General features: G+C 43.1%; 4 protein-coding genes across 4 annotated transcripts; all 4 read right to left on the bottom strand.

The window, feature by feature from the left end:
• Positions 1 to 4,779: 4,779 nt before the first annotated feature.
• On the bottom strand, positions 4,780 to 13,981 carry LOC103297706 (zinc finger protein 850-like). The gene is made up of 2 exons (XM_054711156.1): positions 13,949 to 13,981; positions 4,780 to 6,791 (listed from the first exon to the last, which is right to left on the bottom strand). Exons 1-2 carry the CDS (start codon positions 13,979 to 13,981, stop codon positions 4,833 to 4,835), a joined length of 1,992 nt encoding a protein of 663 aa, XP_054567131.1. The 3' UTR covers positions 4,780 to 4,832.
• A 10,187-nt stretch (positions 13,982 to 24,168) lies between these two features.
• Positions 24,169 to 40,076, bottom strand: LOC129147792 (zinc finger protein 552-like). The gene is made up of 4 exons (XM_054711155.1): positions 40,044 to 40,076; positions 38,596 to 38,722; positions 28,103 to 28,298; positions 24,169 to 24,447 (listed from the first exon to the last, which is right to left on the bottom strand). The coding sequence occupies exons 1-4, from the start codon at positions 40,074 to 40,076 to the stop codon at positions 24,312 to 24,314; spliced, it is 492 nt and encodes a 163-aa protein (XP_054567130.1). The 3' UTR covers positions 24,169 to 24,311.
• LOC129147737 (zinc finger protein 420-like) lies at positions 24,589 to 27,861 on the bottom strand. Its single transcript, XM_054711035.1, has one exon. It carries the CDS (start codon positions 27,859 to 27,861, stop codon positions 26,311 to 26,313), a length of 1,551 nt encoding a protein of 516 aa, XP_054567010.1. The 3' UTR covers positions 24,589 to 26,310.
• Positions 40,077 to 50,455: 10,379 nt separating the features above from the next.
• LOC129147791 (zinc finger protein 665-like) lies at positions 50,456 to 52,280 on the bottom strand. The gene is made up of 2 exons (XM_054711154.1): positions 52,261 to 52,280; positions 50,456 to 52,030 (listed from the first exon to the last, which is right to left on the bottom strand). Exons 1-2 carry the CDS (start codon positions 52,278 to 52,280, stop codon positions 50,617 to 50,619), a joined length of 1,434 nt encoding a protein of 477 aa, XP_054567129.1. The 3' UTR covers positions 50,456 to 50,616.
• Positions 52,281 to 60,948: the final 8,668 nt, after the last annotated feature.

Raw genomic sequence — 60,948 nt, 5'->3', positions numbered from 1 at the left:
TCAAGGAAAGCCAGAAAATGTGGAGTGTGCAGAATCCATTAGGGTAGATTGTCAGGCAAAGAACAGTAAGTATCTTAATTTTGACCCAGTGTGCTGTGCACTGCGGTGACGGCTTCTACTCAAAAGGCCTCTGTTCCAACCCAATGACACAGGGTGCAGACACAGGAGAAGGGGAATGAGTTGAGTGCAGAACATTATCCGGGCTTCAAGGAAAACATGGTGAGAGCCATTGTCTCAGTCAGCCAGTAGGGATACACAGCACAGAATCACAAGGGCAGTCGGTCCTATGTATGATTAAGAGGTGAGCACATCCAATGAGACCAGGATCATGTAGGACTCCAGCATCACTTTCAATATTAGGTCCCAGAATTCATATTCAATTGTATCCATTCCTGCAGGGTGAATGTCAGTGCCACATAGGAACCCCATTTGAAGGGTCAAACTGAGGCAAGAAATTCATCACAGTGGAGGGGATCCCAGCATGACACCCAACATGTGAGTGAAGGTGCAGAGACAAAGCTCTAAATACCCAGGTCTCCTGAGGGTCAAACTCTGTGCTGGGATCAAAGGGGAGGCAGACAAACAGCAGCTCACTCTGAAAGAAGGTTCCCCTGGAGAAACCACTGCAGCTGAGAAATGATGGCGTTCCCCTCAACACGGGGAGGCCAAGGGTAAGGGCTCTGAGATGTAAAGGGAATGGGAGGAAACACATAACTGCAACCATGGAAACAGGAGCTGCAGCTGAGCCACCCTGGTCCTCATGCTGTACCTGCTCCAGTGGGGGCTGCTCATCAGTGGTAGAGACTGTGTCTGACGCTGGAGAAAATGATGGTTAAAATCCAGCCCCGTGAATCTGACACTTGTCTGTGCTGTAAACGTGGGGAGCTGACTTAATATCCCAGATACTGAATTTGTTCAGCAATTTGATATGAGTTTCTACTTGTCCAGGTTGTTGTGAGAATTAAAAGAGAAAATGCTCAAAAATCCAACCCTGGAATCCAGGCAACAAGTACTCAGCTTGTTACTTTTATTGATCTTGGAAGGCCAGAGTAAGCGCCATCAGTCATCTGCATGTCACATTCAGCCAACTGAGATCCAGGGAGTTCCAGGGATTCTGCTGGAGATTCCCAGGTGGGCGCACCACAATGAGACCTGAGTGCCCACAGCACCTGCCTCCCTGCAGCAGAGTCAGTGGCTTCTTGTAGGTCCCATTTCTTACTAAAATGCACCCAAAGACAACGGTGCTTGTGGCATCGGGGGAGTGGGAAATGCCTGGCCTGAGAATGTCTCTGCAGGAGAAGCTAGAGTTGACAGGAGACTAAGAAAGAAAAAAAAAATCAATATTGAGACGGAATCATTGATCAGCTGCCTCCTGCATGCCCCACAATGGGGATCTAGCTGGGGTGCTGGCATCTTCCCTGACTGTGAATAGAACCGTGACCTCCTGGTTCCTTGGTCCAGGTGGAATCACTGACCCATGCCAGCTGTTCTCTCATATGTTCCTATCTATCTCTCCCTCTCCCTTTCTCTATGAAATCAATGGAAAGGCTTTTAAAAGTCAATTAAAATATTTATTATAAAGGAAAAAAATATTAAAACATATTATTCAAATACCCAAAAAAGGCATTTAAGACTTCTGAGAAAAAGCTCAACATAAATTCTTACAAAAATACAATCAAACAACAGTGAGGTGGTATGACAAAATTACAGAATATGTTTAAACTACAGGCCCATATAAACTGATGAACAAAAAGATAGATACAGAGGCACTGAAGCATCAAACAGACTGTCAAATTACAGCGGGAAGGTTAGGGAGAGGTGGGGGAGATAAGAGATCAACCGAAGGACTTACATGCATGCATATAAGCATAACCAATGGACGCAAAACATTGGGGCGGGGGGTGAGGGCAGGTATGGGAGTGGTATGGGGAGGGCAATGGTAAGATATGTACACATATAATACCTTAATAAAAATAAATAATAAAAAAAAAAAGATTCAAACTCAGATCTGCCAGTAGACTCATGAAGAAAAATTCATTTAATTCAAAGAGAAAGAAGCCAAGGCAGACAGAAAAACAGATGAGTCACTGGGAGACTGGATGGCATTTAAGGCTTGGTTTCACATGTTCCTGAGGCTCAGCTATATACCAGTCCTCGCAGAAACTAAGTTTTTTATAAGAGTCCAGTATACCCCTAACTGGTTTGGCTCAGTGGATAGAGCGTTGGCCTGTGGACTGAAGGGTCCCAGGTTCGATTCCGGTCAAGAGCATGTACCTTGGTTGCGGGCACATCCCCAGTGGGGGGTGTGCAGGAGGCAGCTGATTGATGTATCTCTCTCATCGATGTTTCTAACTCTCCATCCTTCTCCCTTCCTTTCTGTAAAAAAATCAATAAAATGTATTTTTTAAAAAAAGAGGGAAAAAAAGAGTCCAGTGTATACATTCAATAAATTACTTTCTAAAAATATTTTTTAAAAAATAAATTAAAAAAAAGACAACTACAGGCCCGATGCATGCAATTCTTGCACTCAAAGGGGATCCCTCAGCCAAGCCTATGCCCTCTCGCACTCCGGGAGCCCTCGAGGGATGTCCGACTGACCAATGTAAGTAACACTCATATCCATTTAAATAATTTTACAGAAATGTCCGTACCAGCTTTATTAGATATAATCAAATATTTATTAAAATGGACATGATGGTGATATATTCAAAGATAAGAATATCTACACCAGAGCCCTAGCAGGTGTGGCTCTGGCTATAGCACAGGCCTGCAGACCAAAGGGTCCCAGGTTCCATTCCCATCAATGGCATGTACCTTGGGTGATAGGCCCTGATCATGGCTGATGCAGGAGGCAACCAATCGATGTGTTTCTCTCACATCGATGTTTTCTCTGTCTTTCCCTATCTCCCTAAAAATCAATGGAAAATATCCTTGGTTGAGGATTAACAACAAAAAGAATATCTATAAAAAAAAGAGATGAGTTACTTCTATATATTCAATAAATCTCCAAGAATTGATGAGTTATAAATTAAAGCAGAAAAATACTTAGAAAAACCAAAGTTTTCTATTAAAATGGAATGTAAATCCATGGGTACTAGGAAAGCTGTGAGGAACAAAGACAGATTAAATGAGGTCATGAAGCAACTACATAGTGACAGATATGGTCAGTATTATGAGTGTAATGATGGTTTCAGTTTCATACACATGTCAAGATTTATGAAACACTATACTTGACATATGCAATCTACTCTTTACAGCTGTTAACAATGGTTCAAGATGAAACAAATGTATGTTCACCTACTTTGGAACTACAGGTTTATCAACTCTATATTCAATCCATATTCTTATGCCCTCTGGGTGAGAGTCTCATCTCAGTGACAGAAAATGCAACAATGAAGAACTTTCACCCAAACCCACTGGAATGCTGATTGGGTCTCAAAAGACCCTAGATTAAAGACAGCCTTTGTCTTCATCTTTGTTTTGATGCCAGAGCACCAATGGCTCTGATGGGAACATCTGAGAAGCTACAGGAACCCACAAAACCTCTTCATTATAATCAATGACAATGACCGCACAACAGAAGATAAACATGCCTGGAGTCTCTCAGATCTGTGCACACAGTTCCTGTAGTTTTTTCCTCAAAAATATTTCTGGGTGCAGGTGTAGATGTAGACCATTCCATCTAATGGGCTGCAGTCTGGTCCCACAACAATTAGGTCAGTGTTTCTGCAGTGAAAGGGATTCCCCTCAAGCGATGGTCCTCCAACCAGTGACCATCACCGGTGAAATTGAAGTCATCAGGCCATGTGTCCCTCTACAACACCTGGGCAGGAGGTTCCCTTCAAATGTCTTAGCATCCCCTGAAAACAAGAAAAAAATTCACGCTGCTCCCAGACATAGTTAAGGTTGTCGCAGCTACCCCTCTTTGGAGTGATCTCTGTGTCTCAAAGCATCCATCTTCACATGCGGTCTAGAGCCCACAGTGTTTCCTGGGAAATTAAGGCAAGCAGTGTAAATCTGGCAAAAAGTGATGAGCTAATTTCTGCACCATGCTGTTCCCCCAAGGGCAAAAATGTTTGAGACCGAATGAAGTTTTTCACATCATCGTGCTTGGAGAGCTCAGATCTCCTTATAAACTAACCCATAGAGTCAATAAAACACCCAACATTAAAGAAATCTTAGGAAAAAGCCTTCATTATTTTGCAAAGAAAGAGACCTGAAACTGGCAGTTCTCCCATTGATGACTTAGGCACTCAATAAATAACCTCATCATTAGCATCTAGGGAATGTGTGTCCCTGAATATGGCAGTTCTCCAACCTTATGTTTACTAGCACCAACAATCATCAATCCTATGTGGCAACTCATGACAGGGAAACAAGTAAGAACTAAGGGCTCAGGTATTCCTAATTTTCCTCAACAAATTAGACAACAGAGTTAGCTTCCCTGGGAACATGAGGATGGTGACTGATGCCATCTGCAGGGACCTTATAGGTGGTTCAGGTCAAATACTTTTAGCAACAGAAATATGCAGTGATATAGACCTGGCAAGACATGTCTGTATGTTGGTAAGTGAAACATAGATGCTACATATGGTTCCAACATAAATACTAACAAACACAACAAAAATAGTTGGGAAGACATTACATAATGTGGGTGATTAAATGTATGAGATATAATCAGACTGAGACTTCACAAATTTTCTTATACAATTGTTAAGTCCTAACTAAAGAAACTATATTTCCTACACATCTAAGAAATTTCTCACATTTGGTCTCTTTTGTACACAGCAGATTTACAAATTTTTCTGAGAGATATCTCACAATAATTACGCTCATAACGGCTTTCTCCAGTGTGACCTCTGATGATATTGAAGACCTTTGCTCCTCGAAAAAGATTTCCCACATTCACTGCATTTATAAGGCTTTTCTCCACTGTGAATGCTTTGATGACATTGGAGACCACTGCTACGTGTAAAAGACTTTCCACAGTCACTGCATTTATAAGGATTTTCTCCTGTATGAACTCTCTGATGACAACGAAGGGCAGTGCTCCAGGTAAAAGATTTCCCACATTCACTGCATTGATAAGGCTTTTCTCCTGTATGAACTCTCTGATGACTACGAAGGTAGGTGTTAGTTGTAAAAGATAGCCCACATTCACTGCATTTATAAGGCTTTTCTCCAGTGTGAACTCTCTGATGACTACGAAGGTGGGTGTTAGTGGTAAAAGATTTCCCACATTCACTGCATTGATAAGGCGTTTCTCCTGTATGAACACTCTGATGACTACGAAGGTAGGTGTTAGTTGTAAAAGATTTCCCACATTCAGTGCATTGATAAGCCTTTTCTCCAGTGTGAACTTTCTGATGACTACGAAGGTGGGTGTTAGTGGTAAAAGATTTCCCACATTCACTGCATTGATAAGGCGTTTCTCCTGTATGAACACTCTGATGACTACGAAGGTAGGTGTTAGTTGTAAAAGATTTCCCACATTCAGTGCATTGATAAGCCTTTTCTCCAGTGTGAACTTTCTGATGACTACGAAGGTGGGTGTTTGTGGTAAAAGATTTCCCACATTCATTGCATTTATAAGGTTTTTCTCCAGTGTGAACTCTCTGATGATTACGAAGGTGGGTGTTAGTGGTAAAAGTTTTCCCACATTCACTGCATTTATAAGGCTTTTCTCCTGTGTGAACTCTCTGATGATATTGGAGACCAATGCTACTTGAAAAAGACTTTCCACATTCACTGCATTTATAAGGCTTTTCTCCTGTATGAACTCTTTGATGACAACGAAGGGCTGTCCTCCAGGTAAAAGATTTCCCACAGTCACTGCATTGATAAGGCTTTTCTCCTGTATGAACTCTCTGATGACTACGAAGGTAGGTGTTAGTGGTAAAAGATTTCCCACATTCACTGCATTTATAAGCCTTTTCTCCAGTGTGAACTTTCTGATGACTACGAAGGTGGGTGTTAGTGGTAAAAGATTTCCCACATTCACTGCATTGATAAGGCTTTTCTCCAGTGTGAACTCTCTGATGACTATGAAGGTGGGTGTTAGTGGTAAAAGATTTCCCACATTCACTGCATTTATAAGGCTTTTCTCCTGTGTGAACTCTCTGATGATATTGGAGACCAATGCTACTTGAAAAAGACTTTCCACATTCACTGCATTTATAAGGCTTTTCTCCTGTATGAACTCTTTGATGACAACGAAGGGCAGTCCTCCAGGTAAAAGATTTCCCACAGTAACTGCATTCATAAGGCTTCTCTCCTTTGTGAACTCTCCGATGACAACGAAGGGCAGTGCTCCAAGTAAAAGATTTCCCACAGTAACTGCATGTATAAGGCTTTTCCCCTGTATGAACCCTCTGGTGATTATGAAGTTGAGACTTAGTTGTAAAAGATTTTCCACAGTCACTGCACTCATAGGGCCTTTCTCCAGTGTGAACTCGCTGATGACAATGAAGTTCAGTGCTAGTGATAAAAGATTTACCACATTCACTGCAGTGATAAGGCCTTTCTCCAGTGTGCACTCTCTGATGACGACGAAGTTTAGTGCTACTGCTGTAAGCTTTCCCACATTCACTACATTTATAAAGCTTTTCTCCATTGTGAACCCTACGAAGACAATGAAGGTTACTGCTATTGGTAAAGGATTTTCCACACTCATTGTACTCATAAGGCCTTTCCACTGTGTGAACTCTCTGATCATAATGGAGGGCACTGCTACTGGTAAAAGTTTTCCCACATTCACTGCGCTCATAAGGCCTATCTCCAGTGTGACTTTGCTGTTGATCATGAAAGCTAGAAAATTTGGTAAAATATTTTCCACAATCAGAGCACATAAAACACCGACTTCCAGCATGGACACCCTTTTCCTGAATAAAATTGTGGTTGCAACTAATGTCTTTCTTACATTCTTTTCTGGTGTAATAATTGTTTCTCCTTTGAAACATCATCCCACACGTGGAAAAAGCATTTGTACTATCCCTGTTCTGAGTAGCCTTTAGGTGGAGATTTCCAATAAGGACACCCTGCCCAATATTCTGGCATGTGAAATGATTCTGGGACACATTGAAATTGCAGCCTTTTGCAAGTGAGATACTGTCCACACCTCTAATGAGAGTCTTCTCTCTCACATGCTGCTGGTGAAATTTTACACTGAAGTAAAACCATTTTGCACATGCCCCGCACCTCAACAGTATCTCTCCATGTTGTCTTCCCTCCCCTTCCATCATATGGAAAATGTTTCCCAAGACGAGCCCACAACTCTCAGAGGGGTGGCTCTTCTGGGAAGACAAGGCTGCCTTGGGATTCCTGGCCTGTGACACTCTTACAGAAGCGTTCTCTTCAGTGGGTGCCTCCACATTCTCTGCTCCACAGCAGCAACCTGAACAAAAGGAAACGCTGGTGAGGTACATGTTGACCTCATGAAAACAGAATATCTTCACCACAAATGTTTATCTGTCATTATAGATTATCTTCACCACAAATGTTTATCTGTCATGACTAGGCATGATTCCATAGAATGATTTTTGAGACAAGTGAGGTAGACTCTGAGTAAATTGCTGTAATACATAACGTGGCCCCAAAGTCAGTTGATGAGGAAAATCTCACCAACGGAGGGACAGAATGCCAGCATAGGACACAAAGAAGAGAGGAAGGCTCTACTCATTGTTCCTGCACAAACGGCTTCCTTTAGACCTTACATGCTGGCCATGTGAGTCTGTGTAGAATCATTTGAAAGTGCTCAAAGCCATAAAAATGAATTACGTTAGAGCACAGGATGTTCAATATCAATATAACAACACGTGTACACTCCAAGGTGCTGCAGGCATGGACCAACGTTGGAGTGCAGCAAAGAGGCAGAGGTATAAAGTCCAGAGAGGTTAAGGTAATCCCTGGGCTGGGAATCCGAGTAGAAACAATCACAACTGAGGAGTTGAGAAAGTATCAACAATAAGCACAAACAGCCCTGACCGGTTTGGCTCAGTGAATAGAGCATGGGCCTTCGGATTCAAGGGTCCCAGGTTTGATTCCAGTCAAGGGCATGTACCTTGGTTGCAGGCACATCCCCAGTAGGGGGTGTGCAGGAGGCAGCTGATTGATATTTCTCTCTCATCAATGTTTCTGACTCTCTCCCTCTCCGTAAAAAAATTAAAAAAAAAAAAGCACAAACAAGGATTACTGGGTGAGGAATGAGTAATTGTAACAAAAACACTTCTACTCCTGAATGTAACAAAGGCCAGCCATGAATTCCTCTCCAATAACTCTTCCCAAGGCAAGACCGCCTGTGGGTCTACTGTGTAACTCATAAAGTTGTGTTTCTTCTGTGATGCACAAATGATTCTTCCCCTTAAACACCATTTGATCCATTGCATGGGATAAATGATGCGAATCTTCAAAGACAAACAGAAAGGTAGATGGTCATCACTGTGGTAGAACAACAAAGGACAAATGAGATCACAGGCAAAAGACCTGTGTGAGTGACATCAGCAAGATGGCAGAATCAAGGATATGAGCATCTTCCCCCATCCCAGTGTAAGTACACAGCTATTCATGATTAAAACCCCACAGGAAATGGGGATAAGAGTACCATGAAGACAAACCGTATTACAGACACAAATAAAGGAGAACTGTACAGAAAGGATGACTGGAAAGACTGGGTGAACAATCACATCTGAAGGTACCTACAGTAAAAAACAGGGGTCAGAGTTACCTCCAGCAGTCACTGTCCTTCTGCTATCATTGGCCATAGTGGCTTGTTTTTAAAAAAATACTGAAAATTGGTGTGTTTAAAAACCACAAAATGCCTTGGCCAGTTTGTCTATGTAGGTTAGAGCATCGTCCTGTGTACCAAAGGGTCGAGGATTCAATTCCCAGTCAAGGCACATATCAGTATGTGGGTTCCATTTCCAGTTAGCTTGTGTGCAGAAGGCAGCTCATTGATGTTTCTCCCTCACACTGATGTTTCTTTCTTTCTTTCTTTCTTTCTTTCTTTCTTTCTTTCTTTCTTTCTCTCTTTCTCTCTCTCTCTCTCTCTCTCTCTCTCCCTTTATATCTGAAACCAATAATAAACAAATAAACAAACAAATTTCAAGGTAGGCAAACACAAAACAGAACTCAAAAATTCTAGAGACAAAGTCAATAAAAAGACAACCTACTAAAAATCATGTATAAAAATAGAGAAAATACAATTCTAAGAGGAAATTTTATAGGGATAAATGCCAACATTAAAAAAAAAAAATCTCAAAAAAACTAGCCTCCATCTCAGGAATCTAGAAACAAAACAAGAAAGTAAACTCAAAGGTTGCAAAGGAAACAATAAATATTTGAACAAGCATCAGTATCAATAAAATTGAGACGGGACAAAATAAAAGAATACCTAACAGGTATTTTTCAAAAAAATAAAAAACTGGCCAACCTTGAGCTAGACTAAAGCAAAAAACAAAAACAAACGAACTAGCCTCAAATAAAGGAAAAAAGAAATGAAAGATAAGACATTACAGCTGACACTATGAACCACAGAGCATCATAAGAGATGTTGATGTTAGGAAACCACATGACCCTCCATAGAGAAATTTGTCAAGATCCCATATGAGCTTCTGAAATTAATAAACAAATTCACAGCCCTGGACAGGTAGCTCACTTGTTTAGTGTGTGGTCCTGATGCACCACGGTTGTGGGTTCCATCCCCCATCAGGGCACATGTAGGGGACAGCCAATGAATGCTTAGATGGGGAGAACAGCAGATCAATGTTTCCCTCTTTCTCTGTCTCCCTTCCTGTCTGTAAAATCCTATCTAATAATCCTATCTAATAATCTAATAATAGAATAATATGCAAATAACCATCACTCCGCTACGCCCACAATTGGGTGGCAGGACGCTGGGGGGCGGGACTTGGGGAGGCCTATCCGGGTTGAGAGGTGCGGGGGGGGCCTTGATCCAGCCGCTGAGGGGGAATACCCTGCCATCGGAGGCGGGGAGCCGGCTGTCCGCGCTGGCTCCAGGCCAAAAGCCTAGGGTCATCACGACCAGAAAGGCCTATGGGTAACCAGGAAGTGCATGGAGAACCTCTTGGTCCCTCCCCTCCACTTCCCCCACCCCTGGCCCACAGGCTCCCATCAGGCTGGATGGCCAATGGAGAGCCATAGGGAACCGGACTGGGTGGCAGTGAAGCGGGACTGGGGATTGGCGAGCGGGCGCAAGGCAGACCTCCTGCTCCTTCCTCCAGCTGACATTCTTCTGAAAGGCACGTGGAGCCTCCACTGCACAGCCTTCCTGGACGAGGACTCACAGCTGTGAGAGGCTCCAGAGCAGAGACTTCAACAAGGACTTCAGCGCCTCCTCACGGGGGGGGGGGGGAAGACGACGACGACGATGACGACCACCACCTCCCTACGCCCCAGCTGCTTCAGTGTCTGCAAGAAACTGCACATGCTCCTTCCTGAGAGATGGGCGGTTCCCTGATGGCGGCTGGGCCAGTGAAGGGATGGAGGGAGGGAGGGTGGGGCAGAAGCAAGGGGGAAGCCCTGGTTCCCTGCACCTCCTCCCACAGGCATAGCCCTTCCAGGTGTTAGGATAAAGAGTTGTGTTTTTCTAACTCTGTCCAGGTAAAGGAAACAAGTATCTGTTGACTTCTGATCTTACTCTCTGAGCCGCCAGTTAATCCCTCTGGATGCATCATATCCAACCTCCAAAGGATCCGAGGGGCAGGTTCAACCTTCGTTCCATAGGTGAGGAAACTGACCAATAAACACATGGGTCTCATAACTCAGTGTCAGCTCCCGCAGAAATCTCCGGGTAATAACTCAGATTGTATATCTAAGGGTATATTTTCTTCTATTTTCATGTTTAATTCAACCCCAGGAATTAAATAATACAATAAAGAATAAAATGAGTTCAGAGGGCTCAGCATTGTATTCCCAGAGCCGTTGGTCCCACACAAACCACAGAGCTCAGTTATCCTGAGATGAAAGAAAAGGAAAGAGAAACATGAAAGGTTTCCTAGCTCAGTCATAGAGACATCTCATAGCCACATACTAAGGACACGGCATTAACTTAGGGGTGGAAAGGACACAAAAGGAATAGAAGATGGAGCCGTTTCCGTTCAGATTCAAACCAAGTTAACAAGGCAGAAAAAACACTGGACACCATGAAAGAATGAGATGAAATGGTTTGGTAGGGAGTGTCACAGACCTCGCAGGGACAGCACCTGGGGCTCCGGACATGATGGGAGGAGAGAGGGGGCAGGGTGAGAGGAAGTGCGTGGAAAGGCCTGGGAGTAGGAACAAGAGGGTGATATGCAGAAGGTGGGCCCCACCGGGTGATGATAGGGGACAAGCCTGCGGGAGGTAGCCAAGTGCTGCCACCTCTGCTGAGGGGTGCATGCGTCTGTCCTGGGAGCTACGGCTCATGGAGAGGGAGGCTATGGCTCTATGTGGATGAGTTGCCAATGAGAGCTTCCCTGCAGCCAGAGGACTCAGGGTTCTCAACACGGCGGGAGCACAGGATCACATACACAACGTAACGAAAGAAAAAGCATCCTATTCCCAACTTATTCACAGACTTCTGTTTCTGGTATCTATATTCCCAATGTGTCCACAAGTAAATTTGGAAAAAGAAAAAATATTTGTACATGATATGACTGCATCTTTAGAAAACCCAAGTGATCACAACCAGAGCACTTTTAACACCTCATGAGCCAAATACACTGATGAACAAAAAGAGACACAGATGCATGAATAGATTGTGGAACCTCAGAGGGAAGGCGGGGGAGGATGGGTGGGTGGGAAGAGATCAACCAATGGTCTATGTTCATATATCCATCATCCCTGGACACAGACAATGGGGTGGTGAGGGCCTAGAGGGGGTTGTAGGCTGGAAAAGATTAATGGGGGGAAAGGGGACCTATGTAAACCTTTCAACAATAAAGATTTAATAAAAAAGAGTAAAAAATAAAAATAAAATAAAAGCTAAGAATAACTGCCCTGGCCAGGTGGCTTCATTGGTTGGAGCTTCGTCCTGTACATTGAAAGGTTGCGGGTTTGAACCCATGTCGGGGTGTGTGTGGGAGGCCACTGAGCAAGTGGTGCCTGGAGAAGGGAAGCTCCTCGGAGCTAAACACAGTCCAGGCCTCACCCATGATCCCAGGCCCGTCCTCTGCTGAGTGAGACCAGACCTCCCAGCTTCCTGTCGAGTCCCTGGTCTCTGAGTCACAAGGCCGCTTCCCCATGTTCCCCAGAATGGACTGCTCAGTAACCATCCATACTAATAAAAGGGTAATATGCTAATTAGACTAGGTGACTAGACATCTTCTGGACATCCAACTTCCTTCCAGACAAAGCCACGGTGGTGGGGGCTGAGGCAGAGGTGGTTAGGGGCAATCAGGTGGGCAGGGGAGGGCAGTTGGGGGCCATCAGGCCAGCAGGGCAGGGCAGTTGGGGGCCATCAGGCCAGCAGGGCAGGACAGTTGGGGGCCATCAGGGGAGCAGATAGATAGCGATTAGGCCAGCAGGCAGACAAGCAGTTAGGAGCCAGCAGTCCCGGATTGCGAGAGGGATGTCTAACTGTTGCTGCCCTGTAAATGGGGCCTAAACTGGCAGTCGGACCTCCCCCAAGGGGTCCTGGATTGGAGAGGGTGCGGGGTCCTGGATTGGAGAGGGTGCAGGCTGAGCTGAGAGGGATTCCGCCTGCCACCCTGTGCACAAATTTTGTGCACCGGGCCTCTAGTACTGCAGATAATAACAATGCAATGACTCTGCCTCAAAAGCAAACTCGATATAACTTCATTACAAATATATTATTCTAAGCACTAGTAACAAGCATCTGAGCTGCTAGAAACATGGTGGCACTAGACCTGCAGAACGCAGGGTTGTGAAAAATGTGGACTTTGTAGAAAAGCAGGTGTGAGGGAGCAATATCTACAAAGCGCAATCAAGCACATGCAAAAATATGTGTTCCTGTATGTCGTAAGCAATTAATATATAGAATATACAAGGTAGTCAAAAGACTCTCTAACCAAAAAATAGTTAATAAACAGAATAAGGAAGTACAGAAAATTCTTCAAAAACTATGTACAAATGACCAACAGGAATAGAGAAAAGGCTTTACTCACTGATCAAGGTGGAATCCCTCAGGCTTCCTGCAACACTACCAACCACAAGTCCTTCCTGTGAACGTAGTACAGCGGAGAGAACTGGGACTTCAGGAAAGAAGGGAGCAGGGGAAACAGACCCACCCTCCCCAGGACAGCAACTACCCAGGAAACTGGAAAATCAAGGAGTTCCACAGTCTACATGGGAGGACAGAGAGCACGCTGGGGGATGGGGCCTGGGAAATCCCAAAGCCAAGCCCAGGTCAGTGGTGAGAGTGAGGGTCTTACCCAGCGAGGATACAAGTTCAAAGTTCTCCAGCATCACATTCAGGTACAGCTGTCTCTGACCCTCATCAAGGAGGCTCCATTCCTCCCTGGAGAAGTACAGGGCAATGTCCTCAAAGGTCACGCCAACCTGTCAGAATGGAGACAATTGAAACCAGAGCTGTCTTCTGAGAACCCCCACTCCTACTCCTGACAAACCTTCCCCCCGTCAACCTCCTCCAGGGCACCCGGTTAGTGTGGACACCAGGCCCTAATGCTACAGCTCCAGGCCTCTGAGGGACCCCACAGCCGGGAAAGCCCCGATGAGGCTGTGACGTCCTCCCTGCAGCCTCTGATCTGTCCGCCAATCCTCACAGCCCACACCCTCAGGGAACCTCAGATGCCAGTCAGCCCTGTCCTCTCCGCCCTGCACTGGCTGTGCCTCAGAAGCCACAACGCTCCTCTCTCCCCTCCGCCTTCTTCACGGTCCTCCACGCGGGATTGAATTGGCTGACGTGTCAGGCGCCCTCCCCAGGCTGTGGTGTCTGTGAAGGAGGAAGTGAGGCCCGGAGACAGGAACTCACCTCAGCGAAGCTCCTCAGCGCGGGCGCCGCCATTGCTCTCTGTGGGCCGAGCGGGGCGGGAGCGGCGGGAGTAGAAGCCGCTGCAGGAATGGCGGTGCCTGTCCCGGCCCTGGCGTGGGTCCGGCGGTGACTCCGAGCTTCAATCCCCAGTGTGAGCTGTGAGCACCACGGGAGGCTCCGTCCATTGGCAGTTTGGCGGGAAACACCACTCTCCAGCCTTCTCCATGGGCCTGGGCGACAGGGAACTCCTGACCGTCTGAGACAAAAACCTCAGATGAAATCCCGCCCGGGGGACTACCGGTCTTGTCCTACAGAAGCGGCCAAACCTAAGTGCGTTCGGTGAGCCCCCATTGGCTCAGCCGGGTTGCATGCCATGCGTGGCCTTGTGGGTAATGTAGTTTCTAAGATCCAATTCCTGGATCCAGTATTTCTCAGTGGACTCCAGGACTGTATTTAGGGGCAAACAGCACAAGAACACACCAAGTGTACTAAGTGTCCTCTATGGCCTTCAGGGGAGGTGATGTCTGGGAAAAGCTTGTTTCTGGGGGACCTGCGTGGCTGGTTTTGCATAAATTTCTTCCGCGACCTGTTCCTTCTGAATGGCAGGCATTGTTTCTTCACTCAGGCCATTTGGCATGTGTCTCCCTCAGGCCAGCTGTAGCTTGTTGCTCAAGTCTCTTAACTCTCTAACCTGCCTCCAGTGAATCCTTTACACAAAGTTACTGTCACAAAACAGAATGTAAACTTGTCCTGCAAATATGCCCTCATACTTGAGAGCCTCTGCTTCTGATGCCATCCAAAGTGTCAGCTCTGCCTGGGCTGCAGTGTGGATAAGATGGCCCAGAGACAGACATATGAAAAGATGCTTAAAGACACAGATCACCGGAGAGATGCCAGTTAAAGCAACAAGTAGGTATCACCCCACCACTGTCAGAATGGCTGCCATCAGCAAATCAACAAAGGACAAGTGCTGGGGAGGATGTGGGAAAAAGGGAACCCAAGTACACTGCTGGTGGGAATGCAAACTGGTGCAGCCATGATGGAAATCAGTCTGGACTTTCCTAAAAAATTTAGTATGGAACTGCCATATGATCCAGTGATCCCACTTCTAGGAATATAGCCTAAGAAACTGAAAACAATCACATAAAATGTATGCACCCTTATGTTCATAGCAGCACATTTTACAATAGCACATATGAGGAAATAGCCCAAGTGTCCATCAATAGATGAGTGGATTACAAAGCTGTGAAACAGCCCTAGCCAGTTAGACTCAGTGGCTAGAGTGTCTCCCTGCAATCTGAAGGTTCCCAGGTTCAATTCAGGCAAAGGGAACATGCGCAGGTTGCAGGCTTGATTCCCATTAGGGAGTGAACAGGAGGCAGTTGATCTTATCATTGATTCTCTCTTATCAATGATTCTCTCTTATCATTGATGTTTTCTCTCTCTCTCTCGCTTTCATTTCTTCTCTGAAATCAATAAAAATATGTGTGTTTTTAAAAAAAACACACGTATGGAACATTTATACCATGGAATACTATGAAGCAGTAAAAAAGAAGAATCTTTACCCTTTCAGACAGCAAAGAGGTACCTGGAGAGCATCATACCAAGTGAAATAAGTCAGTCAGAGAAACACAAGTATCACTTGATCTCACTCATATATTGAATCTAATTAACAAAATAATGTGGTGAATGGAGTGGAGACATGGAAGCCTGGAATGGAGTGCAGAATCTCAGAGGGAAGGAATGAAAGGGTAAAAAAAAGAAAAAACAGCCTCAGGTGAGGTTTACACACACACACACACACACACACACACACACACACACACACACACAAAACAAAGTCACCTGAGCCTTGAGCATTTCCTTCTGTTCTCTGAAAGCAACGGGAAAGCTCTAGCTTGCTGTGTTCTGGGTCTGCTCTAATTTTTGTTTTTTTTAAATATTTTTATTGAGGTATTATATGTGTACATATCTTACTATTACCCCCCCACCCCACACCCACACATGCCCTCCCCCCCCAGAGTTTTGCGTCCATTGTTTATGCTTATATGCATGCATACAAGTCCTTCGTTTGATTTCATAACTCCCCCACCTTTCCCAAACTTTCCCCCTGTACTTTGAAAGTCTGTTTGATGCTTTACTGTCTCTGTATCTATCTTTTTGTTCACCACTTTATAATGTTCTTTACTATCCCTAAATGAGTGAGATCATGTGGTATTTTTCTTTCATTGACTGGCTTATTTCACTTAGCATAATGTTCTCCAATTCCATCCAGGTTGCTGCAAATGATGAGAATTCCTTCTTTTTTATGGCAGCGTAGTATTCCATTGTGTAGATGTACCACAGTTTTCCGATCCACTCATCTGCTGACGGGCACCTAGGCTGTTTCCAAATCTTAGCTATTGTAAATTGTGCTGCTATGAACATAGGGGTGCATATATCCTTTCTGATTGGTTTTTCTAGTTTCTTCGGATATATTCCCAGGAGTGGGATTACTGGGTCAAATGGGAGTTCCATTTTCAGTTTTTTGAGGAAACTCCATACTGTTCTCCACAGTGGCTGCACCAGTCTGCATTCCCACCAGCAGTGCACGAGGGTTCCTTTTTCTCCGCATCCTCGCCAACACTTGTTGTTTGTTGATTTGTTGATGATAGCCATTCTGACAGGTGTGAGATGGTACCTCATTGTTGTTTTGATTTGCATCTCTCGGATAATAAGTGACTTTGAACATGTTTTCATGTGTCTCTTGGCCTTCCTTCTGTCTTCTTTTGAAAATATTCTGTTTAGGTCTGTTGCCCATTTTTTTATTGGATCATTTATCTTCCTCTTATTGAGTTGCATAAGCTGCCTGTAGATGTTGGAGATTAAACCTTTATCAGTGATAGCATTTGCAAATATGTTTTCCCATGCAGTGGGCTTTCTTGTTGTTTTGTTGATGGTTTCTTTTGCTGTAAAAAAGCTTTTTATTTTGATGTAGTCCCATTTGTTAATTTTCTCTTTAGCTTCCATTGCCCTAGGGGCAGTGTCAGTGAAGAAGTTCTTGTGGCATATGTCTGAGATTTTGTTGCCTGTGGATTCCTCTAGTATTTTTATGGTTTCCCGTCTTATGTTTAAGTCCTGTATCCATTTTGAGTTTATTTTTGTGTATGGTGTAAGTTGGTGATCTAGTTTCATTTTTTTGCATGTATCTGTCCAGTTTTCCCAACACCATTTATTGAAGAGACTGTCTTGACTCCATTGTATGTTCATGCCTCCTTTGTCAAATATTAATTGAGCATAGTGGTTTGGGTCGATATCTGGGTTCTCTATTCTGTTCCATTGATCAATATGTCTGTTCTTGTGCCAGTACCAGGCTGTTTTGAGAACAGTGGCTTTGTAATACAGCTTGAAATCTGGTATTGAGATCCCACCTACTTTATTCTTCTTTCTGAGGATTGCTGAGGCTAGTCGGGGTCTTTTTTTATTCCAGATGAATTTTTGGAGAGTTCTTTCTAGGTCTGTGAAATATGCTGTTGGTATTTTGATGGGGAGTGCATTGAATCTGTAGATTGCTTTGGGTAGTATGGACATTTTAATGATGTTGATTCTACCAATCCAGGAACATGGTATGTTCTTCCATCTGTTTACGTCTTCCTCTATCTCTTTTTTCAGTGTCCTGTAGTTTTCTGCGTATAGGTCTTTTACCTCCTTAGTTAAGTTTATTCCTAGGTATCTTAATTTTTTTGGTGCGATGGTAAATGGGATTGCTTTTTTAGTCTCTCTTTCTGTAAGTTCATTATTGGTGTATAGAAAAGCCATAGATTTCTTGGCGTTAATTTTGTATCCCGCTACACTGCCGAATTCATTTATTAAGTCTATTAGTTTTTTGATGGAATCTTTTGGGTTTTTTATGTACAATATCATGTCATCTGCAAATAAGGACAGCTTCACTTCTTCTTTTCCAATTTGGATGCCTCTTATTTCTTCTTCTTGCCTAATTGCGATAGCTAATACTTCCAGTACTATGTCAAATAGAAGTGGTGAGAGTGGGCATCCCTGTCTTGTTCCTGTTCTTAGGGGAAATGGTTTTAGTTTTTGCCCATTGAGTATGATGTTTGCTGTGGGTTTATCATAAATAGCTTTTATTATGTTGAGGTATGAGCCTTCTATTCCCACCTTGTTGAGAGTTTTTATCAAGAAAGGGTGTTGGATTTTGTCAAATGCTTTTTCTGCATCTATTGATATGACTATGTGATTTTTATCTCTCAATTTGTTTATGTGATGTATCACGTTTATTGATTTGCGGATATTGTACCATCCTTGCATTCCTGGAATAAATCCTACTTGGTCATGGTGTATGATCTTTCTGATGTACTGCTGGAGCCGATTTGCTAGAATTTTGTTGAGGATTTTGGCATCAATGTTCATGAGGGATATTGGCCTGTAATTCTCTTTCATTGAGTTGTCTTTATCTGGTTTTGGTATTAGGGTGATGCTGGCTTCATAGAAGGAGCCTGGAAGTGTTCCTTCCTCTTGAATTTTTTGGAATAGTCTGAGGAGGATAGGTTTTAGTTCTTCCTTGAAAGTTTGATAAAACTCTCCTGTGAAGCCATCTGGCCCCGGGCTTTTGTTTGCCGGAAGCTTTTTGATGACTGCTTCAATTTCTTCCATAGTTACTGGCATGTTGAGCTGTTTAGAATCTTCCTGATTGAGTTTTGGAAGGTTGTATTTTTCTAGGAATATGTCGATTTCCTCTAGGTTGTCCAGTTTGTTGGAATAGAGTTGTTCGTAGTATTTTGTAACAATCCTTTGTATTTCGTCGGGGTCTGTTGTTATTTCACCTCTTTCATTTCTGATTTTGTTTATTTGGGTCCTCTCTCTTTGCTTCTTGGTGAGCCTGGCTAGAGGTCCATCAATCTTGTTTATCCTTTCAAAGAACCAGCTCTTGGTTTTGTTGATCTTTTGTATTGTTTCTTTGGTCTCTATGTCGTTTATCTCCGCTCTGATCTTTATTATTTCTTTCCTTCTGCTTACACTGGGCTTATCTTGTTGCTCTCTCTCTAACTCTTTGAGTTGTTGGGTTAGGTAATTTATTACCATTGTTTCTTGTTTTTTGAAGTAGGCTTGTAGAGCTATGAACTTCCCTCTCAGGACTGCTTTCATTGTGTCCCATAGATTTTGGATTGTTGTGTTTTCATTGTCGTTTGTTGCCATGATGTTTTTTATTTCTTCCTTGATGTCTTTGGTAACCCAGTCATGGTTTAATAACATGCTGTTTAGTCTCCAAGTGTTTGATTTCTTTGGGTTGTTTTTATTGTAGTTGATTTCCAGTTTTATGCCACTGTGATCTGAGAAGATACTTGATATGATTTCTATCTTCTTGAATTTGGAGAGACTTTGCCTATGTCCTAACATATGGTCTATCTTTGAAAATGAGGGTCTGCTCTAATTTTTGTTTATAAATCTGTGTTCAGTCAGTTGAGTCTCTGGAAATGCTGATACCCCTCCATGTAACTTCCTCCTGCTTCACATGAAACAATTGATTTTGGTGATGTTGTAAGAAATGTCCAAACCTGTGGAGAATTTTTCCAAGTTTATGAGACCCAAGCCAGCAACGGTGCCAGGAGGCAGAATAACAACAGATTGTGCAATGCTCGGGAGAATGGCGGTTTTGGACCTTTTTTATACATTAGACTCAAAGGAGAAGACATAAGGGGGTTACATCACATTCACTGGTGATAAATTGGGGGGAGAGTTAAGGAGGAAAATCTCTGAGATTGGATAAACAGTAAAAAATAACTACACATCAACTTCTTTTTAAGTATATCGATTAGGTAACAGTTAATATTTAACCCAATAACAATAATAATTGGGGCTCTGTGATCTTCTGTGTTGAGAGGTTGTGCTCTTAGGAGTCTGTGAAACAGAAATGTCCCTGAAAATCCAAAGGTCTGTTATTCCAGATGCAAAAAGACAACACATAGGCTCAATAAGGTTAAGTTTGTCCTTTGCAACAAAACAAAACAAAACATGCAAAAACAGGTTAGGACATAACTACCCCTGTGACTAGCTTTTACTTGGAAAGTTTTAACTTCAAAGCATCCTATATGGTTACTTTTAGCCTCTGAGTTTGCAAGATTGGCTACGCCATGCCAGGCTCCCTGAGATTGCTTGGTTTACTGTGTGGGACCATTTTTGTCCGTACTGGGGAGTTAGAACCTGTGGGTTGAGGAGAAATTCAATGAGTGGTGTGAAGGAAAGAAGCCACCTGCTAACCTGACAAGCTCAGGGGAGGCCTGTGTGGCAGTCTTGAAAACTCAGAGACCTAAAATAACCACAAAAGATGGTCTGAAAATTAAATGTTTAACTACAAACAGGTTATAGTGGGCAGTCATTCCTAAGCTGATATCTTCCCTGACAAAGATCAACTTAGATCTTCTTTCCTGAGCCCATTTGCCTTTTTGCCTCTAAGATAACGTATCTGTGAGATGTCTGGGTAACTTGTAACTTCCTTTTTACCCCGGGCCCCTCAGGGCACAACAAATTGCACCGAGACATTCCCTCATTGTTATTGTTATCAAGTTAATTGTCAACTGTTAATTACGTTAAAGTATCCTGTATCCATCTCGGTAAGAGAAGCACCTGTCCATCATTTCGCTTTTCACCCTATCCCAGAGGTTTCCCCGCTTTGCTTTGTCCCACCTCCCTAATCTGTCACCAATGGATTTCATGTAACTCCCCTACGTCCCTTTCCTTTGATTTCAATGTATAAAAATAGATGTAACCCTGCATTCTCCGGAGCATTATCTCAATTCATTGAGGTTTTGCTTCCCGGCATATGTCGACAGTTTGGCTCAAATAAACTCACTAAAATTCTTTACAGGTTTCAATGTTTTTTGTTTTGTTTTTTTTTTTCGTTAACAGTGGTTTATTAACTCTGGGACCCATTGCTGACGTCCTCCTGAACACAATGCCCCCAGTATTGCTGGTGCCCCTTTATTGGGTCTCCTGGAAGTATTCACTCTTCAGGTCAACAAAGCCTTAAGTTCTAAATGAGGCTGAGGTATTTGTAAGGACAAGAAAAAGGTCTTTTTGTTTGCTGGGGCCTTCCACAATTTGTCAGAAACACCTGCTAATTAAACCCCAAGATTGTTGGCTCCTCTCATTCAAACAGCTCCTCTGTTCAAACCGCTGAACAAGACAAGCTCCTCTCAGTGCTCCAGCTTCCATACCCCTCCTTCCTGCTGTGGTCACACCTCCGGGACATTTCGGACCAAGGGGTCTCTAGTTAGTAGAAAGTTTCCATCCCTCTGCCCCTTCAAACGAGCCTCATCTGACCTCTTCGTAGCTTTTGCTCTAGTCATATTTTATAGGCTTGGGAAAAATACTGATAAGGCACCTCCCTAGCACATCTGGAATACTGTCTCCTGGAAAGCAAACAAACTGTAACTTTTAAAGACAGTCCCTCATAGCTACACAACTTCAGCCCAGCCCAAGGCCCCTCCATTCCTGGTCCCTGAGCAACAGCCACTGCTGAAAAGCAGAAGCCACACTTCCTTCCCTGCCCTGTAGTGACTAGCAGTACTTGGCCTTTCCTCTCTTGGAAAGTGAAATAAACTTCCTCTCTGCATGGCTTCTTGTAGGTGTGTAATTTTTCACAGTCAGCATCACAGGCCAAACCCTAAGTGTATTCCTTCTAAGGAGTTAAGGGGAGTGACTGTGAAAGATGAGGGCAAAGACATTGTCAAGGCAAAAGAATATTTCCTTCTTCCTTTCTAGGTTCTTTAGGTGGACTAATAATTAAACGGATACAATATAGGTTAACAGGGGGAAACCATAAAGAAGTTACTAACATGTATACCTGCTGTATATATGGAAATGACTCAGAAAAACAGAGTAACTGGCCAAAATGGCAAACACCATCATCTGAAAAGCCACCTTCACCTACAGTCAGAAAATGTGGTGTGTGGAGAGTCAGTTAGGGTAGATTGTCAGGAAAAGCACAGTAAGGACCTCAGTTGTGGCCCAGTGTGCTGTGCACTGCGGTGAGGCTTGTACTCAAAAGGACACGGTTCCAACCCAAAGACCCAGGGTGCAGACAGAACATGATCCAGGGTACAGGGAAAACATGGTGAGAGCCATTGTCTCATTCAGCCAGTAGGGATATACAGCACAGAATCACATGGGCAGTGGGTCCTATCCATGAAAAAGAGGTGAGCACCCGTCCAATGAAACCAGGATCATGAAGGACTCCAGAATCACTTCCAAATATTAGGTCCCAGAATTCATATTCAATTGTATCCACTCCTGCAGGGTGAATGTCACTGCCACATAGGAACATCATTTGAAGGGTCAAGCTGAGGCAAGATGTTCATCACAGTGGAGGGGATCCCAGCATGACACCCAACATGTGAGTGAAGGTGCAGAGACAAAGCCCTAAATACCCAGGTCTCCTGAGGGTCAAACTCTGTGCTGGGATCAAAGGGGAGGCAGACAAACAGCAGCTCACTCTGAAAGAAGGTTCCCCTGGAGAAACCACTGCAGCTGAGAAATGATGGCGTTCCCCTCAACACGGGGAGGCCAAGGGTAAGAGCTCTGAGATGTAAAGGGAATGGGAGGAAACACATAACTGCAACCATGGAAACAGGAGCTGCAGCTGAGCCACCCTGGTCCTCATCCTGTACCTGCTCCAGTGAGGGCTGCGCATCAGTGGTAGAGACTGTGTCTGACGCTGAGAAAATAATGGTTAAAATCCAGCCCCATGAATCTGACACTCGTCTGTGGTATAAACTTGGGGAGCTGACTTAATTTCTCTGACACTGAATTTGTTCAGCAATTTGATATGCGTTTCTACTTGTCCAGGTTGTTGTGAGAATTAAAAAGAGAAAATGCTCAAAAATCTAACCATGGAATCCTGACAAGTACTCAGCTTGTTACTTTTATTGATCTTGGGAGGCGAGAGTAAGTACCATCAATCATCTGCATGTCACATTCAGCCAACTGAGATTCAGGGAGTTCCAGTGATTCTGCTGGAGATTCCCAGGTGGGCGCACCACAATGAGACCTGAGTGCCCACAGCACCTGCCTCCCTGCAGCAGAGTCAGTGGCTTCTTGTAGGTCCCATTTCTTACTAAGATGCTTATGCATATGAGGGAGTGAGAAACTGCCTGTCCTGGGAATGTCTCTGCAGGGAGAGGCTGGAGTTCAAATGAGAAAGAGAGAAAAAAAAAAAAAATTCATGCTGAGAATCATTGATCAGCTGCCTCCTGCATGTCCCACACTAGGAATCTAGCCGTGGTGCAGGTATCTTACCTGAGTCTGAATGGAACAGTGACCTCCTGGTTCATACGTCCACATGGAACCCCTGAGCCATGGGGGCTGTGCTCTCAACAATTATGTACCTATCTCTTGCTCCCTCTCCCATCATTTATGAAATCAATGAAAATGTTTTTTTTTTTAAATATATTTTATTGATTTTTACAGGGAGGAAGGGAGAGGGATAGAGAGCTAGAAATGTCGATGAGAGAGAAACATCGACCAGCTGCCTCCTGCACACCCCCTACTGGGGATGTGCCCGCAACCAAGGTATATGCCCTTGACTGGAATCGAACCTGGGACCTTCCAGTCCACAGGCCGACGCTCTATCCACTGAGCCAAACCGGTTTCGGCAATGAAAATGTTTTAAAAAATAAATTAAAATATTTATTATAAAGGAAAAAAAATATTAAAACATAGTATTCTAATACAAAAAAAGCATTTAAGCCCTAACCGGTTTGGCTCAGTGGATAGAGAGTCTGCCTGCAGACTGAAAGGTCCCAGGTTCGATTCCGGTCAAGGGCATGTACATTGGTTGCAGGCACATCCCCAGGAAGAGGTGTGCAGGAGGCAGCTGATCAATGTTTCTCTCCCATCGTTGTTTCTAACTCTCTCTTTCCCTTCCTCTCTGTAAAAAAATCAATAAAATATATATATTTTTTAAAAAGCATTTAAGACTTATAAGAAAAGGATCACCATAAATTCTTACAAAAAATACAATCAAACAACAGTGAGGCAGGATGAAAAAATTACAGAATATCTTTAAACTAGAGGCCTGGTTCACAAAAATCAAGTACTCAGAAGGGATCCCTCAGCCTGGCCTTTGCCCTCTCCCACTCCAGTAGCCCTCAGGAGATGTCCAACTGACAAAGGTAAATAAAGCTTATAGCCACATAAAGAATTATACAGAAATGTTTGTACCAGCTTTATTACAAACACCCAAATATTTATTAAAATGGACAATGATGGTCATATATTCAAGGATAAGAATATCTAACAGAGCCCTAGCTGGTTTGGCTTTGGATAGACCTCAGGCCTGCAAACCAAAGGGTCTCAGGTTCGATTTTGGTCAAAGGCACAAACCTTGGTTGAAGACTCCTTCCCAGCCCAGGTCCTGGTCACAGCTGATGCAGGAGGCAACCAACTGATGTGTTTCTCTCACGTCGATGTTTCTCTCATGTTTTTCCCTGTCTTTTCCACTGGCCCTAAAAATCAATAGAAAAATACCCTCCGGTGAAGATTAACAAGAATATCTATGAAAAAAAGAGATGAGTTACTAATATATATTTGATTAGTCTTCAAGAATTTAGGAAATATAAATTAAAGCTGAAAAATAGTTAGAAAAAGCCAAGTTCTTTATTAGAATGGAAAGTAACTCCATGGTTACTAGGAAAGCTGTGAAAAACAGGACAGATTAAATGAGGTCATGAAGCAACTACACGTGACAGATATGGTCAGCATTATTAAACACTATACACTTAACACATGCAATTTTCTCATCACAGCAGTTTAAAAAATGGTTCAATATAAAACAAATGTACGTTCACCTATTTCGGAACAACAGGTTTGGCAACTCTATATTCAATCCCCATACTTATGCCCTCTGGGCGAGAGTCTCACCTCAGTAAAGAAAATGCAACAATGAAGAACTTTCACCCAAACCCACTGGTATGCTGGCTGGGTCACAAAAGCCACAGCCCTGGACTAAAGACAGCCTTTGTCTTCATCTTTTTTTGCTGCCAGAGCACCAATGGCTCTGATGGGAACATCTGAGAAGCTACAGGAACCCACAAAACCTCTTCATTATATTCAATGACAATGACCGTTCCACAGAAGATAAACATGCCTGGAGTCCCTCAGATCTGTGCACACATCGCTCCTGTAGTCTTTTTCTCAAAAAAGTTTCTGCATGCTGGTTTAGATGAAGACCCTTTCATCTAATGGGCGGCAGTCTGCCGGACAACAAGTAGATCAGTGTTTCTGCAGTGAAAGGGTTTCCCCTAACTGGTCCTCCCACCAGTGACCAGCCCCCGTGGAATTGAAGGCTTCAGGGCACATGGTCCTCTGCAAGACCTGGGCAGGAGGTTCCCTTCAAATGTCTTAGCATCCCCTGAAAATAAGAAAAAAGTTCACGCTGCTCCCAGATATATTTGAGGTTGTCACAGCTACCCCCTCTTTGGAGTGATCTCTGTCTCAAAGCATCCATCTTCACATGAGGACTAGAGAGTCCACAGTGTTTCCTGGGAAATTACGGGCAGCAACGTAAATTTGGCAAAAACTGTTGAGCTAATTTCTGCACCAGTCTTCCCCCAAGGGCAAAAATATGAGAGACTGCATAAAAGTTTTCACATCATCATGCTTGCAGAGTCTGGATCTCCTTATAATAAACCCATAGAGCCAATAGAACACCCAACATTAAAAATGACTTAGAAATAGCCTTTATTATTCTGCAAAGATAGAGACCTAAGACTGGCAGTTCTTCCATTAGTGACTTAGGCACACAATAAATTCATGACTGGCATCTAGGGAAAGATTGTCTCTGCAAATGGCAGTTCCTCAGCAACATTATGTTTACCGGGGCCAACAGTCATCAGTCCTATGTGGCAACTCCTAACAGGGAAACACGGAGGAATTAAGGGCTCAGTTATTCCTAATTTCCTTCAACAAATTAGACAACAGAGTTAGCTTCCCTGTGCACATGAGGATGGTGATTGATGCCATCTGTAGGGGCCTATGGGTGGTTCAGGTGAAATACCTTCAGTGACAGAAATATGCAGTGATATAGACATGGCAAGACATCTCTGTATGTTGGATAGTGCAACCGAGATACATATGGTTCCCAACATACATACTAACAAACACAACAACAAAAAACAGTTGGGTGACGTTACATAATGTAGGTGATTACATGTATGAAATTATAATTCAAACTGACACTTCAGAAATGTTCTTATACTATTGTTAAGTCCTAACTAAGAAAAAAATTTCCTACACATTTAAGAAATTTTTCATATTTGGACTCTTTGGTGCAGAGCAAATTTACAAATTTGGTTGAGAGATATCTCACATTAATCGCTCTCATAACGGGTTTCTCCAATGTGAACTCTCTGATGGTATCGAAGACCATTGCTACTTGTAAAATATTTCACACATTTACTGCATTTATAAGGCTTTTCTCCAGTGTGAATTCTCTGATGATATTGAAGGTGAGCGCTAGTGGTAAAAGATTTCCCACATTCACTGCATTTATGAGGCTTTTCTCCGGTGTGAATTCTCTGATGTTTATGTAGGTTAGAGTTACTTGTAAAAGATTTCCCACATTCACTGCATTTGTAAGGCTTTTCTCCAGTGTGAACTCTCTGATGACTACGAAGGTAAGTACTCCAGGTAAAAGATTTCCCACATTCATTGCATTTATAAGCCTTTTCTCCTGTATGAACTCCCTGATGACTATGAAGGTAGGACTTAGTGGTAAAAGATTTCCCACATTCACTGCATTGATAAGGCTTTTCTCCAGTGTGAACTCTCTGATGATATTGGAGACTAGTGCTACCAGTAAAAGATTTCCCACATTCACTGCATTGATAAGGCTTTTCTCCAGTGTGAACTCTCTGATGAATTTGGAGACGAGTGCCACTTGTAAAAGACTTTCCACATTCACAGCATTGATAAGGCTTTTCATCAATGTGAACACTCTGATGACTACGAAGGTTGGTGTTAGTGGTAAAAGATTTCCCACAGTCACTGCATTGGTAAGGCTTTTCTCCAGTGTGAACTCTCTGATGATATTGAAGACCACTGGCTTGTGTGAAAGTTTTCCCACATTCACTGCAGTGGTAAGGCTTTTCTCCTGTATGAATTCTGTGATGACTGTGAAGGTGAGCTTTAGTTGTAAAAGACTTTCCACATTCACTGCACTCATAAGGGCTTTCTCCAGTGTGAACTCTCTGATGGTAATGAAGTGCAGTGCTAGTGATAAAAGACTTCCCACATTCACTGCAGTGATAAGGCCTTTCTCCAGTGTGCACTCTCTGATGATATTGGAGACCATTGCTACTTGTAAAAGATTTCCCACATTCACTGCACTTATAAGGATTCTCCCCTGTGTGAATTCTCTGATGATATTGGAGACCACTGGATTGTATAAAAGTTTTCCCACATTCACTGCATTGATAAGGTTTTTCTCCTGTATGAATTCTGTGATGATTATGAAGGTGAGCTTTAGTTGTAAACGTTTTTCCACATTCACTGCACTCATAAGGCCTTTCTCCAGTGTGAACTCTCTGATGACAATGAAGTTCAGTGCTAGTGATAAAAGACTTCCCACATTCACTGCAGTGATAAGGTCTTGCTCCAATGTGTACTCTCTGATGATATTGGAGACCATTGCTACTTGTAAAAGATTTTTCACATTCACTGCATTTATAAGGCTTTTCTGCAGTATGAAGTCTCTGATGGTTATGAAGGCGAGAGGTAGTTGTAAAAGATTTCCCACATTGAGAGCACACACAACACCGACTTCCAACATGGACACCCTTTTCCTGAATAAACATGTGGGTGCAACTTTCTTCCTTACATTCTTTTCTGGTGCAATAATTTTTTCTCCTTTGAAGCGTCATCCCACGTGTCGAAGTAGCATCTGGATAGTCCCTGGTCTGAGTAGCCTTTAGGTGGAGATGCCCTGATTCGGTCAGGACACCCTGTCCAACCTCCCCGCATGTGAAATGATTCTGGGACACATTGAAATTGAAGCTGTGTGCACGTGAGATCCTTTCCAAATCTCTCATGAAAGTCTTCTCTCTCACATGCCGCTGGTGAAATTTTAAACTGAAGTAAAACCATTCTGCACATGCCCCGCACCTCAACAGTATCTGTCCGTGTTGTGTTCCCTGCAGCTCAGTCAAGTGGAAAATGTTTCCCAAGACGAGCCCACAGCTCTCACAGGGGTGGCTCTTCTGGGAAGACAAGGCTGCCTTGGGATTCCTGGCCTGTGACACTCTTACAGAAGCGTTCTCTTCAGTGGGTGCCTCCACATTGTCTGCTCCACAGCAGCAACCTGAACAAAAGGAAACGCTGGTGAAATACATGTTGAGCTTATGAAAACAGAATATCTTCACCACAGATGTTTATCTGTCATGACTGGACCTGATTGCAAAGAAAGATTTTCAAGATATCTCAGTTAGACTCTGAGGAAATTGCTGTTATACATAATGTGGCCCCAAAAGTCAGTCAATGATGAAAATCTCACCAAGAGAGGGACAGAAACACAGGATGGCACACAAAAGAGAAGAAGCCTTTACTCCTTGTTCCTGCACAAATGGCTTCCTTTCGGACCTTACATGCTGGCCATGTGAGTCTGTGTAGAATAATTTAAAGCTGCTCAAAGCCATAAAAATCCATTGTGTTAGAGTACACGATGTTCAATGTGAATATAATAACAAGTGTGCACCCCCAGGCGCTGGAGGCATGGACCAACGTTGGTCTGCAGTAAAGAGAGACCTGTGAAAGAGGCAGAGGTGCAAAGTCCAGAGAGGTTAAGGTTATCCTTGAGCTGGGAAGCTGAGTAGAAATGATCACTATTAGAACTGAATAGTTGGCAAAGTATCAACAAGAAGCACAAACAAGCATAATTGGGTGAGGAATGGGCAACTGTAACAAAACACTGGGTTTCTAGCTTTGAATGTAACAAAGGCCTAACGTGAATTCCTCCCCAACGACCCTTCACCAAGGCAAGACCGCCTGTGGGTCCACTGTGTCATTCATAAAGTCGTGTTTCTTCTGTGATGCACAAATGATTCTTCCCCTTAAAGCCCATTTGAGCCATTGCTCAAGATAAAAGATGCAAATCTTCAGAGAAAAACAGAAAAGATGGGTGGTCCACACTATGGTAGAACAACACAGGACAAATGAGATCACAGACAAAAGACCTATGTGAGTGACATCAGCAAGATGGCAGGATCAGAGATATGACCATCTTCCCCCACACCAATGTAAGTAGACAGCTAGCCATGAACAAAAGCTCCACAGGAAATGGGAATAAGAGTACCATGAAGACAAACACTATAACAGAACAGAAATAACAGAGAACTGTACAGGATGGATGACTGGAAAGACTGGGTGAACAAACATACCCCCAGTCAAAAACTAGGGTCAGAGATAACCTCCAGTAGCCACTGTGCTCCTGCTATCATTGGCCCTCATGGCCTGTTCTTCAAAATAACACTGGAAATTTTTTGTGTTTAAACCACAGAATGGCTTGGCCATTATAGCTCAGTTGGCTGGAGCATCACCCTCTGTACCAAAGGGTTGAGGATCCAATTCCCAGTCAAGGCACATATCAGTATGTGGGTTCCATTTCCAGTTAGCTTGTGTGCAGAATGCAGCTGATTGTTTCTCCCTTACACTGATGTTTCTCTCTCTCCCTTTCTCTCTCTCCATCTCTCTTCCTCTGCATCTGAAACCAATAATAAGTAAATAAATAAGAATTTCAAAGTACCCAAACAGAAAAGAGAACTCAAAAAACTCTCGAGACAAAGTAAATAAAAAGACAACCTATCAAAAATCATGTATAAAATTAATAAAATGCAATTTTAAGAGGAAATTTTGTAGGGATAAATGCCTACATTATGAAAGATCACAAAAAAACCTAACCTGCCATCGCAGGAATTTAGAAGCAAAACAAGAAAGTAAACCCAAAAGTGGCAAAGGGATAAAACAATAAATATTTGAATAAGCATCAATAAAAGCGAGACAAGACAAAATAAAATAGTACCTAACAGGTACTTTTCTAAAAAATACAAAAATTGGCAAACCTTGAGCTAGACTAAAGCAAAACATAAAAACAAACAAACAAACAAAAACAATCCTCAGCTGAAACCTGTTTGGCTCAGTGGATGGAGCGTCAGTCTGAGGACTGAAAGGTCCCAGGTTCGATTCCGGTCAGGGGCATGTCCACTGGTTGCGGGCACGTCCCTGGTGGGGGGTGTGCAGGAGGCAGCTGGTCGATGTATCTCTCTCATCGATGTTTCTAGCTCTCTTTCTTCTCCCTTTCTGTCTGTGAAAAATCAATGAAATGTATTAAAAAAAAAATCCTCAAGGAAATGAAAGGTAAGACATTACAAAGGTTCATAAGAGATGTTGATGTTAGGAGACAACATGACCCTCCATAGAGAAATTTGTCAAGATCCCATTTGAGCTTCTGAAATTAATTAACAAATTCAGAGCGCTGGCCAGGTAGCTCAGCTGTTGAGTGTGTGGTCCCGAGGCACCACGGTTGTGGGTGTGATCCCCCATCAGGGCACATGTAGGGGACAGCCAATAAATGCTTAGATGGGCAGAATAGAAAATCAACGTTTCCCTCTCTCTCCCTGTCTGCTTTCCTGTCTCTAAAATCAATAAATAAAGGCTGCCCAGTACGACTCAGTGATTGTGCATCAACCCATGACCTAGCAGATCACAATTCCATTCCTTGTCAGGGGATATGCACAGGTTGTCAGCCCAATCTCCAGTGGGGGGTGTGCATGAAGCAGCTGGTCAATGACTCTCTCTCATTATTCATGTTGGGTTTTTTTTAATATATTTTATTGATTTTTTACAGAGAGGAAGGGAGAGTTAGAGAGATAGTTAGAAACATCGATGAGAGAGAAACATCCATCAGCTGCCTCCGGCACACCCCCCACTGGGGATGTGCCTGCAATCAAGATACATGCCCTTGACCGGAATCGAACCTGGGACCTTTCAGTCCACAGGCCGACTGTCTATCCACTGAGCCAAACCGGTTTTGGCTCATTATTCATGTTTTTATCTCTCTCTCTCCTTCTTTTCCTCTCTGAAATCAATAAAAGTATATTTTAAAATTAAATAACATAAAGAAGAAATAAATAGCCCTGGCCCGTGTCGCTCATTGCTGAGAGTGCCTGTCTGTACACAGGAAGGCATGGGGCCGATTCACAGTAAAGGGCAGGTCTGATCCCCCCTCTTAGAGAGGGCACATGTTGTTTGAGCAAACAATTGATGTTTCTCTCTCTATCTGTCTCTCCTCCCTTTCTCTCCTCTCTTTCCCTCTCCCTTTCTCTCTCTCTCTCTCTAACAAGAAAAATAAATCAGTGGGGAAAAAATTCTCACTATTAGGGTGAAGATGAAACAAGAATAAAAAATTAAATTCTGGCCATAACCGGTTTGGCTCAGCGGATTGAGCATTGGCCTGCGGACTAAAGGGTCCCAGGTTCGATTCCGGTCAAGGACATGTACCTTGGCTGCGGGCACATCCCCAGTAGGGGGTGTGCAGGAGGCAGCTGATCAATGTTTCTCTCTCATCGATGTTTCTAACTCTCTATCCTCTCTCCCTTCCTCTCTGTAAAAAAAAAAAAAAAAATCAATAAAATACATTAAAAAAAATTAAATTCTGCAGTTAGGGGAGAGGGGATCCAATATGGCGGTGTAGGCAAAAGCCTGTACTCGCTGCTTCCCACAACCACATAAAAATTACAACTATTAATAAAAGGCCCAAGACCTGGCACCAGCACTACTCTTCCTTGCTTCACATCTGGGCATGATCGGGGCACTTCCAAACCCAATACAAAGAGGAGAATCTGCAGATGTCTCTGTACATCCTGCTGGCTGGCTCCAGGCAGAGGCTGACTTTACACCTCCCTGTAGACCAAAGAGCCAGTATACCCAGTGGTCAGTGTCATACCATATCAGCTTACAACTCTTCACATCCATAAGTGACACACTCAAGGGGCAGACTCACTGAGCAACAAAGCCCCACGGAAGCAAGTCCTGCTCCATAGGGGTGTCTCCTGCACAGCAGCTCTCCCACTAGGTTGCAATGGCCCCGATAGATGCTAAAATGCTCAACAAAATTCTGGTAAATTGGATCCAGTATTACATTAGAAAGGTCATACACCATGACCAAGTGAGATTTAATCTGGGGATGAAAGGATGGTTCAATATCCGCAAATCAAGAAGCATGATACATCACATAAACAAACTGAAAGACAAAAATCACATAATCAGCCCTAGTAGGTTTGGCTCAGTGGATAGATCATCGGCATGCGGACTAAAGGGTCCCAGGTTTGATTCCCACAAAGGGCACATGCCTGGGGTGCGGGCTCGATTTGCCCCCAGTAGGAGACGTGCAGGAGGCAGCCAATCAATGATTCTCTCTCATCATTGATGTTTCTCTGTATCTCTCTCCCTTCCTTTCTGAAATCAATAAAAAATATATTTTTTAAAATCACATAATCATATCAATTGATGCAGAAAAAGCATTTGACAAAACCCAACACCCTTTCTTGATAAACATTCTCAGCAAAGTGAGAGTACCGGGATCATACCTAAACACAAAAAGCCTTATATGACAAACCTACAGCCAACACCATACTCAATGGGCAAAAACGAAAACCATTTTCCCTAAGAACAGGAACAAGACAGGGATGCCCACTTTCACCACTCCTGTTTGATATAAGACTGGAAGTGCTAGCCATAGCAATCAGACAAGAAGAAGAAATGAAAGGCATCAAATTGGAAAAGAAGAAGCAAAAATGTCCTTATTCGCAGATGACATGATATTATACATAGAAAACCCTAAAGACTCCATAAAAAAACTAGTAAATATAATAAATGCTTTCAACAATGTAGCAGGATACAAAATTAACACCCAAAAATCTATGGCTTTTTTATACACCAATAATGAACTCACAGAAAGACAAACAAACAATCCTATCCACAACTGCACCAAAATTTTAGGATACCCAGGAATAATCTTAACTAAGGAGGTAAAAGACCTGTACTCCAAAAAGTACAGGAAGTTGAGAAAAGAGATAGAAGAAGATATAAACAAATCTAAGAATATACCGTGTACATGGATTGGTAGAATCAACATCATTAAAATGTCCACATTACCCAAAGCAATCTATAGATTTAGTGCAATCCCAATGAAGACATCAAGGGCATATTTTACAAACCTAGAACAAACTCTCCAAAAATTCATATGGAATAAAATTTAAAAAATATCGAAAAGTGCAGCAATCTTGAGAAAGAAGAACAAAGTTGGAGGGATCACACAATACCAGATACCAAGCTATATTACCCTGGTACTGGCAAAACAACAAACATATAGAACAATGCAACAGAACAGAGAACCCAGAAATCGACCCAAGCCATTATGCTCAATATTTGACAAAGGAGGCAAGAGCATACAATGCAGTCAAGACAGTCTCTTCAATAAATGGTGTTGTGAAAATTGGACAGATACATGCAAAAGAATGAAACTAGACCACCAACTTATACCATACACAAAAATAAATTCAAAATAGATAAAGGACTTAAACGTAAGAAGGGAAACAATTAAAATCTTAGAAAAATCCACAGGCAGCAAAACATCACACATATGTGTTAGCAATATCTTTATTGATACAGCTCTGAGGGGAATTGAAAGAAAAAATATACAAATGGCACTACATCAAAATAAAAAGCTTCTGCACAGCAAAATAAACCATCAACAAACAACAAGAAAGCCCACTGCATGGGAGAACATATTTGCCAATTACATTACAGGTAAGGGTTTGATTGCCAAAATTTACAGAGAACTCATACAACTTAACAAAAGGAAGATAAAGAATCCAATCAAAAAATGGGCAAAGGACCTAAATAGACACTTTTTGAAAGAGGACATACAGAAGGCCAAGAAAAATAGGAAAACATGCTCAAAGTCAGTAATCATCTCAGAGATGCAAATCAAAACGACAATGCGGTACCATCTCACATCTGCCAGAATGGCTATCATCAACAAATCAACAAACGGCAAGTGCTGATGAGGATGTTGAGAAAAAGAAACCCTCGTGCATTGCTAGTGGGAATGCAGCCACTTGGCAGACAGTAAGAAGTTTCCTCAAAAAGTTAAAAATAAAACTCCCATATGACCCAATCATCCCACTTCTAGTACTAGATCCCAAGACCAGAAACACCAATCAGAAAGGATACATGCATGCCTATGCTCATAGCAGCAAAACTTACAATAGCTAAGATTTGGAAACAGCCTAAAGTGCCCATCAGCAGATGAGTGGATTAGAAAACTGTGGTACATCTACACAATGGAGTACTAGGCCACTGTAAAAAAGGAACTTTTACCATTAACAACTGCATTGATGGAACTGGAGAACATTATGCTAAGCAAAATAAATCAGTCGGAGAAAGATAAATATCACATGATCTCACTCATACATGGGATATAATGATCAACATAATTTGATGCACAAGAATAGATCCAGAGACAAAAGGCGGGGGAGAAGGGGTTTGAGAGCAAGAAAAGGACTTGCATGCATGCTATTAGATAACCAATGGACACAGACACTGGGGCGGAGGGGACTTACCTGGGGTGGAAATGGCTGCGGGGGTGGGTGGGTGGGGTGTGAAGCAGGGAAAAAGTTGACATATGTAGAACTTTAGACAATAAAAAAATAAATAAGAAGATAAACAATTAAATTAAAAAATTGGCAAAGGACTTAGACACTTTTCGAAAGAGTACATGCAGAAGGCCAAGAGACAAATGAAAACATGCTCCAAGTCACTAATCATCAGAGGGATGCAAATCAAAATGACAATGATATACCATCTCACACCTGTCAGGATGGCTATCATGGACAAACGACAAGTGCTGGCGATGATGTGGAGAAAAAGGGACCCTTGTGCATGGCAGGTGGGAATGCAGACTGGTGCAGACACAGTGGAAAATAGCATGGAGTTTCCTAAAAAAATAAAAATGGAACTCCCTTTTGACACAGTTTCCCACTTCTAGGAATATATCCCAAGAAATCAAAAACACCAATCAGAAAGGACATATGCACCCCTATGTTCATAGCAGCACAATTTACAATAGCTAAGATTTGGAAACAACCTAAGTGCCCATCAGCAGATGAGTGGATTAAAAAAACTGTGGTACATCTACACAATGGAATACTATGCTGCTGGATAAAAGAAGGAATGCTTACCATTTGCAACAGCTTGGATGGACCTGGAGAGCGTTATGCTAAGCGAAATAAATCAGTCGGAGAAATAAATCAGTCACATGATCTCACCCAATTGTGGTCAATGGGGAAAAAGGAGACATATGTAATATAATATGTAATTCATTAAACAATAAAGAATTTTAAAAAAAGAATTATGTTGAAAATATCCATAGTACACAACACAATCTACGCATTAAATGCAATTCTGAGGATAATTCCTATGGTATTTTATGAAGAAATGAAAAGAGAATCGTGAAATGCATGGCATTAAAAAACTCGAACAGCAAAAGAAATCTTGAGCGAGAACAAAGCTGGTGGCCTCACACTTCCTGACTTCAATTTAGTACAAAGAGAAAGCAAGCAGGAGGAGGAACCAAGATGGCGGCATAGTTAAACAACTAATCTGCTGCCTCACACAACAATTTCAAAAATACAACTAAAAGACAAAAACGTCTACCACCCAGAACCACGGGAAAGCTGGCTGAGTGGAAGATTTACAACTAAGAAGAGAAAGGAGCACAATCGCTAAAAAGCTGAGGTATGGAGGCACGCGAATCGGGCCGGCGGCGGGCGGCTGGGTGCGCGGCTTTTCTTCAACCCGCAGGGAGACAAGCTCCCAATCACTCTGAAATCCAGTTTCTGGGGACACTCGGGGGACCCAGGCACCTACGGGGAGAAGCTGGACTCTCGGCCATCGGGTCGGAAAGTGAGAGTGACTTTTTTGCAGAGGTGCGCCCAGCAATCATTGTTTTACTGCGCTGGAGCGCGGGGCACAGGGACTTGGAAACGGGAAAGGCAGAGACGGCTGACGGCAGCCATCGCCGTTGGCCACGCCCCAGCCTAGTGACGCCCTGAGACCCCGCCCCGCCCTGAGACCCCGCCCCGCACATTCTACAAACCCGCCCAGGCTCCACTCAGCGGCTTTTGCATATAAATGGCCTGTTCTGGGGCAGCTCAACCAAATTAACTGCAGCTCCAGTCAGACTGCTCCAAAACCGCCCAAGCAAAGGAGGAGAAAACTAGCCCTTGCTGTAGCTCCTGCTGGGGGACACACAGTACACAAGGGTAAACCAAGAGTGTCCACCTCAAGTAACTGGGAGGCTGACCCATTGAACCAATAGGACAACTAGTACACAAAGCTACCCTACCAATTCAGGGAAGCAGAGAAAATGAGGAGGCAAGGAAACAGATCACAAACGAAAGGAATGGAGGAGAACAAGCGACTGGACATAGAGTTCAAAACCACGGTTATAAGGTTTTTCAAGAATTTCCTGGAAAAGGCCGATAAATTCAATGAGGACCAACTAGAAATTAAACATACACTGACTGAGATAAAAAATATTATACAGAGACCCAAAAGCAGACTAGAGGATTGCAAGAATCAACTCAAAGATTTGGAATACAAAGAGGCCAAGGACACTCCTCCAGAGAAGCATGAAGAGAAGAGAATTCAGAAAGTTGAAGATAGTGTAAGAAGCCTCTGGGACAACTTCAAGCTAACCAACATCAGAATTATGGGGGTACCAGAAGAAGAGAGAGAGCAAGATCCTGAAAACCTATTTGAAGAAATAATGACAGAAAACTTCCCCCACCTGATGAAAGAAATAGACTTACAAGTCCAGGAAGCGCACAGAACCCCAAACAAAAGGAATCCAAAGAGGACCACACCAAGACACATCATAATTAAAATGCCAAGAGCAAAAGACAAAGAGAGAATCTTACAAGGAGCAAGAGAAAAACAGTTAGTTACCTACAAGGGAGCTCCCATACGATTATCAGCTAATTTCTCAACAGAAACCATGCAGGCCAGACGGGAGTGGCAAGAAATATTCAAAGTGATGAATAGCAGGAACCTACAACCAAGACTACTCTACCCAGCAAAGTTATCATTCAGAATTGAAGGGCAGATAAAGAGCTTCACAGACAAGAAAAAGCTAAAGGAGTTCATCATCACCAAACCAGCATTATATGAAATGCTGAAAGGTATTCTTAAAAAGAGGAAAAAGAAGAAGAAAGATAAAAATTATGAACAACAAATACATATCTATCAACAAGTGAATCTAAAAGTCAAGTGAATTAAAAATCTGAGGAACAGAATAAACTGGTGAACTTAATAGAATCAGGCATAGAATGGGAGTGGATTGATAATTCTCAGGGGGAAAGGGGTGTCTGTGTGGGGAGTATGGGAAGAGACTGGACAAAAATCATACACCTATGGATAAGGAGAGCGGGGGTGGGGGGAGGTAAGGGCAGAGGGGGGGGAGGAACTGGGTGGTGGGGAGATATGTGGGGAAAAAGGAGAAACAATTGTAATCTGAACAATAAAGATTCATTAAAAAAAAAAGAGAGAGAAAGCAAGCAAACGGTGTGTTGCTGAAGATACACAGACACATCCATCAATTGAACAGAACAGAAAACACAAATATAAACCCAGGCACATCCTTTCAAGTAATCTCTAAAAAAGCTGCAAGTCGCAGAAGAAAGGAAAGATAGTTTCTTCAATGAATAGTGCTGCTCAAAATCAATACTGAAATGTAGAAACAACAATCCTGGACACCACTGATAAAATGTAACTCAACATACATGGAGATACTGTAGATTCCGTTCTGATCAGCACAATAAAGAGAATATTGCGATATAGACAGAAATTCACATTAAATAGTTGGAGTTCCCAGGGAATAATAAAGGTATGTTAATACTATACTGCAGGCTAATAACAATGAAAAGCAAACTCTATATAATTTTATTAAAAATACTTTATTTCTAAGCACTAATAACAAGCATCTGAGCTTCTTAGAAAAATGGTGGCACTAGACCTGCTGAACGCAAGGTTACCAAAACATGGACTTTGTAGAAAAGCAGGTGTGGGGGACTAATATCTGCAAAGCACTATTAAGCGCATGCAACAATATGTGTTCCTGTATGTCATAAGCAATTAATATATATAATATATAAGGTAGTCAAAGAATCATTAACCAAAAAATAGAGTTAATAAGCAGGAGAAGGAAGAAGAGTCAATTCTTCAAAAACTATGTACAAGTGACCAACAGGAATATAGGAAATGCTTTCCTCACTGATCAAGGTGGAATCCCTCAGGCTTCCTGCAACACTACCAACCACAAGTCCTTCCCTGTGAACGTAGTACAGCGGGGAGAACTGGGACTTCAGGAAAGAAGGGAGCAGCGGAAACAGACCCACCCTCCCCAGGACACCAACTACCCAGGAAACTGAAAAATCAAGCAGAACCACAGTCTACGTGGGAGGACACAGCACACCCTGGGGGATGGGGCCTGGGAAATCCCAAAGCCAAGTCCAGGTCACTGATGACAGTGAGGGTCTTACCCAGCGAGGATACAAGTTCAAAGTTCTCCAGCATCACATTCAGGTACAGCTGTCTCTGACCCTCATCAAGGAGGCTCCATTCCTCCCTGGAGAAGTACAGGGCAATGTCCTCAAAGGTCACGCCAACCTGTCAGAATGGAGACAATTGACACCAGAGTTGTCTCTCTGAGAACCCCCACTCCTGCTCCTTACACACCTTCCCCCCCTCAACCTCCTCCAGGGCACCCGGTTAGTGTGGACACCAGGGCCTAATGCCAGTGCAGGCTGCTCTCTCGTCACAATCCCATTACTCACTGGGATTGCCCTCAAAGAGCAGCTGGGTTGGGTGGGAAGGACTGGGGGAGGGAAGGGGAGAGAGCAATGCCATTTCATATCTGGGCGATGCCTGCAGGGCCCCAACCTTCCTGCCAAGCAATTCCACTGCAGTCTCTGTCAGGGCCAGCCTGATGGGTTGAACCAGGCTGAGGTAGGGAGGTGGGACTGAGAAAAGAAAGAAAGACAGGACAGCGGGAATCGGGAGGACTACATGTCTTCTTGGAGAGTCTGTAGCAAGTTTAATTAACTACGCGATGCCTTTTATACACAAAACACTGAAAAGGAGGTCTGTCAAGAGAAATGTCTTTGTTCCTCTTAATCACTAAGGGAGGGACAGAGCAGAAGGACAAATTCTTGGTACAGCAAATCTCAGTAAAATAGTTACAAACTTCTTGATAAGCCATGAAAGGCTATTCTCATTCTACAAAGATTGCTCTCATTCTACAGATAACCGCCATCCAAACAAGTCTGGGAAAGCTGTGTGGGTAAGGGTCCCAGCCTTGCTAGCCCCTTCAGGTGCAAGGACCATGTCACCTTACACCTGGTCTCCAACAAGTCTCCTAGATCATGCCTCCAAGACACAGCCAAGCCTGGGTTTATGCTTCTCCTTTAAGTCCCCACACCAGGTCCCGGGGACCATCAGCTCACACTTCCTCCAGATGTGCACACCACTGGGTAACCTTTAACCTCTTCCCATCTTCAGTCCCAGGTTCACTCCCTCAGCTCTGCCCCCTTCCTGCTCCAATGCCACTGGATCTCGCTGGACTCACCCATGAACTTGGCACATGGCATGGAGAGAAGCTTGTCTCCCAGCCGGGTCCAGGACCACCCCCGGCCTCTGAGGGACCCCACAGCCGGGAAAGCCCCGATGAGGCTGTGCCGTCCTCCCTGCAGCCTCTGATCTGTCCGCCCATCCTCACAGCCCACACCCTCAGGGAACCTCAGATGCCAGTCAGCCCTGTCCTCTCCGCCCTGCACTGGCTGTGCCTCAGAAGCCACAACGCTCCTCTCTCCCCTCCGCCTTCCTCACGGTCCTCCACGCGGACTGAGCTGCAGGACGTGACCGATGCCCCTCCCCAGGCTGTGGTGTTCCGTGTGAGGAGGCGGTGAGGGGCTGGGGGACAGGAACTCACCTCAGCGAAGCTCCTCAGCGCGGGCGCCGCCATTGCTCTCTGTGGGCCGAGCGGGGCGGGAGCGGCCGGAGTAGAAGCCGCTGCAGGAATGGCGGTGCCTGTCCCGGCCCTGGCGTGGGTCCGGGCGGCGACTCCGACCTTCAATCCCCAGTGTGAGCTGTGAGCGCCACGGGAGGCTCCGTCCATGGGCTGTGAGGCGGGGAACACCACTCTTCAGCCTTCGCTGGACTCTGAGCCCAGGAACGCCTGACCGCCGGAGAGAAAAATATCAGAAAACAAAATCCCGCCAAAGGACTACCGGTCCCGCCCTACCGAAGCGGCGAACCTGAAATGCCTTCTCTGAGCCCCCATTGGCTAAGACTGGTGGCATTCCATGCGTGGCCTTCTGGGTAATGTAGTTTCTCCGCTCCAAGGCCAGGAACCTGTATTACTCAGTTGACTCCAGGACTGGATTCAGGGTCAAACAGCCCAAGAACACACCAAGTGTACTCAGGGTCCTCTAGCGCCTTCAGGGGAGGTGATGTCTGGGGCAAGTTTGTTTCTCCTGCACCTGCGTGACTGGTTTTGCGTATCTTTCTTCAGGACCTGCTCTTTCTGAAGGGCAGGCATTGTTTCTTCATTCAGGACATTAGGCATGTGGTGCTTTCAGGCCAAATGTAGCTTGCAGAGGTTGCTCAAGTCTCTAACTCGATGTAACCTGCCTCCATTGAATCCATTATACAAAGTTAATGTCACTAAACAGACTCTCATACTTAAGAGCATCTGCTTCTGATGCCATCTGAAGTGTCAGCTCCACCTGGGCTGCAGTGTAGATAAGATGGCCCAGAGACATGTGAAAAATGCTCAAAGTGACTGATCATCAGAGAGATGCAAATTAAAGCAACAATTAGGTATTACCCCACCACTGTCAGAATGGCTGCCATCAGCAAATCAACAAAGGACAAGTGCTGGGGAGGATGTGGGAAAAAGGGAACCCTAGTTCACTGCTGGTGGGAATGCAAACTGCTACAGCCATTATGGAAATCAGTTTGGCCTTTCCTCAAGAAATTTAGTATGGAACTGCCATTTGGTCCAGTGATTTTACTTCTATGAATATATCCTAAGAAACCTGAAACAATCACATAGATAGTATGCACTATCTGTTCATCACAGCACAAAGATCAGGATCTTCCCAAGTGCCCAACAATATATGGGTAGATAAAAAACTGTGGTACATTTATACCATGGAATACTATGTAGCAGTAGAGTTGAAGACTCTCTTACCCTTTCACACAGCATGAAGGGACCCGGAGAGCAGAGAAAGAGAAGTATCACTTCATCTCACTCATATATGTAATCTAATTAACAAAAAACCCCTGAAGAATGGAGTGAATTCAGAGTGTGGAATTCAGAGTGCAAAATCTCAGAAGAAAAGGTGTGGGAGGGGGAAAAAACCCGACAACAACATCCTTTGGTGAGGATTAAGGACACACACAGAGTACAATCAAGGTCACCTGAGCCTTGCGCATTTCCTTCTGTTCTCCGAGAACAACAGGGAAGCTCTAGCTTGCTGGGTTCTGGGTCTGCTCTAAGTTTGTGTTTATAAATCTGTCTTCTGTCAGTTAAGTCCCTGGAAATGCTGATACCCCTCCATGTAAGGTCCTCCTGCTTCACATGAGACAATTGCTTTTGGTGATGTTGTACGAAATGTCCAAACCTGTGGAGAAGTTTTCTAAGTTTATTTGACCGAAGTCTGGGACATTGCCAGGAAGCAAAATAACAACAAATTGAGTTGGGAGAATCGCAGTTTTGCACCTACATTATACATTACACTCAAAGGAGAAGACATAAGGGGGTTACATGAAATTCACTGCTGATAAACAAAGGGGGTAGAGCTAAGGAAGGACATCTCTGGGATTGGATAAGAAGTAAAAAAAATAGACACAAACTTCTTTTTAAATATTATAGAATAGTTGACAATTAAGGTTTAACACAATAACAATAATAATTGGGACTCTGTGGTCTTCTGTGCTGGCAGATTGTGCCCTTAGGAGTCTGTAAAACGGGAGTTGCCCTGAAAATCCAAAGCTATGTTATCCCAGATGCAAAAAGACAATAAACAGGCTCAATAAGGTAAAAATTGAGTTTTGCAAAAAAACCACAAAAATACAAAAACAAGGCTAGGATATAGCTAGCTTATGACTCACTTTTACGTAGAAAGTTTTAACTTCAAATTATCTTATATGGTTACTTTACACCTCTGAGTTTGTAAGATTCCCCATGCCATGCCAAGCCACCTGAGCTTGCTAAGTTTGGTATCTGCCATCACTTTTATCCATACTGGGGAGTTTGAACCTGTGGGTTGAGGAGAAAATTCAATGAGTGGTTTATCCTGCCAGACCCATTGTTCACATCTTCCTTAACAGAATACCCCCGTATTATTCGTGTCCCTTTATTTGGTTTCCTGGAATATTCACTGGTCAGTCCACTAAAGCCTTAGGTTCTAAATGTGGTGGAGGTACTTTTAAGGACAAGAAAAAGTCTTTTTCTTTGCTGTGGCCTTCCACAATTTATGAGAAGCGCCTGCTAATTAAACCCCAAGGTTGTTGGCTCCTCTAATTCGACCAATTCCTCTTGTTCAATTCCACTGAACAAGATTAGTTACTTTCAAGGTTACATTCTTCCTGCCCCTCCTTCCCGCTGTTGTCGCAGCTCAGAGATAATTCGCACCAAGGAGTCTCTAGTTAGTAGACAGTTTCCTTCCCTCTCCCAATCAAACAAGCCTGTTTTGAACTCTTCATGACTTTTTCTCTATTCATATTATACTAGAGGCCTTTGCAGGAAGATTCCTGCAAGAATAGGGCTTCCTCGGCAGGCTTCCCTCCCTTCGTCGCTGCCTCGCTCCCTCCTGCAGTGCTTGGCTTCCTTCTAGGCTGTCTTCAGTGTCCCCTGGGAGCCTGTGTATGCAAATTAATCGCCATTTTTGTTTGGTTAATTTGCATACTCGCTCCTGACTGGCTGGTGGGCGTAGCGGAGGGACGAACAATTTGCATGTTTCTCTTTTAGTAGTGTAGATAGGCTTCAGAAAAGTACTAATGAGTCACCTCTCTATGCATCTGTCAGACTCTCTCCAGGAAAGCAAATAAACTGCTGGCCCAGATCACCCCTCAGGACTTCTCCAACTCCCCCTGCAGCCCCATCTCACACCTGATGCTGGCGAAGGTGGCACTCCCTGCCAGCACCAGAGCGGCTGCTCACACCCACTGCTACTGCTAGCCCTCCTCGCAACTGCAGCTGGTGCCAGAGCAGGGCCCAATCGCCCTCAGGGCTTCTCCACCTTCCCCTGTCCATGAGGAGTAATATTTTTAGACATTTGAAAAATATTTCTATTGATTTCAGAAAAGGGAGAGGGAGAGAGAGAAACATCAATGATGAGAGAATCACTGATGGGCTATCTCCTGCATGCTGCTACTGGGAATGGACCCCACAACCCAGGCACGTGCCATGACCAGAAATCAAATGGGGGACCTCTTTGTGGATGTGCCAATGCTTAACCACTGAGCCCGCCATAGAGAATTTTAAGTTTTCAAATGCTGTGCACAATGCAGTGAATACTTTTAAATTTAACCTGCACTACTAACATTCTCCGTCACCCCTGGGAGTAATCTTTCTCATGAAATTCAAGCAATGCACATATAGTGTGTGTGTACACACACACACACACACACACACACACACACACACATATATTGAGTGGTCAGATTATTATGATCTCTGAATGCATAATAATCTGGCCACTCAGTATATATATATATATTTAGAGGCCCAGTGCATGAATTTGTGCATGGGTGGGATCTGGCCAGCCTGGCCAGGGGGAGGGGACATGGGTGGTTGGCCGGCTTGCCTGCTGGTCGAACTCCTGGTCGAGGGGAAAATTTCCATATTAGCCTTTTATTATACAGGATATACACTGAGTGGCCAGATTATTATGCGTTCAGAGATCATAATAATCTGGCCTCTCAGTGTATATTAGCATATATGATCAACTGTTATTCTTGTTGTGTTCATACAATCAGACCAAATGGTAACTAGACTTAATTCAGTAAATAAATTGGTCTTAATTTGGCTCTTCAATAAGAATAAGGGTAATTTTAGGGAAAGGAATTGTGTTTCAACAGGAAATTATTAGAACTAAAATATTTTTTCCTTCCATCAAACCATTTGTCATAATTCTTACAATTCTAACTTCTGCCCAATCACACTAAATTTTATAGCACACTCTGTCTCCACCAGGTTACAAGCCCCACTTGCACCCAGGGAATACCACCTCTAGGCACCACTGCCATCTCCTTCTATGGCCAAGCCTCATCGTCCCTCTGACAGACAACAAGGATCTCTTGGCTCCAAGCAACTGTCAGCAGGAAGCAGTTTCAGAAAAAACTCAGTGTCCCCTTTCCCTAAAAAGAATTCAGAGCCAAGGTCTTTGAGGGGCATATAGTAGGCAGTTAGACAGACATGAGCAGAGCAAGGATGACAGGCCAACTGGAAGAGAGACAGACCCTGGGATGTACTTCTCAGCACTCCAACCGCTCTGAAGCTGGCAATGGAGGAACCTGTGTAGAACTGACATTTTTAAAAATATATTTTATTGATTTTTTACAGAGAGGAAGGGAGAGGGAGAGAGAGCTAGAAACATCGATCAGCTGCCTCAAGCACACTCCCCACTGGGGATGTGCCCGCAACCAAGGTACATGCCCTTGACCAGAATCAAACCTGGGACCTTTCAGTCCGCAGGCTGATGCTCTATCCACTGAGCCAAACTGGTTTCGGCTAGAACTGACATTTAATTCTAACTAATTAGAAAGAAGGTAGAGATAGTTTTGATATAATAGAGGGTAGAGAGATAAAGGAAAAACAAAGTAAATTGACAAACCGAAGTGTTTTTGTAAGTAGCAGAGGATCTGTAAAGTAGGTTTTCTGAAACTGCTTCCTGCTGACAATTGCTTAGAGTTGAGGAAATAAAAATAGTGACAAGGGGTATAAAGAAAGGAATATAACAGGAAGAAAATTCATTGGAGTAGGAATACTTAAAAATAATTGTGAAAGTTGTAAGAATGGCCGTAACCAGTTTGGCTCAGTGGATAGAGCATCGGCCTGCGGACTGAAAGGTCCCAGGTTCAATTCCAGTCAAGGGCATGTACCTTGGTTGCAGGCACATCCCCAGTAGGCCAATTTTCTCTTTCATCGATGTTTCTAACTCTTTATCCCTCTCCCTTCCTCTCTATAAAAAATCAATAAAATATATTTTTTTTAAAAAAGGAAGTTGTAAGAATGTTTGTGAAAGTCATAAAAGGGTTATAAAAAGAAATCTTAAAAGAAAATTGCAAGTATACTGAATAATATATCTTACAGGTCACTTGAATTAATCTAAAAAATAATCATATTATTTTATTTATTTATTTTTAAAATATATTTTTATTGATTTCAGAGAGGAAGGAAGATGGAGAAAGAGATGGAAACATCCACGATGGGAAAGATTCATGAATTGGCTGCCTCCTGCAAGTCCCTCTCTGGGGATGAGCCCACAACCTGGGTATGTGCCCTTGACCGGAATCAAACCTGGGACCTTTCAGTTCACAGGGTGACACTCTATCCACTGAGCCAAACCGGACAGGGTTAATCATATTATTTTAAATCTTAGAATACATATACTTATGTGAATAAAGAGTTAACCTTTTGCACTCGGATGTCGAGTGTGACTCGACACGGTTAGCATTAGAATAAAGGAATCGAGAAAAAAGCAAGCGAGTGCAAAGGGTTAAGTTTTTCATATGTGAGTAGAGGGTTAATTTTTTCTTAAAGTTTTCAAGGTCTGTGCAAAGTAACTAGGGAGGTGATTCAAGCAGAACCAATAAGCAGTGTCAGACCAACCCACCAGAAGTCAAAACATCATCTCATCAACATCGTCTCATTGCCTGGTAACTAACAATAGCTCATGTCTGCATGTAGCTACATTCCTCACCCTAGCCTCTTCCCCGTTATAAACCTGTTCCCTACACTTGCTAGGATTTATTGCTGGCAAGCACCTGTCTTCTTATATAGGACTACCCATTGGTGTCATTATAATTCTTTTTGTTTTTGTTTTTCTTATAGTCTACAAAGTCAGAACTTGTGAAGGAAAAGCACTCTGAGGACCCTGACATTCCAAGCAGAAAGTTCGCCGCCTCCCTCCGTCTTCTACATCCAGCAAAACAAAATAGGGGGAGGTGTGGGGAAGCAGTCTGTGTACGTGAGAGCCCCCGGGTGTTTACCAAACCTTTATGCTTGGTCTTGAGATGTCCTTGCTTAAAGGACACTGCAGACGCATGGGTCTTCTCAAGGATGCTTACCCGACTGATAGTCTCTAATAGTTCATTTTAGTTCAGCTGTTGTTACGTAAAAGCCTAAGGAGGCAGGCGAACGGGGCTGTTTGGCTCCTATGGCCAGGCAGACCCTTAGCCCTCTCTTCCACATAAACGTGTGTCAGAGTCATCACTCACCCCATTGCTCAGGGTCTGCAGTTCTGCCCGGCACTGTTTGTTAAGTAAATTTGGAAAATCATCTTCATCTCTGTAATCGAGGATGTTCCCAACAGTTCGATATTAGTTCAGACTTCCCAGGGTTTTGTGGGAATTAGAAAATAAAAAGCTCAAAAAGGAAACCTTGGAATGCTGCCACAGGCAGGTACTGTTTCACACTTTTATTGATCCTCAGAGTCCTAGGAAGTATCGTGATCACCTTCATGTCACAGGTAGCCAACTGAGGGGCAGGGAGCTGTAGTGAGTCTTCTGGAGACTCCAGGTTGGAGGCCCAACACGGAGACCTCAGTGCCCACAGCACTGCCTCCCTGCAGGTGGGTCAGCAGGTTCAGAAAGGCCCCAGTTCTTTCTCAAAAGCCCTTAAAAACAAAGGTGCGTGTTGGCACTGGGGCAGTGAGGGGTTCCTGTCCTGAGAATGTTTCCTAAGGTTGCTCTTCTGAAGGTGGTGGAGAATGTTAGTGGTGCGGGTTAAATTTAAAAGTGCTCACTGTACTGTGCACAGCATTTAAAAACTACAAAATTCCCAGCTGGTGGGCTCAGTGGTTAAGCATCAGCACATGCACAAAAAGGTCCCCCATTCGATTTCTCATTAGGGCACACGCCTGGGTTGAGGGACCCATTCCCAGTAGCAGCATGCAGGAGGTAGCCTATCAATGCTTCTCTCTCATTGATGTTTCTATCTCTCTCTCTCCCTTCCTCTCTGAAATTAATAAAAAAATATTTTTAAAATTTTCTCATACTCTAGTTTCTCTACAGTTTGCATAAATCTTTTTCCTTTTGGAAATCTCTAAAAATACATATTTTTAAGATATAAAATATTAAAACACATTATTCCAATCTCAAAAATATATTTATTCTCTAAGTCAAAAAAAGGCACAAAATGAGTGAAATTCTAACATGCATATTTGTTATTCCATTGTTTTTCTGTTAAAGAAAATTGCTAAAACTCATAGCACATTACGCAGAACATATGATCAGACGTTTTAACAAAGATCCAGACACAGCAAATACACATCTGAGAAACGACTGACCATAAATTTCTAGAAAAAATATAATCAAACAGTGAGGTAGGACGATAAACTTACCAAAAAAAATTTTTAAATAAATAATGATTACCCAAATAAAATATTCTCTAGGATATGGAGAATGTGAATCCTTCATACACTGCTGGAAAAATGCAAAAAGAAAAGTACAATCAGTTAAGCTTTACATTTTATTTTTAAAGGATTCTTTACTAATTTTCAGAGAGAGAAGAGGGAAACATTGATGGAAGAGTAGAATAACAGCCAGCCACCTAGTGCACACCCAAATCTGTGGATCTAGCCCACAAGCCAGGCACATATCCCCACCAGCAATCAAATCCACAACCTGTGCTGTACGAGATGATGCCCAAGCACTGAGCCACACCGGCCCTGCTGGTATATTCTAGTTAGATCACAATTTGTTAATCTCGGTAAATTTTATTTTATTATTTTTTAAAAAAATATATTTTATTGATTTTTTTACAGAGAGGAAGGGAGAGGGATAGATAGCTAGAAATATCGATGAGAGAGAAACATCGACCAGCTGCCTCCTGCACACCCCCTACTGGGGATGTGCCCGCAACCAAGGTACATGCCCTTGACCGGAATTGAACCTGGGACCCTTCAGTCTGCAGACCGACGCTCTATCCACTGAGCCAAACCGGTTTCAGCTAACCTCGGTAAATTTAAACATTCATCCATCCAAAAGTTCAGATTATGTCCTGAAATTTTGACAAAGGTAAATAACATTTATATCCATATAAAGAATTATACAGGAATGTTTGTACCAGCTTTATTAGAAATAACCAAATATTTACTAAAACGGACATGAAGGTGATGTATTCAAAGATAAGAATATCTAGCCAGTTTGGCTATGGATAGAGCATAGGACTGCGGACCAAAGGGTTCCGGATTCGATTCCGGTCAAAGGCACATACCTTGGTTAAAGACTCCTTCCTGGCCGGGGGCCTGATAACGGCTCATGCAGGAGGCAACCAATCCATGTGTTTCCCTCACATCGATGTTTCTGTCGGTCTTTCCCTCTCTCTTCCACTCTCAAAATAAACAAATAAATGGAAAGTTATCCTCGAGTGAGGATTAACAACAAAAAGAATATTATCTATTAAAAAAAAAAGATGAGTTACTAATATATCTTTAATAAATCTCCAAGAATTTATGAAATATCAATTTAAGCAGAAAAATACCTAGAAAAAGCAAAGTTCTCTATTAAAATGGAATGTATATCTATGGTTACTAGGAAAGCTGTGAAGAACAGAAACAGATTAAACGGTCATAAAATAAGTACACATTGATAGATATGGTCAGTACTGTGAGTATAATGATGGTTTCAGTTTAATTACCATGAGATTATTTATGAAACACTATACTGAACAAATGAAATTTTCTGATTACGGCTATTAAAAATGGTTCAAGATAAAAGAAATGTACGTTCACCTACTTCTGAACAACAGGTTTGGCAACTGTATATTCAATCCACATTCTTATGCCCTCTGGGCGAGAGTCTCATCTCAGTGACAGAAAATGCAACAATGAAGAACTTTCGCCCAAACCCACTGGAATGCTGACTGGCTCACAAAAGCCACAGCCCTGGTCAGAAGACAGCCTTTGTCTTCATCTTTGTTCTGCTGCCAGAGCACCAATGGCTCTGATGGGAACATCTGAGAAGCTACAGGAGCCACATAACATCTTCATTATATTCAATGACAATGACCGTTCCACAGAAGATAAACATGCCTGGAGTCCCTCAGATCTGTGTACACACGGCTCCTGTAGTCTTTTCGTCAAAAAAATTTCTGGGTGCAGGTTTAGATGAAGACCCTTCCATCTAATGGGCTGCAGTCTGGTCCTACAACAATTACATCAGTGTTTCTGCAATGAAAGCGGTTCCCCTCACTGTAATGGTCCTCCAACCAGTGACCATCACCCATGGAATTGTAGGCATTAGGGCACATGGCCCTCTGCAACACCTGGGCAGGAGGTTCCCTTCAAATGTCTTAGCATCCCTTGAAAACAAGAAAAAAATTCATGCTTCTAGAAGACATACTGGAGTTTGTCACAGCTACCCCCTCTTTGGAATGACTTTTCTGTCTCAAAGCATCCAGACATCATATGAGGACTAGAGTCCACAGTGTTTTCAAGAAAATTATGGGAAAAGTATAAATTTGGCAAAAATTGCTGAGCTAATTTCTGCACCATAGTCTTCCCTAAAGGGAAAAATTTTTGAGACCCCCCATAAATGTTTTTCACCTCATCATGCTTGGAGAGCTCAGATCTTCTTATAAACTAACCTATAGAGTCAATAGAAAACCCAAGATTAAAGAAGTCTTGGGAAAAAGCCATCATTATTTTGCAAAAAACGAGATCTGAGACTGGCAGTTCTCCCATTGATGACTTAGGCACTCAATAAATAACCTCGTCATTAGCATCCAGGGAAAGTGTGTCCCTGAAAATGGCAGTTCTTCTGCAACCTTATGTTTACTGGGGCCAACGGTAATCAGTCCTATGTGGCAACTCATGACAGGGAAACAAGGAAGAACTAAGGGCTGAGGTATTCCTAATTTTCTTCAACAAACTATACAACAGAGTTAGCTTCCCTGGGCACATGAGGATGGTAACTGATGCCATCCGTAGGGACCTTATAGGTGGACCAGGAGAAATACCTTCAGTGACAGAAATATGCAGTGACATAGATCTGGCAGGACATCTTTGTATGTTAGAAAGTGCAACATAGATACATAGTGTTCCAAAATTAAAAGAAACAAACAGAACAGCAAAAATAGTTGCGGGGACGTTACATAATGTAGGTGATTAAATGTATGAGATATAATTCAAACTAATGAGACTTCACTGATTATCTTATACAATTGCTAAATCCTAGCTAACAAAATACATTTCCTACACATCTAATAACTTTTTCCCATCCGGACTCTTGTGCAGAGGTAATTTACAAATTAGACTAAGAGATATCGCACATTAATTGCACTCATAACGGCTTTCTCCATTGTGAGCTCTCTGGTGAGACTGAAGACTGTTGCTACTTGTAAAAGATTTCCCACATTCACTGCATTTATAAGGCTGTTCTCCAGTGTGAACTCTCTGATGAGTACGAAGGTTAGCGCTCCAGGTAAAAGATTTCCCACATTCACTGCATTTATAAGGCTTTTCTGCAGTGTGAACTCTCTGATGAGTATGAAGGTTAGTACTACAGGTAAAACATTTCCCACATTCACTGCATTGATAAGGCTTTTCTCCTGTGTGAACTCTCTGATGATATTTGAGACGAGTGCTACTTGTAAAAGACTTTCCACATTCACTGCATTTATAAGGATTTTCTCCTGTATGAACTCTCTGGTGACGACGAAGATCACTGCTCCAGGTAAAAGACGTTCCACAGTCACTGCATTTATAAGGCTTTTCTCCTGTATGAACTCTCTGATGACTACGAAGATTGGTGTTAGTGGTAAAAGATTTCCCGCATTCACTGCATTTATAAGGCTTTTCTCCCGTATGAACTCTCTGATGATGACAAAGTTTAGTGGTAGTGATAAAAGATTTCCCACATTCACTGCAGTGGTAAAGCCTTTCTCCAGTGTGCACTCTCTGGTGACGAAAAAGTTTAGTGCTACTGGTGTAAGCTTTCCCACAGTGACTACATTTATAAGGCTTTTCTCCAGTGTGAACTCGCTGATGATGACAAAGGTCAGTGAATGTGGTAAAAGATTTCCCACAATCACTGCATTTATAAGCCTTTTCTCCTGTATGAACTCTCTGATGTCTACAAAGGTGGGTCTTAGTGATAAAGGATTTCCCACATTCACTGCATTGATAAGGCTTTTCTCCAGAGTGAACTCTCTGATGATATTGGAGACCACTTGTACCTGTAAAAGTTTTCCCGCATTCACTGCATTGATAAGGCTTTTCTCCTGTGTGAACTCTCTGATGATATTGGAGACCAGTGCTCCTTGTAAAGGACTTTCCACATTCATTGCATTTATAAGGATTTTCTCCTGTCTGAACTCTCTGAAGACTATGAAAGTTGGTCTTACTAGTAAAGAATTTCCCACAGTCACTGAAGTGATAAGGCCTTGGCCTTTCTCCATTGTCCACTCTCTGATGGCCACAAAGTTTAGTGCTATTGCTGTAACTTTTCCCACACTCACTACACTTATAAGGCTTCCCTCCAGAGTGAACCTTCTCATGACAATGAAGCTTACTGCCATCAGGTAAAGATTTCCCACACTCATTGTACTCATAAGGCCTTTCTCCTGTGTGAACTCTCTGATCATAATGGAGAGCACAGCTACTGGTAAAAGCTTTTCCACATTCACTGTGCTCATAAGGCCTTTTTCCAGTGTGCAAAGCTTGGTGATCATCTAGGCTGTTACTACTGCAAAAAGATTTCCCACATTCACTGCACTGATATGGCCTTTCTCCAGTGTCACGTCGCTGTTGATAATGAAAGCTAGAAAATTTGGTAACATATTTCCCACACCCAGAGTACACAAAACATTGACTTCCGACACGAATATCCTTTTCCTGAATAAATGTGTGGAGGCAACTAATGTCTTTCCTACATGCTTTTCTGGTGTAACAATTTCTTTGCCTTTGAAACGTCACCCCACGTGTCGAAATAGCATTAGGACTGTCCCTGGTCTGAGTAGCCTTTAGGTGGAGATGTCCTGACCCGGTAAGGACACCCTGCCCAACCTCCCTGCATATGAAATGATTCTGGGACATATAGAGACTACAGCTGTTTCCAAGTGAGATTCTTTTTACACTTCTAATGAAGGTCTCTTTCTCATGCTGCTGGTGAAATTTTGGACTGAAATAAGACCATTTTGCACATGCCCCACACCTCAAGAGTATCTGTCCATGTTGGGTTCCCTGCTCCTCCATCAAGTGGAAAATGTTACCCAAGACTGGGCCACAACTCTCACAGGGGTGCCTCTTCTGAGAAGACAAGGCTACCTTGGGATTCCTTGCCTGTGACACTCTTACAGAAACCTTCTCTTCCATCGGTGGCTCCGCTGTCTCTGTTTCACAAAAGCAACCTGAACAAAAGAAAACATTGGTGAAGGACATGTTCACTTTATAAAAACAGAATATCTTCACCACAAATGTTTATCTGTCCTGACTAGGCCTGATTCCATACAAAGATTTTCAAGACAAGTGAAATAAACTCTGAGGAAATGGATGCTATACATTACATGTCACCAAAGGTCAGTCGATGATGAAAATCTCACCAAGAGAGAGACAGAAGCCCAGGATGGGACACAAAAAAGAGAGGAAGGCTCTACTCATTGTTCATGCACAAACGGCTTCTTTTAGGACCTTACATGCTGACCATGTGAGTCTGTGTGGAATAATTTAATGCTGCTCAAAGCCATAAAAAGTAATTGTATTAGAGCACATGAAGTTCAACGTCAATATAATAATACGAGTGCACTCCAAGGTGCTGTAGGTATGTACAAACGTTGGAGTGCAGTAAAGAGAGACCTGTGAAAGAGGCAGAGGTACAAAGTCCAGAGAGGTTAAGGTTATCTGTGGGCTGGGAAATCGAGTAGATATGATCACTATTAGAAAGATCTCAAAAAACCTAACCGTCCATCTCAGAAATGTAGAGACAAAACAAGAAAGTAAACCCAAAGGTGGCAAAAGAATGAAACAATAAATATTTGAACAAGCATCAATAAAAGTGAGACAAGATTAAATAAAATAATACCTAACAGGTACTTTCCTAAAAAATACAAAAAATTGGCAAATCTTGAGCCAGCTAAAGCAAAATCACAAAACCAACCAAGCAAACACAAACAAACCTCAAAGAAATGAAAAAATAAATGAAAGATAAGACATTACACCTGACACTATGAACCACAAAACATCGTAAGAGATGTAGATGTTAGGAGATGACATCACCCTCCATAGAGAAATTTGTCAAGATCCCATATGAGCTTCTGAAATTAAGAAACAAATTTGGAGCCCTGGCCAGGTAACTATCTTGTTGAGTGTGTAGTCCTGATGCACCACGGTTGTGGTTTGTACAGCAGCTTTTGTATATGAATGGCCTGTCCTTGCTCAGGTAAAACCTGTCAAACAAGTTGCAGTTGGGTCAGGAAGCCCCAACTATCAATAAAAGGCCCAAGACCTGGCACCAGCACTAGCCTTCCTTGCTTCACTGCTGGGCCTCATCGGGGCAATCCAAACCCGATACAGAGAGGAGAATCTGCAGAATGCTCTGTGGATCCTTCTGGGTGGTTCCAGGCAGGGGCTGACTTTATATCTCCCTAAAGACCCTAGAGCCAGTGTACCCAGTGCCGAATGTCATACCATTGCAGCTTACAACACTTCATATCCAAAAGCGACACACTCAAGGGGCAGACTCACTGAGCACCAAAGCTCCACAAAAGAGAGTCCTACACTGCAGCTCTCCTACTAGGTCACAATGGCCCGGATAGATGCTAAAATCCTCAATAAAATTCTGGCAAATCAATTCCAGCATTACATTAGAAAGGTCATACACCATGACCAAATGGAATTTATTCTGGGGATGCAAGGATGGTACAATATCCGCAAATCAATAAACATGATACATCACATAAACAAACTGAAACACAAAAATCACATAATCATATCAATTGATGCAGAAAAAACATCTGACAAAATCAATACCTTTTCTTTTATTTTTTAAAATATATTTTATTGATTTTTTACAGAGAGGAAAGGAGAGAGTTAGAAACATCGTGCCCTTAACCAGAATCAAACCCGGGACCTTTGAGTCCACAGGCCGACGTTCTATCCATTGAGCCAAAAACGGTTTCGGCCCAACACCCTTTCTTCATAAAAACTCTCAGCAAAGTGGGTGTACAAGGATCATACCTCAACATAATAAAAGCCTTATATGCCGAAACTGGTAGGAGGACGACGTAAACAGATGGAAGAACATACCATGTTCATGGATTGGTAGAATCAACATCATTAAAATGTCCATACTACCCAAAGCAATCTATAGATTCAATGCACTCCCAACTAAAATACCAACGGCATATTTCACAGACCTAAAAAGTACTCTCCAAAAATTCATCTGGAATAAAAAAAGACCCCGAATAGCCACAGCAATCCTGAGAAAGAAGAATAAAGTAGGAGGGATCTCAATACCAGATTTCAAGCTTTATTACAAAGCCACAGTTCTCAAAATAGCATGGTACTGGCACAAGAACAGACATATAGATCAATGAAATAGAATAGAGAATCCAGATATCAACCCAAACCAATATGCTCAATTAATATTTGATAAATGGTACTACCAAAAAAAAAAAAGCCAAAACCAGTTTGGCTCAGTAGATTCGATGCCGGTCAAGGGCATGTACCTTGGTTGCGGGCACATACCCAGTAGGGAGTGTGCAGGAGGCAGCTGATCGATGTTTTCTAACTCTCTATCCCTCTCCCTTTCTGTCTGTAAAAAAATCAATAAAATAAATTTAAAAAAAAAAACATCAAGAAAGCCCTCTGCATGGGAGAACATATTTGCTAATGTTATCACCGATAGGGGTTTAATCTCCAAAGTTTAAAGGGAACTCATACAACTTAATAAAAGGAAGATAAACAACCCAATCAAAAATTAAGCAAAGGACCTAAATAGATACTTTTTGAGAGAAGATAGAAGGAAGGCCAAGAGGCATATGAAAACATGCTCAAAGTCACTAATCATCCAAGAGATGCAAATCAAAACCACAATGCGGTACCATCTCATTCTGTCAGAATGGCTATTATCAACAAATCAACAAACGACAAGTGCTGGCTAGGATGTGGAGAAAAAGGAACCCTAGTGCATTGCAGGTGGGAATGCAGACTGGTGCAGCCACTGTGGAGAACAATATGGAGTTTCCCCAAAAAAGTAAAAATGGAACTCACATTTGACCCAGTGATCCCACATCTAGGAAAATATCTCAAGAAATCAGAAACAGCAATCAGAATGGACATATGCACCCCTATGTTCATAACAGCACAATTTACCATAGCTAAGATTTGGAAACAACCTAAGTGCTCATCAGCAGATCAGTGGATTAAAAAACTGTGGTACATCTACACAATGGAATACTATGCTGCAGTAAAAGAGAAGGACCTCTTACTATTTCCAACAGCATGGATGGACCGGGGAACATTTTACTAAGCTAAATAAGCCAGCCAGAGAAAGATAAATATCACATGATATCAGTCATTTGTGGTCAATGGGGGAAAAAGGAGACATATGTAATACAATATGTAATACTTTAAACAATAAAGAATTTTTTAAAAAGAAATATATTGAAAATATCTATGTACACAACACAATTTATCGATTAAATGCAATCCTGAGGATAATTCCTATGGTATTTTACAAAGAAAATGAAAAGAGAATCTTCAAATGTATGGAATTAAAAAACTCAAACAGCAAAAGCAATCTTGAATGAAAACAAAGCTGGTGGCATAAACTTCCTGACTTCTACTTATTACAACGAGAAAGCAAGAAACAGTGTGTTGCTGGGGAAACACAGACACATCCATCAACAGAACAGAACAGAAAACACAGAAATAAACCCAGGCACATACTTTCAAGTAATCTTTCACAAAGCTACTAGACACAGAAGGAAGGAAAGATAGCTTCTTCAATGAATGTTGCTGCTGAAAATCAATACATGTAAACACAACAACACTGGACTCGGATGATAAAATGTAACTTAACCTGCATGACATAATTAAATATTAGCGCTAAAACTTAACCTCCTCAGGACAAATGAGAGAAAAAGTTTTGGAGGTTTGTTTTGGACAGGAGTTTCTGGGTGTGACACCAACCACCACACAAAATACAAAAAACATCCTAACCTGATTGGCTCAGTTGACAGAGCATCTGCCTGTGGACTGAAGGGTCCCAGGTTCAATTCCAGTCAAGGGCATGTACCTGGGTTGCAGGCACATCCCCAGTAGGGGGTGTGCAGGAGGCAGCTGATAGATGTTTCTCTCTCATGGATGTTTCTAACTCTCTATCCCTCTCCCTTCCTCTCTGGAAAAAATCAGTAAAATATCTTTTTTTAAAATAGTAAAAACAAACAGTCCAGATTGAAACAATAAAAAAACAAACTTCTTCACAGAGCACAGCAATAAACAAAATGAAATGAAAGGCAATCTAGAGGATTGGAGAAAATAATCCCAAATCATATGAAGGAATCGCTTCGAGTTACTGTGGATTAGGTTCTGATCAGCACAATTAAGAGAATATTGCGATATGGACAGGAATTCACACAAATAGTTGGGAGTTCCCCGGCAATAATAAAGGTATGTTCATACTATACTGCAGGCTAATAACAATGCAATGACTCTGTCTCAAAAGCAAAGTCGATATAACTTCATTAACGATATTTAATTCCTAAGCACTGGTAACAAACATCACAGCTTCCTAGAAAAATGGTGGCACTAGACCTGCTGAACGCAGAGTTCTCAAAAACATGGACTTTGTAGAAAAGCCAGTGTAGGGGAGCAATATCTGCAAAGCACAATTGAGCACATGCAACAATATGTGTTCCTATAAGTCATAACCAATTAATATATTAAATATACAAGGTATTCCAAAGAGTCTTCAACCAAAAAATACAGTTAACGAACAGGATAAAAATGTAGAGATAATTCTTACAAAACTATGTACAAAATAAAAAAATATACAAAAAAAATACTTTCCTCACAGAAAAAAGTGGAATCCCTCAGGCTTCCTGCAACACTACCAACCACAAGTCCTTCCCTGTGAACGTAGTACAGCGGGGAGAACTGGGACTTCAGGAATAGAAGGGAGCAGGGGAAACACACCCACCCTCCCCAGGACAGCAACTACCAAGGAAACTGGAAAGTCAAGCAGAACCACAGTCTACATGGGAGGACACAGCACACCCTGGGGGATGGGGCCTGGGAAATCCCAAAGCCAAGTCCAGGTCACTGGTGAGAGTGAGGGTCTTACCCAGCGAGGATACAAGTTCAAAGTTCTCCAGCATCACATTCAGGTACAGCTGTCTCTGACCCTCATCAAGGAGGCTCCATTCCTCCCTGGAGAAGTACAGGGCAATGTCCTCAAAGGTCACGCCAACCTGTCAGAATGGAGACAATTGACACCAGAGCTGTCTCTCTGAGAACCCCCACTCCTACTTCTTACACACCTTCCCCCCCTCAACCTCCTCCAGGGCACCCGGTTAGTGTGGACACCAGGCCCTAATGCCAGTGCAGGCTGCTCTCTCATCACAGTCCCATTACTCACTGGGATTGCCCTCAGCAGAGCAGCTGGGTTGGGTGGGAAGGATTGGGGGAGGGGAGGGGAGAGCAATGCCATTGAAGGTCTGGGCGATGCCTGCAGGGCCCCAGCCTTCCCGCCAAGCAATTCCACCGCAGTCTCCTAGATCATGCCTCCAAGACACAGCCAAGCCTGGGTTTATGCTTCGCCTTTCAGTCCCCACACCAGGTCCCGGGGACCATCAGCTCACACTTCCTCCAGATGTGCACACCACTGGGTAACCTTTAACCCCTTCCCATCTTCAGTCCCAGGTTCACTCCCTCAGCTCTGCCCCCTTCCTGCTCCAATGCCACTGGATCTCGCTGGACTCACCCATGAACTTGGCACATGGCATGGAGAGAAGCTTGTCTCCCAGCCGGGTCCAGGACCACCCCCGGCCTCTGAGGGACCCCACAGCCGGGAAAGCCCCAATGAGGCTGTGCCGTCCTCCCTGCAGCCTCTGATCTGTCCGCCCATCCTCACAGCCCACACCCTCAGGGAACCTCAGATGCCAGTCAGCCCTGTCCTCTCCGCCCTGCACTGGCTGTGCCTCAGAAGCCACAACGCTCCTCCCTCCCCTCCGCCTCCCTCACGGTCCTCCACGCGGACTGAGCTGCAGGACGTGACAGGCGCCCGCACCCGGGCGGTCCTGTTCGGTGTGAGGAGGCGGTGAGGCCCGGGGGACAGGAACTCACCTCAGCGAAGCTCCTCAGCGCGGGCGCCGCCATTGCTCTCTGGGGGCCGAGCAGGGCGGGAGCGGCGGGAGCAGCAGCCGCCCAGGGAATGGCGGTGCCGGTCCGAGGCCCGGCGCGGTCCAGGGAGCGACTGGGAGCTTCAACCCCAAGTGTGAGCTGTGATCGTCCTGCAGGCGCCCCCCATGGGCTGTGAGGCGGGGAACACCCCTCTCCTGCCTTCTCCACGGGACCCTGCGACCAGGAGCTCCTGACCGCCTGACAGACCTGACAGAAGACAAAACCCGCCCGGAGGACTAGTCCCGCCCACAGAAATGGACAAAGGAAACTTGCCTTTTCTCAGCCTCCATTGGCTCAGCCTGGTGGCATTCCTTACAGGGCCTTCTGGGTAATGTAGTTCCTAGGCTCCAAGTCCGGAATTCTGCATTTCCTCAGAGCTGACTCCAGGATTGGTTTTGAGGACAAATAGCCCAAGAACACACCAAGTATACTCAGGCCCTCCAGCGCCTCCAGGGGAGGTGATGTCTGGGGCAAGTTTGTTTCTCCTGCACCTGCTGGCTTCCTTTAGCTGCTGGTTTTGCATATCTTTCTTCAGGACCTGCTCTTTCTGAATGGCAGGCATTGTTTCTTCATTCAGGCCAACTGTAGCTTGCAGAGATTGCTCAAGTCTCTAACTCCATCTAACCTGCCTCCATGGAATCCATTATACAAAGTTAATGTCACTAAACAGATACTCATAATTAAGAGCATCTGATTCTGATTCCATCCGAAGTGTCAGCTCTGCCTGGGCTGCAGTGTGGATAAGATGGCCAACATACATGTGAAAAATGCTCAAAGTGACTGATCACCAGAGAGATGCAAATTAAAGCAACAATTAGGTAACACCCCACGGATGTCACAATGGCTGCCATCAACAAAGGACAAGTGCTGGGGAAGATGTGGGAAAAAAGGATCCCCAGTTTACTGCTGGTCGAAATGCAAACTGCTACAGCCATTATGAAAATCAGCCTGGACTTTCCTCAAAAAATTTAGTATGGAACTGACATTTGACCCAGTGATTCCACTTCTAGGAATATATCTTAAGAAACCTCAAACGATGAGATATAATGTATATGCCTTTATTTTCATAGCAGCACAATTTTCAATAGCAAAGATGTGGAAACAGCCCAAGTGTCCATCAGTAGATGAGTGGATTAAAAAGCTGTGCCACAGCCCTAGCCGGTTTGGCTCAGTGGCTAAAGCGTCACCCTGCAGTCTGAAGGATCTCAGGTTTGGTTCAGGCCAACAGCACATGCCCAGGTTGCAGGCTTGATTTCCAGTAGGGACTGCACAGGAGGCAGCCAATCAATGATTCTCTCTCATCATTGATGTTTCTCTCTCTCTCTCTCTCCCTTTCGTTCTTCTCTGAAATATATATATATATATATATATATATATATATATATATATATAAAATTATTATTTTTTAAAAAAAAACCAGTGGAACATTTATATCATGGAATACTATGCAGCAGTAAAAAAGAAGAATCTTTACCCTTTCAGACAGCAAGGAGGGACCTAGAGAGCATCATTCCAAGTGAAATAAGTCAGTCAGAGAAAGACAAGTATCACTTGATCTCACTCATATATGGAATCTAATTAACAAAATAAAGTTATGAATGGAGTGGATTCAGAGACATGGAAGGATGGAACCCAGGGAAGAATCTCAAAGGGAAGAAATGAGAGGGTTAAAAAAAAAAAAAGGAAAAACAACCTCAGGTGAGTATTAAAACACACACACACACACACACACACACACACACACACACGCACACAAAACAAAGTCATCTGAGCATTGAGCATTTTCTTCTGTTCTCTGAATGCAATGGGAAAGCACTAACTTGCTGGGTTCTGGGTCTGCTCTAAATTTGTGCTTATAAATCTGTCTTCGGTCAGTTGAGTCCCTGGAAATGCTGATACTCCTCCATGTAACTTTCTCCTGCTTCACATGAAACAATTGATTTTGGTGATGTTGTAAGAAATGTCCAAACCTGGGGAGAAGTTTTCTCAGTTTATTTGACCCAAGTCTACGACATTTGCCAGGAAGGAAAATAACAACAGTTTGAGTAATGCTTGGGAGAAATGCAGTTTTGCTTCTTTTTTATACATTAGACTCAAAGGAGAAAACCTAAGGGTGTTACAGGACATTCACTGCTGATAAATTGGGGGGAGAGCTAAGGAGATAAATCGCTGAGATTGGATAAAAAGGAAAAAACATAAACATAAACTTCTTTTTAAGTTTATTGATTAGTTAACAGATAATATTTAACCCAATAACAATAA

Source organism: Eptesicus fuscus, chromosome 21 (genome assembly GCF_027574615.1).
Source record: "Eptesicus fuscus isolate TK198812 chromosome 21, DD_ASM_mEF_20220401, whole genome shotgun sequence".
Lineage (NCBI taxonomy): Eukaryota > Metazoa > Chordata > Mammalia > Chiroptera > Vespertilionidae > Eptesicus > Eptesicus fuscus.
Note: the sequence above shows the minus strand (reverse complement) of the source record. Positions and strands in the feature narration are given on the sequence as shown.

Excerpts from the sequence above, each read along its gene's own strand:
- LOC103297706 (XM_054711156.1), bottom strand. The coding sequence starts at position 13,981 with ATGGCGGCGCCCGCGCTGAGGAGCTTCGCTGAG. Across the intron at positions 6,792-13,948 it reads CGCTGAGGAGCTTCGCTGAG|CAAAGTCACACTGGAGATAG; the intron begins GTGAGTTCCTGT and ends CATGATCAACAG.
- LOC129147737 (XM_054711035.1), bottom strand. The coding sequence starts at position 27,861 with ATGACGCTTCAAAGGAGAAAAAATTATTGCACCAGAAAAGAATGTAAG.
- LOC129147792 (XM_054711155.1), bottom strand. The coding sequence starts at position 40,076 with ATGGCGGCGCCCGCGCTGAGGAGCTTCGCTGAG. Across the intron at positions 28,299-38,595 it reads TGAACTTGTATCCTCGCTGG|GTTGCTGCTGTGGAGCAGAC; the intron begins GTAAGACCCTCA and ends CCTTTTGTTCAG. Across the intron at positions 24,448-28,102 it reads CACGGACAGATACTGTTGAG|GGCCAGTGGAAAAGACAGGG; the intron begins GTGCGGGGCATG and ends ATTGATTTTTAG.
- LOC129147791 (XM_054711154.1), bottom strand. The coding sequence starts at position 52,280 with ATGCTATTTCGACACGTGGG. Across the intron at positions 52,031-52,260 it reads ATGCTATTTCGACACGTGGG|TAGTAACAGCCTAGATGATC; the intron begins GTGACGTTTCAA and ends ATCTTTTTGCAG.